Genomic DNA, 53,898 nt, shown 5'->3' on the forward strand with positions numbered 1-53,898 from the left:
TCTTAAATGAACTATAATTCATAAAACTATTAACATAAATGCATGTATACGCAACAAGATGAATATAGATTGATTGTTTAATTTTTGGTGTTTTAACGCCACTTTTGTGCACAACATTTAGGCTATTTCGTGGCGGCCAGTTCTTTTTGGTGGAGGAAGCCAGAGTGCCCGGAGAAAACCACCAACCTTTGATAGGAAAACTGACAATCCTAGTCAATTAATATTGAAGTCAAGTACACCTCGATGAATATCGAAAAAGATACGTTAAACAAAATGCGAATATATAACTTCAAGATTAACGATGTTAATGATTAATGTAAAGATTAATGTAATGACAAGTCGACGGATCAGAAAAACAATTGTTAATATGAACATATATAAAAAAAAAAAAAGACGATGTGGTATGATTGCCAATGAGACAACTATCCATAAGAGACCGAATGACCCACAAATTAAAAGCTATATGTCAGCATATGGCATTCAAAAATTAGCAAAGCCATATAGTCAGATATAAAAGACCCTGAAATCAGAAATGTAAAACGCGAAAACTAACGGCTCAACTTATGTACAAAAATATGAACGAAAACAATTATGTAACACAGCAATCAACGGCAACCCCTAAATTACAGATACCGGTCATTGGACAGGCACATACACACAGAATGTGGCGGATGTCAAACATGTGACCGAAATACCAACACCCTTGAATTGTTTTACATTGTCTTATCGGGGCCTGTTATAGCTGACTATATGCGGTATGGGCTTTGCTCATTGTTGAAGGACGTATGGTGACCTATAATTGGTAACGGTTGTGTCATTTCGTGTCTTTTGTGAATAGTTGTCTCATTGGCAATCATACCACATCTTCTTTTTTATATACCCCCCTTACCAGCTTAGATAGTGGTAAACAAAAAGTAATGGTTCATACATCCAGTAAAAACTTCAAGCTTTTTTTTCGGCGAAACAAGAGAAACACGGTATCAAGTTCATTTACTTTTGACGGCAAAGCAGGTCTGAAAGCCAATTTCTGATGAGTATAAGTATAACGATCGAAATCCTCCAAGGGATATCGATAAGTTGGGTATTATATACGATTTAAAAACCTATGTCCCAATCACAAAACTAATTAATTCAAAATGATAACCGAATTGAAAATATAGTACCCTTAAGAAAAACATTTACTAATATAGATTTTTCATATTTTCAAGTACATGATCTCCCTCCCCCAACAACTAAATGACCAATACTATCGGAATTATACATGTTAAAATTTAAAGCAAGCCATTCATTTAAATAAGCATACATTTAGGTATCAAGGCTTACCAAATTCAAAGGGAAAGCTCGAGTTGATTTTCCTTTCTAACCTCGAGCAATAGTGACATCATTACACAATTAAAACAAAAATGTAAATCGGTTCATTCATCATTTCGACTGGAAGTACAAAAACGAATAACACAAAAAAAGAAGACTTAAGGAAAAGTCATGGGATGTGTCACAGATTCTGATATAATTTTACATAAAACTTTGGATTGCTGAAATATAACTGAATATCGAGAAAAAAAATGCATTTATCTCTTAATTGTCTGATATATAACACGATATGTAAAACAAAATGGCCGTGTTATATAAACAATATAATTATTGAGGATTCTAGTAATCAGATGATGTCTCTATACAATTCCTGTATACCTTTTATGATCAATGTTTGTTTCCAGGTACACACAGTGGTACCAATCCGAATGTAAGAGCTATCTCGTCAACCTCAACGCATTCTGAGGCCAGCGCCCTTCCAACTTGTAATTTCTGTGAAGATATAACTTCGGATGCATCTTTTCTTCAGAGATTGGATGGTATTTTATATATTTATATTCAATATTAATATGAAACTATGTTCCAATAATACGGTACTGCATTTAAAATATTAATACAATTGTATTAAAATTTGATCTTATAACGTTTTCTGCTTAATTAACAGTTTAAAATGTAAAAAATAATTGTTTTCGATTTCTGATTTCTTTTTTAAATAATCGTTTATTTCATATTTAGTTTGACCTTTCTAGTGAATCTTATATGTGCATTGTGTGCATTGTGTTTTGTTTTCTTTTATTGAAATACAGTAAATAGCTCTGGGACACCAATAACAGCAGATGCAGTATGTTTACCGTGCACAAAGACACAGGCAGAGTGTGATCACACAGGTAATTCACCTACCACCTGAACAATATACCATTTGATGTACCCTAAAAGGCATATAAATTCATCATACATACCAGATTGAAAAGTTGCATTTTTGCCAGTAGACCGTTCGTCTACAAAAGACTTTTCATAGTTACGCTCAAATAAAAAAAAGTTAAAAAGGCCAAATAGTATGATGGTTTTGTCACAAAAAAATATGTAAGTAATTACTGTACTGAATTTTACAAAAACATCTATTTCTTGTAATAGCATAGTATGTTTTTCTCATTTCAATTCGTTCACATTTGATAATTCATTGGTCTGCCATAGCTAACTTATTACTATCACATTGCTTAAAGCGATTCAGTGACATGTTATAAGATCTATATTGGACTTACATACATTTGTCTCTTTAGAAATCTCTGTTTAATTGTATTAGCTTATTCACATTTCAATTAACACGTTGCACTTAAGCCCTTTTACATTATAGGCAAACTTAATCTGAGATGAATTTGAGGATTCCTCTTAAAAATGCCCTTACTTTCAAAACAATCATCTTTACAACAAAGCATATGTATTTCACAAGCCAAACAAGCATAAAGTATATTTATGATCCCTCCCGTCATGCTTCAATTCAGTAGATGGAGAATATTTCAGATAGGTTGGAAAATGTCATTTTATAAGGAATCTCTAAAAACACTTTAGTCCTCATTGCATCGTTTTTTATCGAAGTAATACAAATGTGTTTAAGTTTAGTACATTAAGATTTAGCTCTAACAAAGAACTAATTCATTCTGAGTATCATTAATTATGAACGCCTAACCCAACACATTTGAAAGCTAAGGATTCGTCAGTACCGAAATACATGACGAATATGACAAGAAACATAAAAATCAAAGGCAAGTACAACTTTAATATTAAAAATGTATTGATATTGCAAATGATAGCCATACTATTTTTTTTATAATTGCAGAGACCAGTATGGGAACATCTTCAAATTTACCAAGTAAGACAAAAACACACGATTGTTTTACTTTTTTTCTTCATTGAAAACCCCATGCCTTAATATATATTGTCACTGGGCCAGATGCCAACTTCAAAGACTCAGATATCTCATTATGATGCAATAATTTTGTAAGGGAAATTTTCATTGGACGTTAACAAATATTTTGAAGGGTAGGATTCTTTGTTACACAAACTACAAAAGTCATGAATTTTGATTTTTTTATTGGTTTGTATTTTCTCAAAAAGAAAACAAGATGGTCGCATTCTAAGCAGCAAAATATTAATTTTGTCCATATTGACACAATTCTAAAGTAATATGCTTGTAATTGTTATAAAATACATCAAATAACATAATTACAAACCTTATGTCGAGTTTTATTTAATTCTTAGAAATCTACCTCTTCACTTTTGTGGCGTTGATATATTTGTTTGACACACAGTTGATATCTATATTATGTTGTTTTGGGGTACAGTCCTATATTAGTGTAAGGTATTGTTGTTATTCTGTTTAACACTTCGAAATGTAGTATCATATTACTCGTTTATTTATTTCTCTGAGTACTATTTTTTTTAATTTTTAAGACATTTTTATAAAGCGCTAGGTTTGGCTAGCCATAAAACCAGGTTCAACCAACCATTTGTTTTAGATATCTTGAACCAAGTCAGGAATATGGCAGTTATCTTATAGTTCATTTATATATGTTGCATTTTCGCTTGTTTTTCGTTGCACTTTTTCTGTGTTTCTCTGTTTCCCTCTTATAGTGGATGGGTTTCAATCGGTTTTTGTAACCCGCGTTGTTTACTCTCAACCGTTTATGACTTTTACAAAGTAGTATACTACTGTTGTCTTTATTTGAAACCACGCAGAAGGGTAGGAAAATTATAAATATCTCATATGACGTTACATTGTCACACTTATTATTTATTTTGTTATGTTTAATAAGAAAGGATATATCTGTATTGTATTTTAAAGTTCGCCTCGTAAAACTTGATTTTCCTGTCGCAAATATCCGTTTACCTACTGTGTTACGCATCTCTAGGTAAACTAAATTTGCGACAGTAAAATCTACGTTTTATGTAGGACACGCTTAAACTCAATATGGTTGTCTTGAAATGTATCCGTACTATCATGCACTATAAATTATGATTACCTCATAGACTGATCTTCAATAATAATTTTAACTCGCCAATACAATTATCTCTTTATAAACGTTTATGTATGGAACGCCATAGCTGTCTTATTATGCTCATATTCATTATATGGTATGCATTTTGTTTTATATGATGTGCACTTGTAGTTAAATGATGTACACATACCTTTATATGATGTGCACTTGTAATTATATGATGTACACCTAACTTTATATGATGTTCATTTATTTTTTGTATGATATAAAAATAAACATATTTTTTTTTATATAAATGTAAAATCCTAAACTATTGTAAATACTTTGTTATATTGCCGATATTGGAATGCACGATTCCTATTTCGTAAAGTAAATGCAAATTTTATTTAGCGAGGCCCAAATACCGATTTACTGTCCAGCATCTTGCAAGTTCAAATCTTATGTTTTCTATATTATTTAAACTCAGATAAATTAACGTCTAGTCTCTTATCAACGTCCGTCCCTAAAAAAGAAACGTCCGAATCTGACGTCACGTTTTCAAATTACTGCATTTTATGTTAACCCTCTAAGCAACCAACGTCCAATGTGACGTTATGAATCACAAAAACGTTGATTTGAAGGCAACAAAAAGACGCCGATTAGAGGAACATAAAATAAGCCGTCAATGCTGAATGTTATGCATGTGTTATTATGCTGTCAGATTTGGACGTCGATTTCAGAAACGGACTTCAATTATAGGCAAGACGTCGATCTGTGTCTTTTCGTTGATGTGTTACCCTCGGTTTTAGTTTGTAACCCATATTTATTTTTGTCTAATATGAAACAGCGGTATACTACTGTTGCCTTTATTTTATACACACACATACATACATACATATATTATTATGTTTGCGATGTTTAAATACGCAGCCTCTGTTTTGTTATTGAGGCAATCGTTCTTGTAAAATCATATAACATCACAATCGTCGTCACCGTTAAAATTGTGCAAGTTCATATCGCACATTGCTATTTTTCTAAGCATATAGTTGCAGTCTCTGTTGTAATAAGCCATATTACCTACTGTGGATTCATTATTTTTGTTGGAAACCAATTTTTAGTGGATTTCGTCGGTACAGTTGAACCACGAATTTAAATGTTCAACGATGAACAAATTTTCAATACACTTGAATTGTTTAATATCACTACAATATAAGGTGTATCTACCATTTGTTCTTTATATACTATTTCAAGATTAAAGAGAGAACATTACATATATTAATACATATTTGTGAAAAGAAGCTCAAGTAAACTAAAAAAAAAAGATAACTTTATAAAACAGTCAAACAAAAAAATCAAAACATCTACTTTTACATTAATATCTTACTCAATATATGTTAAACTTTTGTACTGTAAAAGTTGTCTTATTTCAGTGGATTGGTGGGAAATTTTATTGATAGTTGTAGCGGTCGTAGTATTATCAATAATAGTGGCCATCATAATTCGACATGTATATACACACCACAAAGTTTCAAAAATAGGTAAGAACATTACTCTATATCTCCCCCTTAGACACTGAATATCTAAAAGACGTTTCTACACTAAATAATATTTTGCTAAAGATCTGTTTTCGAACTTTTAATATGAAACCAAAATCAGGTTATTGTCTGTCCTTCCAATTTACATTTTAGGTCATAATGAACTATCCTTCAGGGTCAGTCCGTCATTTTCCATTCCGTCATTTCTTTATTCGCAAACAACAGTTTGAATTTACGATTGGTACCATTTCGCTGATTTATGTCGAAATTATGTTTTAACCTTTTTATTTCAATTCAACTTATCTTAAGTATGTAACGATCTAGTTTTGATTTGGCTCCGTTATGCTGAATTAAGTCAACATAACAAGCTTTGACTATGAAAATTTCAACTTATAAAAATGGCTTTATTTTCTTGACGTGTTACTTATTTGGCTTTCGTTCATTGTTGTACATAAATAAGGCGGCCTTTTATAGCTGACTATGCGGTATGGGCTTTGCGCAATGTTAGGAACCTTGTGATGATCTATAATTGTGAATGTCTGTGTCATTTAGTCTCTTGTAAAGATGTGTTTCATTGTCAATCATGCATCATCTTCTTTTTCATATTCAGTCTTTATTACTAACGGTGCCATTCCGGGAATTCTTACATATCCATTTTTAAACGTATGACGAAAAAGTTTACGAAATCGTGTTTGACTTCAAAAGGAAATGGCTGACCAATCTGCATACACATGTAAATACGTCTAGGGTCGTCCCCTAAGTAATGCATGAGCGTTTTATAAGTAAGCAAACATAAGTTATTAAATGTAATCCGATGGTTTGAAAGCGTCGAACTCAGCGTCTCGCAATTCCAAAATATCTGCACTGACCGGGAATGCAAGAAACTTGGTTTGGTGGGGCTCGTTTGAAGATATTTAGTTTTCGTACTTATATGAGTCACATGACGGGTGGAACATGTGGAGCAAGATCAGTTTACTTCTCTGGAGCACCTTGCATCACCGCAAGTTGTTGGCTGGGTTCTTTCGAATATGATTTGTTTCCAGATAAAAATTTATGAATGTATTGATTTCTATGAGATTTTATCACAAGGATATATATAATAAAAGATAGTTTTGGACTTATTTATGATGGTGAAACCGTGATTAATTTTGGAAGGCCAAAAAATGCAATCATTTCTTTGGTTTCCGAAAAATAAAATTGAAAAAGGGAATAGGAAATGTGTCAAAGCGACAACAACACGACCATAGAATAGACAACAGCCGGAGGCCGCCACCAATAAGTCTTCAATGTAGCGAGAAACTGCAGCACCCGGAGGCGTCCTTCAGCTGGCCCCTTAAAAAGTATTATACTAGTACAGTGATAGTGGACGTCATACTAAACCCCGAATTATACACAAGAAACTTAAATAAAAAATCGTACAGGACTAACAAAAGCCAGAGGCTCCTGACTTGGGACCGGCGCAAAATTGCAGCAGGGATTAGCATGTTTAAGGGATCTCAACCCTCACATTATACATTTAGCCAATGCAGAAAAACAAAAACCTAACAATACGCAAATTAAAATTCAGTTCAACAGAAGTCCGAGTCCGATGTCAGAAGATGTAACAATAACATGGTTAAGTGGGGCTTGTTTGAAGATATTTGGTATCCAGACAATAACTTAAAAATCAATGTATAATTGTGTATGATATTGTAACACCATACTAAATACCACACAATGGAGATTGAAGGTTGTTTATTCTTTGTTTTTCTATGTTGTGTCATGTGTACTATTGTTTTTCTTTTTCATTTTTAGCCATGGCGTTGCCAGTTTATTTTCGATTTACGTGTTTGACTGTCCCTTAAATATATTTTGTCCCTTTTTATGGCAATGTCTGATTAGGGACTAATAGGGTAAACATTATTTCAAAATGTAATTTGCATTGCTTGTTTCTGACTAATTTCAAACGTTTTTTTAACTCATCTTTAAATATTTGTGGAATCTAATTTGATAAAGCTTACAGTGTTTTAAATGTTTTATTTTGTTTTCAAGTGAGTACAAGTAAGAGTGCAAAATTATACTTACATTTATTTTTATTAGCTGCATCTTTTTATGTATTTGGATGTAACTTTTGTTGGACCATTTTTCAAATCGGTTAATATCAGTATAAAAATCTATTTGGTGTTTGTTTGAAATTAACAAAAATGTAATGATATGTCTATTATAGCATGATTTCTCTATCATCCCTGTTCCAATGTTCAAAAAACTTTATAAGATGCCTCGAAAGTATAGATGCATGGCGAAATAAGTACATTGTGTAGATGCTAATTAAACAAAAATTTTCTCTCAATATCATTTGTTAGTGTATCTGATTAGCTCTTCCTTATTTTTATTTTACCATTTCAGGGGTACAGACATAAGATAAGATTCTGTAATCACGACATCACCACGAAAAACACCAGTAACAGCAGGACGGTTAAGTTTCATTGACGAGTGAATATGAAACTGTATAATACACCATCCTTCATTACACTTAATATCTATTGATATGCATATTTATTTTATTCTATGCTGTTATATGTTTTCTATTCATGCCAAATATTTTGCTATCTTGCCGTCTTTTATTAATTGAATGTTATTCTACTAAATAAAAAACAAAAACAAAAAGCCTACAAAAGAAACACATTTCTGTTCTCTACTTTTGGGACAGCTGCATTATTTGACAATTTTAGGCGAAATAAAAAAATGAAAATAAGTGTTCATAGATGTCATGCATTAGAAGTTTTTAGTTTTTAGTTCGCAAAATCAAAAAAAAAAAAAAAAAACACATAAAACGAATGGATAACAACTGTCATATTCAAACTTGGTACAAAAAGTTATACTCTTATAAGACAGGTTTTACACGGCAGATATTGTATTTCCAGATAGTTCCTTATTCGAAATTAATTTTTATAATACCTGTTCACAGAACATGCACAGATAGTTGAACAACCTCTTTATGTTACTTATATAGTGTTCTCTTATATATTGTATTGCGATTTCATTGTCTTCCCAACTAGCAGATTAGAATATAGTCTTTAGCACAGAAATAGCTACTTGTTGTTTAAATCGCAAAGGACATTTATTTATTCGTTTCATATATTGTCGGTTTTTTTTATGATTTATGAACCGGTCTGGAGATTAACTTTCAAGTTTGTTTAACTATATATCTCTTCTTTCATGGTAGATCATAAGTATATATTCTTTGATAGGATATGCGTATACTTTGCAAAACTGAAGTTATTACTATTTTTTTTTTTTTAAAATATAAAAAAAGTATAGGTCACAGGTCACTGTGCTTTTTTTCGAAGCTTTGAGTCGTTAAAAATTGCCTTAATTTGATAAGATATATCATAATAAAATACGTTTGCGTGTATAAAAAAATTCTATGAAATAGAATTTTCAAAACAATTGTGAGAAGATATGTTTTATAATATGTTTTAAAGATAAAAATAAAAAATGGTGTCACCGAAATCGTGTTTTTATACAAGTAAAAAATTAAAGATTTCACTATCAGTCCTGTATATTTGTATATGACTAAAAGAGTTATATTCAATGCCTGTACCAAGTCAGGAATCTGACAGTTCTTTTCCTTTCGTTTTGATGTGTTTTGTCATTTGATTTTGCCAAATGATTATGATTATTGACTTTCCAATTGGATTCTCCTCTGAGTTCAGTATTTTTTTAATTTTACTTTTGAATGGCTCATTCTAAAATAATGATTCTACAAACAACAAATAATGATGTTTGTTTCAATTATTTGAATCTCCAATTTTTCTTTATATAAATTAACAGTCTAACCATTAAATTGCAAATCTGTCTCCAAATTTGCCGCAGATTAAAGCAAATAGCTAGACCGATTTTGTGCTGCGATTGTAAATTCCAAGATGGTGGTATTCCACAAATCTACCTTTTAAAAAGTATTGTTCGCTACAAAAGCAGGGTTTAATTATAAAAACGATATACTGGCATATCTGAAGACCAATGATGTATGGGAACCGAAACAGTTGAATACCTATATGACAAAAAGGACATTAGAATAGCTTTTTTGAGTCATGATAAAAAAGGTAGCTTCATTTCCTTAAACTTTAAGCTTACTATGTATGTTGTATTCGCAATATTCTGTTTTATTTTAATCCAGCATGACATTAAATAAATTAGAATGTCGTTGACTTTATCACAATGAACGATATTACATCATGTTTTGAATATTCTGTTTCTTCAAACATTATACAACAAACCATGATACTCTACCAGCATCCAAACACATGTAAGTTATCATCTCTCATGCAATAAACCATCACTACAAGTCTATACAACTTCTGTGATATCACTTTTTGATATTACACTTGTTTATATTTGTTTAAGTAGCAATCGTAGTAAAGCCATTAGAACATTTTAATAATGCTTAAGATTATCAGATAAACATTTGAAAATGTTCTTAGTAGTTATGGAAACGATCTAATTGTATAATACATCAATTGTATTACCGATATATATATATATAAGCCTTTAACAATCTTTTCATCAAAACTGATACTTTCTTTTTTTTGAATACATATATATGTCGTAAATTCCGTGATAGGATAGAATAAATTCAGCTAAGTCTTCCTTTTAGCCTAAAGGGTGCATTTGTAGTTACATTAGAACTATTCGTTATATTAAAGACGACACTAATTGTTAAATGCATGATCTGCGATCGTTTATCAATTTCCTCTGCAAACAAAGGTTATAGCAGGCCTTCTGTTTTCGATATTTTATTATATGATAAATTTGCATATATATTTTATAATTTGATTCGACCATACATTATTCTAAGCAATACAGTAAGCTGCATTTGTTAACATACTTGTCCTTTTGGTCACCTTGACACAATCATAACAATAGGTGATATATATATTGAAATATTTTACTTGTTATTATTTACTTTACGATTTATAGATGTGTTAACAGAATTCTGGTTGATGTTTCTCGTCAGGATAAAATTGTAAACATCATTGAAATCTTTCTTTTGTTGTTTTATAGACTGTGCTTTGAATTGTGTTAATTGTGTTTTGCATGTAATTGATAAAGTGTTTTCGCCATTATATTTTGTTTCAAGACAAACTTAAATAGATGGATTTTTTTTATATATTGTTAAGATTTGTTGTTGCCAATTAATATGATCATGTTGCTCTTAATTTTTTTTATGTTGTTGCTGCATCAAATACGCTTGTGATATATTGGAAACAGATTTTCATTTCAGATTACGTACATTTTATGTACAGTTATGCGTTTACTTTTCTACATTGGCTAGAGGTATAGGGGGAGGGTTGAGATCTCACAAACATGTTTAACCCCGCCGCATTTTTGCGCCTGTCCCAAGTCAGAAGCCTCAGGACTTTGTTAGTCTTGTAATATTCTAATATTAGTTTCTTGTGTACATTTTGGAAATTAGTATGGCGTTCATTATCACTGAACTAGTAAATATTTGTTTAGGGGCAAGCTGAAGGACGCCTCCAGGTGCGGGAATTTCTCGATACATTGAAGACCTGTTGGTGACCTCCTGCTTTTGTTTTTTTCTACGGTCGAGTTGTTGTCTCTTTGACACATTCCCTATCTCCATTCTCAATTTTATGTCTTCATTGAACATTCTAGGAAATGTATCATATATCACTCAAATTGACCGATATTTAAATCGAGCGGATTACGATCCATACCACCTCGTTCAATGCTGGCAAATGTACATATGTTGTCTATAGTGAAGAACTACGTCATCAGTGGTTTTAGTCACATCCTAAGATTTTATTTAAACATCCGGGATGTGGTGGTTATAGCAAAGATTCCGCTTAAAGATATTAACAACTTTCAAAAATTGGTCGATTTAATCAATGAAATATTGCATAATTAACCTATTAATTACTGCAGACAGAATGTTTAAATCGATATTTTATGGTTTTTGTTCTGACGTTTTGTTTCTATAATATTGAGGTAAATCCTCATAGACTTTACTTTGTATATTGACAAACTCAATTATTGTTATTTGATTTACCACGTAGCATGTAATGTTGTTTTTGAAAAGGAAAACATACATTTACAGTGTGTTCACAGCAATACCATTAGGTAGGAAATAAATTTTCTATATAACTTGATTAGTTATTTATACATGTATACTGAAAAATTGCACTGAAATGAATGACAGAATTACTACGACTGGTCTTGACTGTTTGCCAAAAAAATTGTAAAACTACTCGAGGTTGCTGTCGGCATTTTGAATTTATGAGAATTATCAAAAACATGGTTTCTCAATGAAATAAACATAATAGTTCTTGAAAAACTGGTCATTATCGTGATACATGGACTGCGACAGCGACAATGACCTCGTTTTTGGCTCAATAATAACCAGTTTCTCAAGAACTATTATATAATCAATTGTTTGCAAAAATATGAATTATTGAAAATACGAAAGATTTTCTCATACTTTGGCATAGATTACCTGAACCGTATTTGGCACAACTGTTTTGATATTTTGATACTCAATACTTAATATTTGTTTGACTTCTTAACTTTTTGATTTGAGCGTCACTGATGAGTCTTATGTAGACGAAACGGGCGTCAGACGTTCCAAATTATAGATGAAGGCAACATTAGTATACTGTTGTTCGAAGTTCATAAATCGATTAAAGAAATAAAATCCTTGTTACAAACTTAAACTGAGGGAATCAACTCAACTATTAGAGAAAGGTTACCTTAGATAACTATTTACACCACTAGGTCGATGCCACTGCTGGTGGACGTTTAGTCACCAAGGGTATCACCAGTCCAGAAGTCAGCACTTCGGTGTTAACATGACTCTCAATTATATGGTAATTTTTATAAACTAACTGTTTCATTGCGTGTTTCCAAAAGTATGAATTAAACTGATGAGTCTTATTAAGACGAAACGCGAGTCTTGAGTATCAAATTACAAGCCTGGTAGCTATGATAACTATCTACACTACCATTTTGTCTGATTAATTTCTTTTGTAAGAAAAGAAGGATAAAATAAACGTGTGTTTATATACCAAAGTTTCAAAATTAGGTGATTTTGAATGACTTTTATCAGTTATTATTGGAGATTTGACAAACTAATTCAAATCTACTGACGACTACTATATTTTGGGCACCCAACTGCTACGTAAGTGGCATAGACAAATAGTATTAAAATATGTTAAAGATATATGGCGATAGTTAATTGATACCAATTAAACATTCAAATTAATAATGTCTCACCTCGAGCAAAATAAATTGAATAGTTTCCCTTTTGAAACAAGTAGAAATTCTTTTTACAACTTCATAAAGCGATCATATACACATTTTGACAACCCACTTTTCGGAATTAGCAAAAATAGGAATTTTGAGCTTTGTTGTGTTGATATAAAAGTTGTTTAGAGTATATCTTCTTTGTTTCCCTTCAAAAGTCAGCCGTAATTATAAAACAAGTTTAGGAAAAATTGTGACATGGAAAAAGTAATGTACTTTAATACTCATTTGATACATCATATACAAGGAACTATGCTTGTTACACATATACATGTCTGAAATATATACCAAGATATTTTGCAAACAGTATTCAAAGTTTCTTACGAACTAATTCATAGTTTTTTTCTTTTTAATAAGCCCTTTTGATGTACGTCTCTCAGCTACTGTTGGTGATTTCTTCTAATGATTAACTTAATAAATTGTAACTAGAATAATTGTTAAGTACTAACATTCAACAAATATCATCCACGAACAAATATCTTAAGACCCATTATTGACTACTTAGAACATACGACAGTCAGTAGTTTCATTAAATGTCATCAAATTTTAGTTTTATATTTATTGCATTGTACATGCATAAGTTTGACAATTGTTTGGTGAACGCAACTATTCTTTTTCTTTCATTGAAACAAATTTTGATGTCTGAAAATAAAAACAAAATAAATATAAGGACTTAACTTATACTATTCTTTCTATCTATCAATCGTTTTATCTGTCAATCGTGTAAGTTTAAGTTGTTAATTAAATATGACAGTTTATAAATGTTGGTAAGAAAAAACCTTGAGTGAAAGTAATAATTCAGACACTACACAACATAAGTTATATCATGTAGAACTGTTGTTTTTATGTTATTTTTTTAAAATAATTTTGTTCCGGTAAAAAGCTCCAGAAAAAAACGTCAATTCAATGAAAAGTTTACTGACGAAATAACCAGTGATCATCATCCGCTTTTTTACGGTGCTTGTGTGGTTATTCGAATTTTGTACGTGTTTGGCTTGATAAGTGTTTTTATCTGAGCGTCACTGATGAGTTTTATGTAGACGAAATGCGCGCCTGGCGTATTAAATTATAATCCTAGTACTATATAAGCAATTTATTAAGATTTGTTTTTTTCATCGATTTTCATTATACCCTGTATGTATCAGCCTGTTATCAACCTTCGAATATTATTCTTCCCGAATTTTCATCAAATTACTTTTTGACACTCTTCGGAGTTACTAGGTATATTTTATAGTTTCCAGTTCTCACAAGTTAAGGTTACAAGAGAACTTATCTTACCTTTTGTTTGAACACTTACATATTGTACATTTAAATAAAAGTCCGCGTCTTCAGATGAGCCCTCATTGGTGTGGTGTATGGATATTCATCTGCACTCATTTGGCTACCTTGTTGTAAAAAATTAAAGAATAAACATTTTTGTCTTTCTTGACAGAATCAAATTCATCATTTATTTGTCCATTAATGAGAGAAATTGCTTTTAATGTTTTAGCTTTTTCTTCTTTCTGGCTTATCTATGTCCCATCAATCGTTTTTATTTATCAAAGCTTTAGTGTCGTTGGATACATACACTTTATCAAGAGGTATTTCATGAACAGATTAGATGGTCTACGTATATCTTGGGTTTATGCATTTAATTGTTTAAGGATAATACATGATGCTTTTATTAATACCCTATTATATGAATCCTTTTCAACGTATATCAAATTCAGTTATCATAACGGTGTAACTAGTAGAAGATCAACTATAGAACCCCGCAGTACATCATTACAGTATGTCTAGTGGAAAATGAACTTCAGACATATTGCATAATCTGACTTTAGTATAACTAGTGGTAGATGAATTGAAGACCCATCGAAGTACATAATTTTTTTTATAAGTTCTTGTGAAGTGTTGACATGTTATACTTCAAGAGGAACGCTTGTTTATTTGCTTGAAACTTAAGAAGCATTTTCATAGATTTCAGTACAGCAATCATTAAGTTTCTCACAAGTCAACATGCTGTTTTATGTAATCTGACCAACAAAATAACATTCAAACACATGAGTCGATACAACTAACAACGCCATTGTTTAAAACATGAAGGACTTAAAGACAAGCAACAATTTACAAAACACAATACTTTATAACATAAACCTCAAAGAAAAGACGTGATAACTAGTACTCCTGAAAAGTTAGCATATCCAACTCAATCTTAGGTACCCGTCGTATTGCTAGGAAAGTACAAGCCCACTGTATAACTAAAAGTAAAAGTATAATTCGGTAGGTCACATTTAAAGCAAATAGGAAGGGTTTGTGGCCACTAAAACTGGTAAAAATAAAAAATACTACACATGTAGTCGTAGATGGGTTGCACTTTGTCAATTCAGCTGTTTCACAAACTACACCTATTTGGGGAGATATATTATATTCATAGATATTTTCTGGTTTACCTACTGGTTCCCAGATATGATCTCTAGTGAAAAAGGTACAGTTTTATCCGTAAAAGGAAATAGCATTGTATGCATTAACAGAAATGCAACCTATTTATGCTCTAACATATGGTAAATTATGATGATCTAGTTTTCGCCTGTCCCACGTGAGGAAGATCTAGCCTGGATGTTGTTTGACTTTTTATTTTAGTTCATTTATATATCACTGACTTCAGTATGACGTCATTTATCACTTAATAAGTACACAGTTTTGTTGAGTGGCCAGATGAAGAACGCCTCCGGGTGCTGATTTTCGTGCTGTGTTGAACACCCATTAGTGCCTTTCGGTTGTTTTCTGCTCTTTGGTCGGGTTGTTATCTCTTTGACACCCTTTACATTTGTTATTTGTTAAATGACACTATAACAAGTTTAAGCATACCTTTCAAATCAAATCTGTTCTGTACACCAGAAGACTACGAAAAGAATGATATAAAGATTACAAAATGTTAATATACAACGACAGGCATCAATATATGTCGGTTTTTGTAACTGGTACGTTGGAACTCATACACTGTGAATAAAAAAATGCAGATACAATCTATTGTTTTGAAAATCTGAACTTTTAAATATCCCACAACTATGACGTAAAAAAAATAAAATCAACGGTACCAATTTTGTTGCACCAGATGCGCATTTCGACAATACATGTCTCTTCAGTGATGCTCGTGGCCAAAATATTTGAAATTCAAAGCTTATATAAAAGATGAAGAGCTATAATTCAAAAGGTCCAAAAAGTATAGCCAAATTCGTGAAAGAAATCAGAGCTTTGCATGAGGGAGATACATTCCTTAATTTATAATAATTTTTAATATTTTGTAACAGCATATTTTAATAACACAAACAATCCGTACTTTCATGCCAGTACCGAAGTACTGGCTACTGGGCTGGTGATACCCTTGGGGACTAATAGTCCACCAGCAGAGACATCGACCCAGTGGTAGTAATAAAATCAACGGTACCAATTTTGTTGCACCAGATGCGCATTTCGACAATACATGTCTCTTCAGTGATGCTCGTGGCCAAAATATTTGAAATTCAAAGCTTATATAAAAGATGAAGAGCTATAATCCAAAAGGTCCAAAAAGTATAGCCAAATTCGTGAAAGAAATCAGAGCTTTGCATGAGGGAGATACATTCCTTAATTTATAATAATTTTTAATATTTTGTAACAGCATATTTTAATAACACAAAACATCCGTTCTTTTATGCCAGTACCGAAGTACTGGCTACTGGGCTGGTGATACCCTCGGGGACTAATAGTCCACCAGCAGAGGCATCGACCCAGTGGTAGTAATAAAATCAACGGTACCAATTTTGTTGCACCTGATGCGCATTTCGACAATACATGTCTCTTCAGTGATGCTCGTGGCCAACATATTTGAAATTCAAAGCTTATATAAAAGAGTGGCGAAAGATCCAGATGGCAACTGAAAATAATCTGACTACGCCATGGCTAAAAAAGAAACAGAAACAGCCAACACAATAGTACTCAAAACACAACAAACAGAAAGAATCCCACCAAAACCTGGGGTGATATCAGAAGATTCGTAAGGTTATTAAATTTGTGGCACCCTTTGTGTTGCTTATATTAGTACACACTCTGTAATAAGTATAGTTCTGTAGGTTAAATTCTTGAAAAGGGACAGGAATGGTTGTAACGACTCAACATCTATATGTAGGTCAAGGTAAGGATATTTTAGTTAGAAGACGTCATCAATATTGCGAAAAGTAAGGTAAAAGGATGCTGGTTACTTCTTTCTTTTTTCTTCTTAAGAAGTTCCTGTATGATTTAACTTCAGTAGGTTAAAAACATTCTGTTAGAAAAATGTATTTGTACAAAGTGAACATTGGTAAATGACTTTGTGTTTGTAATTATCCTTAGCGTTCGGTATTCTTGCTATGTCAGTTTTATTTGCAGAAATCATCATCATTTAAATTTAGGACACGTTGATAAATTCAAAAATTATTTTGCTTTTATGGTGTTAGCGTCAATGATGAGTTCTATATATACCAAAACGCATGTCTAGCGTTTATAATGTGGATCATGGGTTACCTAAATTTCAATTATGATTCATATGATGAAAAAGTTGATTTTAATTGTGCAGACATGGTTTTTTAATAATACCGCTGTGATTTTTATTTTATCAAACCTGTGTTTTACTGCTAGCTTTTAACATCGAGTTTGATCTATATCTATGCATCGCTCTCCTGATTCCTTCGTGTAACTAAAATGACATAAAACACTGAATGAATAAGTAAGTGAAAATAGTGAAGATTATGTGTCCTCCTTTCAATTTTTTCATGATCTATAGAACTAGGAAAGTTGGATAAACTATGTTGTCATAATAAAAACATTGAATTACTTTTCAATAAACGATCAAAACTTAAAAAAGGAAAGGAGAAATAACTGCAAGTACTCAAAGATCTGCACTAGCGATCTTTAGTGTACTGTTACAACACTTTACTAGGTTAGGAGGATGGCTCATCGCTCACCAACATGTTAAACCCCGACACATTCTTTTATTACATGTACCAATCCATGAGTTAGTTCGGTGGCTTTTTTGGTTAATGTCTTTTGATTTTTTTCGTACATTGATCTGTTATAATGTAGGCCGTTAGTTTTTTCAATTTATCCGTTTAAAAGTTTTCATGTGGATTTTTTTTAGCTGACAATACCGTGTGGTGTTATCTCATGGTTGAAGGCCGCATGTTTGCCTTTAATTGTTTGAATTTACTCAATTCAGATTTTGATGGCTAATTGTCTCATATGCAATCATACCACATCTCCTTATTTTATATTTACCCACCTTTTGTCGGAAATACATGTACCTGTTTCAGGTGAGAAATATGGTATTTGTTTGGTTTTAAGTATAACGGTTGCTTGATAGCGTAGATTTTGTAAGTTGCTATATAATACACCTTTTCAAATTTGTTTTCAATTATTTTGCCTCAAATTTAAATGAAGAGACATACGGTGTCGATATCGCATATGGCACAGTTTAATAGGTACCGCTTATGTTATTATCAGTTCTAAAAACTTATGTAAGTTTTGTATGAGAATAAACTACGTTTAGTTCTTACTTGATGGTGTTAAATCAACAACTCGTCAATATGAAACGTTTTCAATACATAATTCAACAGAACTCACCTTTTTATTTGAAACTGCATCTCTTATAAATATAATAAATCCCTGAAAAATATTAATGCAACAAAAAGACTTAAAATAGATAAGTCAAATTTATCAGATTGTATTGCCTATTCAAATGCATATCGAGTACCCCAAACAAATGGTATCTTTTTAAATGTAAGAATACAGGAAGTCTCGTGTTAAAGAGTCTTGACCTTTTTCCCTGATTTCGTTTTTGAGTTAGGTCATATATTTGAAAAAAGGAATAATTACAAGAATGATTTAGCGGATTGATTCAATCACCAAAATCGTACTTCTTGCTTTAAAATACCTTTAATTTTGTCATTCTTTTCATTTTCTATTTCTTAGCTGAAAGTATGCGGACTTAACTGATGATGACGTGTATTCTATGGCACGACAATTGTATGTCAGATAATATTTTTTTTAAATATTTTTAACGCTTTAGTCGTTTTTTCGCTGTAATGTTCCATATACTTTTGAATATCATTTTTGTATCATCTGCCTCCTTTTAAAGTTGAACCAAACTACCTGCTGTGCTTAAAAAACGTTATTTCAAATTTCTGCGTTAAAACTAAATCTATTATTTTGTATATATATATTTATATATATATTGTAAGTAATGCATTATAAACAATTTAATATTTAGTGATATATATAGATATATATGAATATATACCTGGAGGGAAGTAGAAATACCAAATAAATACTGAAATATGATAGTATCTTCATTATATGCCAGAATTCCAAATAACCATGACAATCCTAATACTGGTATTAATACAGCCATACATTTAACACCCGCTCTATGAAAAATAGATAAATCTTTACATATAGAACTACTATTGTAGTAGTTTGATCTTTGATGATTGCGTCCTATTCTTATTGTGAATTCGCAGGGTTGGTGATGCATATATACATTGTATATAGCAGAACACACTTTTAAAGTCGATACACTAAGTTTCGGTCCAATTAGAGGCATTAGTTTTTACGTCCAAAGTCAAGATGTATTATGGCATTAACATTTCCACCCTTGCATTTGTCGCGCTCCGTTAAAAAGATTTTGTCGTTCGTCCCTTTTTTACCCTAATACGCATGTAATGTTACAACAACATTATGATTGACTTAAGAACGCTTTATTTTGTATTCATTTTATGTTGTCACATCGCACTTTAAAATGACATGTACTAGCTTAATTGAGCTTCTATATTTTATTTTGTAAACTGAACACATTTGTTGGTATTGGTGCATGTAGAATAGCACTTGATTTTAAAAAATATCGGGTTGACTCGTTATTGAACGTTAAACAGACATGGCTGACACAACATGAATACAGCTTAATCGGACATCCTCGTGCATAGTTTCCACAGAGATAGTCGAATTAAATACTTTCTCAATACCCAATTGTATTATTGCAACAAGTATCTCGGCGCAGCTGTTATTGTTTTTTTCTTGATTTGCCTCACTTTTACGAAATTTGAACATTTTAACAAATTGTTACACTTAACTTTTATCAATGTTTTAGGAATTTCGATAATCTTCATTTAAGTTTTGCATCATTTTAATATTTTATCATCAAATACAATAATTAAAAAAAAATATATATCTACAGAATAGTAAAAGGCTGTACAAAACATATATATATAGTATTCGTTTGTTGATGTGGTTTTATAAGTGTTTCTTATTTTTCGGTTTTTGAATAGATAAGACCATTGGTTTTCCCGTTTGAATTACACTAGTCATTGTTGAGGACCCTTTACAGCTTACTGTTCGGTCTGAGCCAAGGCTCCGTGTTGAAGACATTAGTTTGACCTAAAGTATCGGTTTTTTTTCTCAAATTGTGACTTGGAAACAGAGTAGTCTCATTGGCAAGCATACAACATCTTCTTATATCTGCACAAAGGAAAATATCTATCAGTCTATAATTAGACTTATTAACTTAGCACAGACTTAGCCTAAACAAAATACAAACCTGACTTTTTTCTTTATTCTTTCGTTCATCATTGCATTTGTAGAATAGATAGCTTTTAATACAACATGTATTATTACTATATTAATCTACAATCAGGGAATATATATCAACAAACTTATGATAGATGATAATGTGTTGATTACTAGTAAGTCATTCTTTCAAAGAAAAATTGCTTTGGTACGAAAGAATTATGACAATCACAAAATGTTACAGATGTTTCTATCTAGAGATACCAAGCGCGCATTTAAAATTCAACAGCCTATACAAATAGGTAACGATATGAGAAAAAAAAAACGTAAATTACAAAAACATTTTTTGTGTGCGTCTTTTGTCAATTTTACGATCAGCTTCAACTAAATAGTTTTACCCTATTAGTCTTTGTTCAATTGAAATATTTCAATAACTGTGCACAATTTAAAATCCAGGGTCTTTCCCCTTTGGCACTCAACGGTACTTTAACAGAAAAGCACCGTAGCACTCTAAGTGTTAAGTAAAGAGATAGTTGGCGTTAGTGTAGTTTTATCCTATCCAGTACTAAAGAAATCACTGGTTGACAATGCTTTTTTCAGGGGTACCAATCGCTCTGTCACCCTCTCAGCTAGGTGTTATTTCATTTATAAATTGCTCAAAGCATTAATGGTATATGTCTATGTTTATGACTCAGAAATTCGTTACTGCAACGAAATGTAAAATTGATTTCCTACAAGTTTTCAAATTCAAGGGTTTATTTGAATCGACCCGAAAACATTTTCAAATTGATTTGACGTACTATGATTTTGGTGGTATTGTACATTATAACTGACCAAAACAGTAATAAATGTTTGGGGTTTAAATAGCTATGAACTAGGTTACCCACCGTTTGCTATTGAAAAAGACTGTGCCGATTCAGGACCAGAATCTGTAAATACACTTACCAGTATAATAAGTAGAGCAGGTCCAACAAAGGCCATAAATACAAAATTATTTGTGCTAAGCCAGCAACTGTAAACATATAATGACAATTAAATGGAGACACTTTCTAAGATACTTTGAAAAAAAATCAATTTAAATGTATTCACTTAAAAAGGAGTTTTTAATTTATCCTCATTTCTTTATAGATATTTTACACGTACATGTACACGGGGTAATACGAAGAAGATGAACGTCAGAAATAACATGAATAAATTATCAAACAAAAGCAAATACAACGGTGTTTGTTTTTGTCTTTTTAAGTGTGTGTGTGTGTGTGTGTGTGTGTGTGTGTGTGTGTGTGTGTGAGTGTGAGAGAGTAGTTGCCAAAGATTTTCATTTGTATCTCATATTAGTTATGTATATTGTAACTGTATACAGGTGTAATACCACCAAATCGTGGTACGTCACATCCGGTTGTATACGAAAATAGGTCGAAAAGAATATTGACTTGAATTTTACACTTGTAGGTATAAATTAATCCTACACTATATTGCAGTAAAACATTTCTGTTTCATAAACATATGTTTTGGATATTTTAAAGGAAACATATTTTTTTTATTTTGGGTTTCTATACAATATTTTGTAAAATTGAGTTTACATGTTTATCATAAGCTTGTACAATGGTTAAATAAGGGAAGTATTTGATTGGTTATCTTCCAGTGTTGGTTATTTTCCTATATACAATGAATTGTCATGTGATTTTTTTCTATTGTACTGGACAGGATAAATTTTTACTCATGCTTAGTTTTTTTTTATTTGAAACAAAGATAAATTCTGCACAAATTTTTATAGAGTGCAAATTTAACAAAGAATAATAGGGGAACTCAATGGTTGCATTACACCTATTAACACACAATATAATATTTTCCGAGAAATTTGATCGTGCATTGCATAATAAAACGTGTTACATTTGGTTGAAAAAAGTTAATGTTGATACTAGTATTCTTTTTAATCAAATTGAAATGTAGCGATGTTCTTGCAGTAGAAAATAATATGAGAAAAAAAAATGACGTTTGATTTATTCCCGATGCCTAACTATGAGTATATATATAAATAGCTGATTATCAACATGACAAAAGTCACAAATAAAAAAATTCAAACTATGGCTGATCCATCGAATCAATGCAATTATTTAGGGATTACAAACTTCTGAAAAATACATAAGATAGCAGATGTTTTATATGTTCATTTCTTAAAGCCGAATTTGACCAGTGTAAATATATAGCTTAAAATAAATCTTAAATTGACGATTCAATTCTAATCAAGTCAAACACTTTAACCTGAAATACATGTTCTTAACTATATTGCTGATTCATGTGATCAACATGAAATCAAAAACCTAAAAATTCTTCCTACTAGTTAACAAACAAAAAGAAACATGGTGTAAACACGACCAGATCAAATCATTGAATAACAACACGTTTTTATTGTTTGCAGTTAAAGTTTGTGAAACATAGACTGTTAAATCGAAAACTTCTATAACAATTTGCATTGTATTTTCTTATTCATACTAATTTATACGTACTATTTTTCTGAATGATAGCCTTTAAGGCGCGTTACTCCGATAGTTATTCCTACAATCACGAATGGAACGCCTGAAGAAAAATATTTTTGTTACTGCCTCCTGTATTATTTGTATGCATATGCTATTTTTTAAATCAATACTTTTCATACATGGATAGACATAGTTTGAATCAAATCTATATTGTTTTAAAGTAGGAAACATTAAGTTGATCAAATTTGAATATATCAAATACAAAATTAATCTGAATCATATATTGGCTTACATCTACAAATTGGCTACGTTCAATTTTGATGAAACAACCGCCAAATAGCTGCGCATATTTAGTTCATCTTCCCTGGATTTAGTCGAGTTTTAATTCTTGCATTTGTTTTCTCGGTCTAATTTTGGTTTATTAAGACAGATTGCCCATTCAGTATATTCAGTTCTTTTTTAAATTATTTTATTAATTGGCAAAATTATAAATAATAGTTTCGGTTTCCTTTATTGTTTACGTTTGGTAAATTTACAAACCGGACACAGCGTCTTTTTACACTAATCACCTTTTAAATAAATTATGTACATTTTTTTATTTTAAATATAAAACATATTTTATTAACAATCGCCTGTTACATCAACCCTCAGTTGCCCAGGAGAGCAACTAAAGGGTCCCCAATTGTTACAGTCTCATTTGTCGGGGGAAAAGCAAATGAGAAAAAAACTCCAACTATGAATTATTAACATCAACCTTTAAAAATATTATCTGTCCTTGTAAAAATGTACATGTACCTGCAATCATTATCGATGTATGTATCTTTACTTCTCACCATATATAATTTTTTTAAATAAAGTATGTTTTGTATCTTTATAATTTTTCACAAAAGCTACCTGTATTTATTAGGCAGTTTCAATGTTACCGTACATCAAGTCTTTTTTTATGTTAATTTCAATTACATTTAAATTCTAGTCATGTGATCATTTACCACGTGCGATTTGTTAAAGGGATGTGTTACAGTAGTTCATTCATAAAAAAATGGATTATTTAATGATTTTTGATTTCAGAAGAGGTTTTATTTCAAAGATATGGTGGGTAAATATTTGTTTATAAAATGAACCTATTGATACAACATGTCTTGTTACAATTATATGATATACCTGAATTACATACAGAATAGAAATAAATTATGTACTTGTCAGCTATTTTTAATGCAACAATAAGCAAAAATGTCAAAAAAAGTATATTCTTACCCCAAGCAAATGGTAAATAAAAACGTACTTCAGATTTTCTCTTGAAGACAACGGTGACAGATCTAGCTACTGATATTCCTTCACATAACATAAGGAAGAATACAACCAAAAACACGTAATGTAGAACAGCTGTTACTATAATACAAGCAATCTGAAATAGACATGTACAACAGAGCCGATAGATAAAAATACATCTGTGGACGTTTACTTAAAAAGTTAAAATACAATGGAGTTGATGTTCTCATGCAGCATTTCTGAGGCAGTTTTTAATGGGAGTTTGATATGATCTTTGTTAACGTATTTTAGTGTTTCACTGTATGCGTGTCAATTGCAGGAAACGATACTCTGTTGATCCGTCCCTTTATTTCAATTGATAGGCCTGTTTACGGATATTGTGTTACAAAACTTTGAAAATATTTAAAATATGCGAATGTATCTCCCTCATGCAAAACTCTGATTCCTTGCCTTGTTATGGATATACGTTATTGTTCTTTTTTTTCAAAGCTCTTCATCTTTTCAATAAGCTTTGGATTTGCAAATATGTTGTTCTCACTGAAAAGAAAATAACTAATGAAATGTGCATCTGGTGTTGATAACATTGGAAACCATTACTCGAATGTAATTACCCTATAAGCTAATATGACTGACATTGGAGCATGAACACTATACGAACTTCATGTTACAGAATGTATCACATTCTTATTAGTACAATACTCACCTCATTGTCTGTGACGTTTGTAGAACTTAAGAAAACGGAATATCCAATGATCAATACTACACACATATTCGATAAAATAACAGTCCATTCATTTTTAACATACCTAGAAGTGTACATATATTATTCAACAATCACAACTATAAATTTATATTCATATCAAATATATGTACATGTATAACAAAGAAGATGTTGTATGATTGCCAATGTGATAACTCTCCACGAGAAATGCATAGATTTAGACGGAACATTAAATTACATCGACAAAAATCAAATGTTTGCATCTGTTTATCAACTACTATATAATAGATAAAATAGGTCAAAACTAAGAATCCTTGACAGATGATTATAATGTAATTTTACCAAATAAATAAACGTATTCTTGTTTTGCAGGCAAATTGATTGTTATGTTAAAGTTGTATGAAACGAGTTTCTTGTATTTGTCTTACGGAGGTTAAAATCATGGATTAGTGTGGTCATTTCATACTGCAACTCTGAAATCAAATTATTGAAGCACTTATAATGCAGATTAATCCACACCAGAGGACGCAAAGATTTCATATTTGACAGGATATCAATATCCTATGAAGTATATGACAAATTAACGTTTATCAATGGGAGTATAGCAAGGAATATTTTTAGAAGAGCTTTTGATTAATTTTAAGATTTCTAAAATGGTGTCACATTACTCTTTAGTTTGTTAATGTTCTTTTTTTCTTTTAGTAAACATGCCTTTTGTTTATTAGAGCACACATTTATCTGCATAACAATTCCTGTATATTGTGTATTTAGATATTGTACACGTGTATTATTCTGTCGTTTTAATATCTTACCTCCAGAATATATAGTAAGTAATGAGGGTAAGAGTACACCCTAATATTGATAGTCCACAACCAACAAAAGTGATAATTTCCAAGGCTCTCTGGTGTAATTCTGTCTAAAATGTACATAAAATTGAAAATGACAATGGGAAATATACCAACGAGACAACAATCCGACCATAGAGCTGACAACAGCCGAAGCCCATGTAATTAGGCTTCGGAAAGGGTGCTCTCTAGATTTTTTTTTTTTTTTTTTTTATCGTAAACACAATGTTGTTTTGTGCACACATTTATCTGCATAACAATTCCTTTCGATAGTGTATTCTGACACAATACAAGTGTATTATTCTGTCTTTTTTTCAATCCGACCTCCAGAAAACCTCCGGATAACATGTTTCTTATTTATTGAATGAGAATATCTATTTTTTCTTTAAGGTTCACGCAATGTTTTGATAATAAAATGATATATCAAACATTACTTTAATCAGTCAGTCAAATTACGCTAACTGCACAGTTAAGGCTAAATCTTAAATGTCATTAGTAAAGATTTATTTAAATCCGAATAATGGCACAGGTATATTAGGATTTTTAAAGCAACACTTCGCGTCTTATCTTAACCATTGGTATAAACGATACCAGGGTTGCGTTTAACATAGTAGCAACTACATATATTTGTGTCTACTGAACGAGTGGCTAGTCTAGCTGCTATCAATATAAATGTAGCAGTTAGGTTAGTTTCCGTTCAATAGTCATAAATCTACGTGGCACTATGTAGCCGCTCCGATATTGAACGTAACCCTGATTAATAATTACGTGCGCAATTTTCGTGTTTTATCAACAAAGGACACTGGTGTTAGAATCAATACAGTTGAAAGGCGAAAACCCAAAAACGAGGTTCAAGAGCAAAAGTTCACAAAAAACAGGGTACACCTGCCTAACAGATATCGTAGTTTGAAATCAAATTTTCCTTCGTGCTGGTGCCTATCAGATACCGTACTTGAAAATCAAAGTTTCCTTTGTTCGTGTTTTCTAAACAGAAATTTCAAACAAACCTTATAAATATATTTTTTTAGTAGATCTACAGAATCGCTTTGGATGCAGTAAATTTATAAGTGTTTTTATTATTATAATAATATAAGAAATTCATTGTCGACAGTTTTTTACATGAACACACAAATTTGTGGATGCGTATGTAAAATAAATCAAACTTACAATTTCAAAATCACTAGGGCTCATCAATATGGCAAAATTAGTTAAATGATTGCATGTGCATGTAGAAACATTAGATTCAGTCTGTTTGAGATAACATCCGCTATTAGCCCAACTTCTAGCACTGAAAAATAGACTCATATAAATCGAGACATAATGAAAGCTCAGATCATTATTTAAAAATATTGACAATGTTAAAAACAAAACAACATCAGTGAAATTTATTTTGTTTATTTTCCAATCTTCATAAAGATTTCAAGATCAAAATTAAATTCAGTTAAAATAATTTTTAAACAGAAATATGACCATCCTGGTCATTTCATTTGAAGACCAGCAACACGATACAGTTCGACCAGATAAAGTTCATAAACAGATATCGTTTACATCATTTTAAAGATTTAGAAGATAGGAATAATTACAAAATTGCCATGTTGAATTGAAATAAAAAGTACAATATCATTCATACAGCGTTGTCCATACGAACGAATTGCAGATTTGAGAATCAGTTTAATAAACAAACTTAATAGGTATGATACGAGATATCTAGGTACATCTTTAGACAGGAGCTGATATAACTGTAACGACAATTACGGTCGGACAACGACATTGCAGTACATGACAACAGCTATTACTATAGTTAAAACATACCTGAAGTTCCAATATCCACACGATATCTTGGGATCTGTGAATGTCACCTGTAGTTCAGGACAACAATATGATGTCAATAACAATAAAATGCATGATAAAACTGGCAAATACACAAGGATAGAATATAGAAGCCGATATCGACAAACTCATATTTGACTTTATTTTTATTTTCATTGCATGCATTTTACTTCTAGGAATGTTCTTTGTATACCAAAAAAAATTATCTGTATGAATAAAAGTCAAAAGTAGTTAATCGATATTCAAACACCAATAATCCATTTACACGATACATGTCAAGGTAAACACAACTAAATAATCCATTTACACGATACATGTCAAGGTAAACACAACTAAAACTTCACCAATCGCAAAAGCTTTCAACAGAAAGAAATCTGGTACGTCGAAAAAAAATCAGTGTTTCGTTCTATGTAAAACATTGCATGAATTTAATGTGTTTGCAAAGTTATATCAGTTGTACGCCTGCCTAACACGTGAACATTGATAAATCTAAAACTGAGGGAAACGCATTAAATATAAGAGGAGAACAACGACACAACATTTTAATTTAACACACACAGAAACTGACTAAGTACTAAGATAATTCGTAATGAAAAATATAGATTCCACAACTGCGATAAGCGTATTGTAATATTTCTCCACTCGAGACATTAAATTTTAATATTTAAAGCGCGAGGTTTGTCGAATATATAATACACGAGTTACAGTGGTGAAATCTGTTTCTCTTATGATTTTTATCATTCCTTTTCAGAGATTTGAGGAAAGTTGTGTACTTTTGATATGACGTTATCAGACATGGTCGCCTTTTTTCATGACGTCACAATAAGAAATTTTTTAAGAAAACAAGAAAATTAAACAGACACAGCTTCCTCAGCCTCATTTTTAGACTTATATCTCGAATTTGACTTACACAGTCATCTCAGTACCAGAATCTATGACAAACGAGACGATTTTAATTTTGAAATTATAAATTCCCCCACCTTAGTAGCAAATACCAACTTCATCTGCATATCTGCAGCTCCTACTCAGACTTTGTAAAACGTCATCAGTGTCTGAGTAGAAAGTTGATGAACCAGGGGTATGTAAAAGAACGTCTCGTCCTTTTTCTACAAAAAACTCATAGGAAGGTACCAAGACCTTGTTGATAAATATTCCGTACCAACTTCTCAAATAATACACGATGGTCGTGATGTATAGATTCTGAGAAATGATGTTGTTTATCATCTTTGTTCTAGTATTAATACTACTTTAACTGTTGAATGGTTTTATGTGATATCCGTTTGACGTGGCTCGGTACTTATACATCTCGTCAATGTGTTTGTATTGGCTTTCATTTTTTGGAGGTATGTTTTATATGCGACTTTTTGTATTTCTTTTGTTCTTATAACGTGACTCTGTACTTTAAAAGATCCCGTCAGTATGATATTGTTCTATAATATGTCATTATGATATATTTCTATTATGAATTACAATATACGTTGAATCACAAACGTCAAAATCATTCAATCGCGTAGTGGAATTAACTATTTTTGGATTCTTATACATTCTATACATAACTTTTGGACTAGTGTAAATCTCGGTCTATTTCTGAAATCTATTCTTACATACTTTTGATTTTTTAACCCTGTATGCTAACATTGCCTAGCCTACGGAAATCTTAAAATTGTTTGTATGCACATTGCACGACAACATTATTCGATTTAAAATTTTCTAACGTCAGTCACTCATATCAATGAATGTGTTCGTAGATAGTAGATGTTTTTGTTTTCTGTTAAATTGTTATACGATGATGACTGATGTACCCATATTTTGACTTTTTTATTTATTGTGTCTGTATATTTAACGCATCAATGTCAATATAACGGAATTTGATGAGACTGTCATTGAAGTGAGAGGGTAAGCGCTATAGAACCAGGTTTAATCCACCATTTTCTACATTTGAAAATGCCTGTAACAAGTCAGGAATATGACAGTTCTTGTTCATTCGTTTTATTATGCGTTTTGTTATTTGATTTTGCCATGTGATTATGTACTTTCCGAATTGATTTTCCTCTAAGTTCAGTATTTTTGTGATTTTACTTTTTTAACGTCACAATTATATTTCAAACAATTATTTGCCGAGAACAGATTTTTCACTAATGAGGAGAAATGTTTTTCTCTCACCGATCAGGAAATGTGAAAATAGCACAAAAACAAGAATGTGTCCTAAGTACACGAATGCCCCACTCGCACTATCATTTCTATGTTCAGTGGACCATGAAATTGGGATAAAAACTTTAATTTGGCATTAAAATTAGAAAGATAATATCATAGGGAGCATGTGTACTAAGTTTCAAGTGGATTGGACTTAAACTTCACCAAAAACTACCTTGACCAAAAACTGTAACCTGAAGCGGGACGAACGGACGGACAAAAGAACGAACGAACAGACTTACAGACAAGAAAACATGATGCTCCTCTACTATCGTAGGTGGGGCATAATTAGAGAAGTTAACCATTGACATTTCGGACTAATTTTGTAAATGTGTTGCATTACTTTTAAAAGATTTGTCTTTCCAGAAGTCAGGTCTCGGTTGTACAATATAATGAGGGTATATATGAAAACACGTATCGTTCTTATTAAAAAAGAAAATATACGTTTATGTTTTTAAATATTATTTACTTCCTATCAAATTACTTTGCATAATATACAATATGTATGGAATGATTTATTTCAATCACTTAACTCTATAAACTTGCAAATTATTGTTCTTTTTAAATATACAATACTACTTAAAATAAGTCAGTGTACAATTTACCTTTTTATTTTGCTCAAATCTGATTGTAATATTTTCTTTTAAGATGTCAATAGCTTGGCCAAAAGATACCGAAATCACGTCAGAACCAACTGATCTAAAACAAACATGTTTGCCTTGATTACTTAAGCTAAGACATGTTTTTTTTGTAATTTCTTCGGGTCAGAACAAACAAAAGAAACACACATATTCTGTCTTAGGAGTATTACAGTTGTAAAAATAAGCATAGAAATAAACAGTCAATAACCCAAAGTGCTTTTAAATAGTTATGAGTTGTAATAATCAGCGATTTGTTCATAAAATCAAGAAAACACGATGGAAGCAATAGTTAACGTTTCTCGTCCTTTTTGGTTTATTAATCTCTAAATATTTGATATTTTCTTACTAACCTGAAATGAAAAATAAATCCTACCTATATCCCGAGGTTATCCAAATCGCTCAGTCAGAATTCTTTATACACCTTTCAAAGCGCTTCGAACGAATAAAATTATTAAATGTGTTGTTTTTAATATTTCACAATATCAATCGTCCGTCATAATTTTTTAAATAACTACTGCATATTGTGGCCACATTTAAAGGATTCAAAAAGTTTCAATTCGAATTTCGATAGAGATACAATTTCTTCAAATTGAACTACTAACAAATGGATATATAAACTCATAAATCAATAACAATGTGACAAAACATTAAAATAAAAACTAGAAATACAATCATCAATCTAAAAACAACATACATGGTTATACATATCCAAATGACTGATCAACAAAAATTCAACCAACTGGGGTTGATCTCAAATGTTCCAGATGGATAGGTTGACGAATAACATGGCTTCAACATGGCTTACACTTATTGTAAAGGAAAACCATTAATCTTAAAGCGGTATGTCATATGGGTGCATCAAAAATGTTAACTAAGATTTAATTTGAACAGCTAGTTAAAGCATAAATACACTGTATGGAAAAATAACAGATGTGATATGACTGCCAATGAGACAACATTCCACCATTGACCAAATGACAAAGGTTTTAACAACTATAGGCTACCTTTAACAATGGGTAAAATATATACCCAATAGTCAGCTATAATGGCCCAAAAATAACAAATGTAAATCTACTCAAACGAAAACCACTGAACTCGATTCCTGTAATAGAAGAGGGTCATCAGACATTTAAATCTATATGAGAAAGTTATTGTTAGTTAACGATGACAGAGTACGTTTTGTAAATAGATTATGTTTTCTACACATTTATATCGTAAAATATCAGCCGCGAGCCACCATATCAACCTTTTTGGCGAGTGAGCGTAGCGAACGAGCTAAAAAGTTTCACATTGTGTCGAGAAAACCCGATTATCTTTTTTTTCGTTCTATTAATTGTATTTTTTCTTCTCCCTAAGACAGTTTTACGCTTGACGAAAACAAGATTGATAACGTCTCCTCTCGCATTGTGACGTCGCTGATAACCTCTCCTCTCACATTGTGACGTCGCTGATAATGCCTTGTCTCGTTTTGAAGTCTTGATACGAGAATTACTCGACAGAGCAGAGTGATATAGGCGTAGGGAAGGACGATAAAAAGGAGTAGTTAAGTGATTTACATACCTATTGGGCGTTGTTGGAAGTATACCGGACAATGTTCTGTAGAGGGCCGCTGTGTAAAAAGTATCTGAAAGAATATTTAATATGAGTGTACTGTCATCAATATCTAAAATGAGTTGACGATAATTGTAACAAGTAAAATTCTTTAAATTTCAAAATATTTACCTCTCTAACTTTTAAGTTTGAGCTGTTTGTGGTTATTATATGAGTAGCAAAGTAATTATAAGAAAGACAACGAAGGAAATACTAATTCACAATAATGGTGCCTGCCCGTTATTTATGATACTATATAAATTCAAAAGAAAAAAAGATATAGGATAAACTACATGAGACGAGAAATTTTTTTTTGTTTTTGTTTTTTGTTTTTATTTATTGTTTTTTGTCTTGTTTTTGTCTTCTCGAACTTTTAAATATTCTCATTGTTTATGCATTAAGTTGGGAAAAAAACAGTTCGTTTTAATTATACAAACCTTGAAGAGATGGTTGGTTTGCAAGAATTAATTTTGACATCGAATTTGAATCTGGCGGGAAAGTAAGGTTCTTCGTCAAAGTTGAAACCTCTATAACTAAAAAATAAAATTCCATTCATTTTGTTGATGAATAACATTTAATTGATTTTATCATATAGAATAAAAAAACATTTTTTTTAAAAGTTTTTAATAACCATACTGTATAAGTACCCTTATAACCATCACCACGGTTAAATTTTCAAAATTAATCTCTTTATCGTCATAAGTATATACATTTATTCTTTCCTCGATACCTTTAATTCAGCGTTGTAGTTTGAATACACGAAATAAGACTCAATAAAATAACATTAAGTTATCGGTGTCGGAATATGTATCTTCCAAGTGTTCGGTTTTGACTGATGTAGGTAAATCTAGAAAACCGTCAGGCGATTACAATTATTACATGTCATTTTTATATTTTGATTATCCATTTAAATCTTGCAAAGTAAGAGTTTTCATAAACTAAAATTCTACTTATATGTACAATGTTTATACCCATACAGGATAATTTGCTTTTTATCAGTTCATGGTTTGTTTCAGAAGTATACTCTATGAAGACCTGTTGGTGACCTTCTGCTGTTGTGTTTTTTTATTTTGGTCGGGTTGTTGTCTCTTTGACACATTCCCCATTTCCATTCTCAATTTTATCTTAACAAGATGTATCACTGCTTGTATTCATTTAGTTCAGACGGTATACATGAAAGTAAGCTTACCTAAGTTTGTTTTGATAATGGTTATGGTTTGATTAGGTAGTAAACTCTGTTGAACGAGACTACCTAGACTATCTACTATTCCCATTATTTTTGATGCACCTTCGTCGGATTGGTCCTGTAAAGATTTATATGATATCATTTTCAATGAAATATGTAAAAGTATAATCTATTTAAAATTTTGATTTTAACCGACCATCATTATCTATATCAAGATGTAAGGCAAGATGTATCTTGATGACTAGTGCCACATGTGAAGCAGGATATTTTACCCTACCAGAGAACCTGAGATCACCCCCGCTTTTTGTTTGGTTTGTAATAATCTTTTGTTTTCTATATTGTGTTTTGTACAGTTCTACTTTGTGTCTGGGCATCTTGTTTCTTGTCTTCGATTGATGGTTTGAATGTCCGACTGGTATCTTTCTCTTTGATTATGAATTCTTTATTTGAAACCGAGAGACTTATAACAAAGTATAATGTATCCATTCTGAAAATCAGATGCTTATATATACGTTTGCCATTTTTTTTAATGATGCTAATGATTGCAATAGAAAAGATTAATTGACAAAAAATATAAAGCAATCAAGAAATCACTCTTCTTAAAAACTTTACCTCCGCATTAACTTCATTCCAGCTACCGCTATTATCTGTATCCAATATAGAATTTAGAACTTCTCCGAATTTCTGAAAGGAAATTCGATTTATATCAAATTTATCTATAATAACATGTTGTTAAGGTTGTATTTAACACTACAGAGAGAAAACTCTGTAAAATCAGTTAAACGTTTTAATTACGTTGTGTTGTTAAGGGAATATTAAGCTTCTCACTGATCAAAATTAGTGTTTGTCAAACTGCTTTATCACCAGTAAAATATTTCTGATAATTTGGTTGGTTCAAATGTTTTGACATTTTTTTTATTCTTGTCAAAGGGTCAGACTAAATACTTTGTTTACATTTTATGAAAACTAAACGACCTAAATTGATTTTAGTGAAGGTGTTGGGTACCACCTCAGATATGGACAGTTATACCACTGTTCGTTTGTGTCATTATATAGCTTTTTTGCAAATTGACAAAAGGTACGAACAAACGTAAAGGGAGCACGTATTACATTTCCACAATAACAGTTAAAAGATTCTTTGTTTTATCCAACAAAACAGCATTCTTTTTTTAATCAAGCTTATTTTTCAAAAATAATAAACTCGCAAATAATACACGATTTTAATATAATCAAACAGAGAAAAATAGTCTCAAATACATTTACGTTCGGATACGTTACTTACGTAAACCACGAGACCACAAATTTCCGCAGGACTTTTTTAAGCACGAGTTTCACGATTAACATTTCAATGCCATTATTGAAGTACGTTAGTCTAAATTTAACGACAAGATTCATGTTTATTTTTATTTTTTATAGTACGCTTTTAGCAAATTGTCAAAGTGAAATATCGAGATTTGCGTAAAAATGATGCTTAAATGGTTTTAAAAAGTAATGCTGAATAAATCTAGAAAAACAGATTTTGTATTTCAAGAAAATAAATTTACAATTTTGCACCATATATGTTGTGGATTTTATAATGACGATTTAACAGTACACCTGTTTGGAAGATAGATGCCAAATTGTCACTTATCGACCAGTGGCTAATATTTCATGAATTTTCAGGACTATATGCAAAACGCAATTATTCGGTAAAATGACCGTTCCATTGCTCCGGTTTATCATATATACAAATTAGGGGAGGAGGGCAATAAATCTTACCAGAGGAGAGGCGATGATTCAAAAGTTATTAAACGAGCAACAGCATATGGCATAGTATGAAGATCGTTTTTTTTTCTTCATTTGTCATTTTACTTTTTTGATCACTGTAAGTTTTGAATCAAGGAAGTATTTGTGTTTTGATTTTCTTATTTTTCTATAAGGGAAGACGACAATGTATTTGCGTTGACATTGTCTTAGGTTAAACAGTGCAACATCGTAATATTAAAAAGTGGGGGAGGGGCCGGTTTTTAGCCATTTAGGGGCAGTTTTCTTGTCCGACTACTCTATATTTAGGATATTTTGTAGTGTTGTTCCCTCCAACCTGGCGTTATCATATTTTAACCGATCGTACGTCCTGAAATCCTTAATATATCTCAAGAAAAATTGAATTTAATAAGTGTAATTGCATGTAGGATAATTGTACAAAGTTCCACGACTAGTTAAATATGTCAAAATAAAGGATCCCTAAAACGAGTTTTACGTATGATTCGTCGAGCATATGTACCTTTCGTCAATTTGTAAGAAAGCTCTATTTATTTTCGTAATGAGGTTTTTAATTCCACAATATTAGGTTGCATGATTATTATACCTTTTATCGACCATTTTATACCTACTGCATCTTGTACTGTTTTGTCTTAATTCTATCGTATTTTTTATTGGATTGTGTTTTTACTCTTCAATAGTTAGTGTGAATTCCTTAAAACTTCAAATAAAAACTTGATAGTAAAAATATTCGTCAGATGAACGTCATCATCATGATAAGACATATTCCCCGATCAAACATTCATTTTCCGTTTTAGTCATGAGACTGATGTTGAAATACAAACAAATCCGGGATTTTCAGTCAGTAAAACATAGACGTAGATAATCCTATTCAGGTGACATTTACAGTCATAATACAGTCAGGAATTTCTCGCTACATTGAAGACTTGTTGGTGACCTTCTGCTGTTGTTTTTTTTATTTTGGTCGGGTTGTTGTCTCTTTGACACATTCCCCATTTTCATTCTCAATTTTATAATACGTTTTGCTGATAAAACAGATGGAAAATTTACCTCGGAATCCACAGACGCATTTGCTGCTGTTCCTATGTCTATAATGTCAGTCAGGATGTTAGTAGTATGTTTCAAATCTCCAGATGTAGGAGGATTTTCTTTCCCTATAGCAGTATCTACAATATCCAGTACGCCAGATATACCTTCTGCTACCTTAACAGGATCAGTGATATTTCTAAGACTATTTACCTTCAATATAAATATTGTTTACAATAATTTGTTAAACATAATGGTATTAAAGTATCAATGAGTCAGTTGCTGTTGATTTCAAAATGACTTTAACTAATTGTTATATGAAAATTGAAGTGAAATGGGAGTTGATTTATATTTTTAATACTTCAAGTATCTGTTATAAAATATTGATACATGCATAAGATACAACAAAAAATAAGCGACAACAAGTATAATGGCGAAATTAGTCAACAATTACCGCTTCTGATGTTTCATGAAGTACCATATTAACACATTCTATATACACCGGGTCTTCCCAATCACCGTTGTCGTTGCATGTTCGAAAGGCATTACCTACAAGTAAGCACAAAAGATAAGTAAAAATCATACTTCAGACTTTGTAAGTTATTAACAAGTTTCTGGATCGATGAATTACTTAAAATTTATAACCATGAAGAATTGGATTATGAAAAACATGTTTCAATGTTTGTGTTAGGCTAGGAGTATGTTCGAATAATTGAAAGAAGAAAAAAAACACTCCATGTTTTGTATATGCGTATGCCCGGTGGAAAACGTACTCGCATTTTAATAAACTCATCATGATCATAGATACATGCTATTATCATCATTCTTTATATATTTACATTACTATCCCTTCGGGTTTTTTTTAGGCATCCGATCAGTGGGTAGAAATGGGAAATCAGTGAATTGTGTGGTAGAAAATATTTCATTACAAATATTACTCGATTTTGGTATTGGAAAAAACATTCCCCTCCCAAATCAAAAATGGCGGTTCAAAAATATATAATTTATAGTGCAACCTAATGTGTTGAATGACCGTCATCATTTTCATTAAAATAGGATCAGACTATTCATATGTTACGTTAAATACATGTATACCAAGGCGGATATTTTTGTGTGTCTTTTCCATTTTAATAGGATCACAATATTCGTATGTTACATGAAATACCTGTATACCCAGGATGACATTTTTGTGTGTCTTTTTCTCCAGCTGCTATTTGTGACCATGTTATATTGTTTAATATCCCTTCTGAACAATAAGCTGCAAAAAATGCATATTAGAACTATTATTAGTTTGTATTAATGTGGATTGGAATTGAACGAGATGTGAGTTACTGTGAGTACTTTGAGATCAATATAGTTTGTGTTATATCTGTTGTTAGGAATGTAACCATACCCAGTTACATCTGGTAAGTGTTTTTGCTAGATATTTTTTTTCTGCATTGTATCGATGAGTTTTACGGCTTTTAACTGATTTTCATAGTTTATTCTAATGTAAGTGTTATGCTATCGCACTGTAACATCACTGTCCTAGGTCCACATGATCATCATACTATCAACAGAATAAATATGATATTGAAAGTGCACACATGGTGTTCATATGATAACCTACAACCTGAATTGCCAAAACGTACATAAAGGCAGCCAAGGAGGAAATGTTCAGCTTTAATTATCTCGTCAAACATCCAGCATATATAGTTAGCATAATTACCATACTCCTTAGAGAAATCGGCTGTATATAAGTTATTTCTCTAAAATATCCAACGAATGTTTCAGATTTTTAATTAAGTAGAATCCACTATATATTTGCATATGATTTATTTCAAATATGAATGATAAGTTCTTGAAAGTTGCTAAGGAATATTATGAGTAAATCTAATTAGAAAATGTTCTGTATTAAACATGAAACCATATACCACGGTTTTTATAGTTTATCTAACCAATACATAGAAGGGATCATATTCTTTTATTAGCTGATCTGTGGTAGTTAAATAATTATATTGAAAGAGGGACGAAAGATACCAAAGGGACAGTCAAACTCATAAATCTAAAACAAACTGACAACGCCATGGCTAAAAATGAAAAAGACAAACAGAAAAACAATAGTACACATGACACAACATAGAAAAATAAAGAATAAACAACACGAACCCCACCAAAAACGAGGGGTGATCTCATGTGCTCCGGAAGGGTAAGCAGATCCTGCTCCACATGCGGCACCCGTCGTGTTGCTTATGGGATCACAAATACGGTAAATAGTCTAATTCGAAATTATGTAATTTCCATACATTTTGTATTCAAATATACGGATAGCCATGCATAGAAAATATAAATGTTCAACCGAATTTCTTGTTCTAGAGTAGAATATATCTAACTATATAATTGCATTTCACATGTTTACAAATAAAGGCAGTATATGTTACAAAGCATGTAAAGTTCCTGTATATTTGTGCAGTGATGACTAGCAGCATTTTTTAATGTAGATTTTCGAAAAACATAAGTTTACGTTATAATAAAATAAAGTTTATACATTTTGATATTTTGAAAACTTTTCCTACTGATTATTTTCTACATCAATTTTCAAACGGCTTTTCCCGAGGCAATAGTAATTAACTATATTCAAATCTCATATACTCATTCGAAAGATAATGTAAATAACCATAACCATAACTGAAGGAATAACATTAACTCTTAAAGAAGTATTACCAATTGTGTCGACGGGTAAAGAGTCGTCTGCTAATTTCATTGATTCTGTTATGTATGTAATTTTGTTTCATATTTTTTTCAAAAATGTCAGAAATTATTGAGTGTCTTACCTGTTACAACTTTTGTAGATGTTGTAGTCTTCAGAGGCGATGACGTTGTAAGTTGTACTGCAGTTTTAGTTTCTAAATAGTGTGTTGTTGTAACATCCTTTGCAGTAGTTAAAGCTGATGTCGTTGTCTCCTGAGTTGTAAACGTTTTCGTAACATCAGGAGAAGTAGTAAATGCTGATGTCATTGTCTCCTGCGGTAATACCGTTATCATAACATCGGAAGAAGTAGTTAAAGCTGATGCCGTTGTCTCTTGAGTTGATACCGTTGTTGTTACATCGGGAGAAGTAGTTAAAGCTGATGTCGTTGTCTCCTGAGTTGATACCGTTGTCGTAACATCGGGAGAAGTATTTAAATCTGATGTCGTTGTCTCCTGAGTTGATACCGCTGTCGTAACATCGGGAAAAGTAGTTAAAGCTGATGTCGTTGTCTCCTGAGTTGATACCGCTGTCGTAACATCGGGAGAAGTAGTTAAAGCTGATGTCGTTGTCTCCTGAGTTGATAACGTTGTTGTTACATCGGGAGAAGTAGTTAAAGCTGATGTCGTGGTTTCCTGAAGTGATATCGTTGTCGTCGCATCGGGAGAAGTAGTTAAAGCTGATGTTGTTGTCTTCTGAGGTGATACCGTTGTCGTTACATCGGGAGAAGTAGTTAAAGCTGATGTCGTTGTCTCTTGAGTTGATACCGCTGTTGTTACATCGGGAGAAGTAGTTAAAGCTGATGTCGTTGTCTCCTGAGTTGATACCGTTGTCGTAACATCGGGAGAAGTATTTAAATCTGATGTCGTTGTCTCCTGAGGTGATACCGCTGTCGTAACATCGGGAGAAGTAGTTAAAGCTGATGTCGTTGTCTCTTGAGTTGATACCGTTGTTGTTACATCGGGAGAAGTAGTTAAAGCTGATTTCGTTGTCTCTTGTGGTGATACCGCTGTCGTAACATCGGGAGAAGTAGTTAAAGCGAATGTCGTTGTCTCCTGAGTTGATACCGTTGTCGTTACATCGGGAGAAGTATTTAAAGCTGATGTCGTTGTCTCTTGTGGTGATACCGCTGTCGTAACATCGGGAGAAGTAGTTAAAGCGAATGTCGTTGTCTCCTGAGTTGATACCGTTGTCGTTACATCGGGAGAAGTAGTTAAAGCGAATGTCGTTGTCTCCTGAGTTGATACCGTTGTCGTAACATCGGGAGAAGTAGTTAAATCTGATGTTGTTGTCTCCTGAGGTGATACCGCTGTCGTAACATCGGGAGAAGTAGTTAAAGCGAATGTCGTTGTCTCCTGAGTTGATACCGTTGTCGTTACATCGGGAGAATAAGTTAAAGCTGATGTTGTTGTCTCCTGAGTTGATACCGTTGTCGTTACATCGGGAGAAGTAGTTAAAGCGAATGTTGTTGTCTCCTGAGTTGATACCGTTGTCGTAACATCGGGAGAAGTATTTAAATCTGATGTTGTTGTCTCCTGAGTTGATACCGGTGTCGTAACATCGGGAGAAGTAGTTAAAGCTGATAACGTTGTCTCCTGAGTTGATACCGTTGTCGTAACATCGGGAGAAGTAGTTAAAGCTGATGTCGTTGTCTCTTGAGTTGATACCGTTGTCGTAACATCGGGAGAAGTATAAAAATCTGATGTCGTTGTCTCCTGAGGTGATACCGCTGTCGTAACATCGGGAGAAGTAGTTAAAGCTGATGTCGTTGTCTCCTGAGTTGATACCGGTGTCGTAACATCGGGATAAGTAGTTAAAGCTGATGTAGTTGTCTTCTGAATTGATATTAAAGATGATGTCGTTGTCTCCTGAGTTGATACCGTCGTCGTCGAAACGGGAGAAGTAGTTATAGACAATGTTGCCGCCAGCTGAGTTGACGATATTGTTGTTTCCACCCAAAAAGAACTGATAGCTAATTGGGTTGACCGAGATACTAACAATGTTTCATCGGGAACATTAGTTAAAGTTAATGGTGTTGTCGCCTGAGTTGATGTTGTTTTTGTTTCAACCGGAGAAGATATAATATATAATCTTGTTGTCTCAAAAGGTGATGCCGTTGTTGTTTCAACGGGAGAAAAGGGAAAACTAGTTATAGACAATGTTGTCGCCAGCTGAGTTGACGCTATTAATGTTTCCACCCAAAAAGAACTGATAGCTAATTGGGTTGACTCCTGAGATACTAACAATGTTTCATCGGGAACATTACTTAAAACTAATGGTGTTGTCGCCTGAGTTGATGTTGTTCCTGTTTCAACCGGAGAAGACATTATATCTAATATTGTTGTCTCAAAAGATGATGCCGTTGTGGATTCAATGGGAGAAGTTGTTATAGCTAATGTCGTTGCCTCCTGTGTTGATGCTACTGTTGTTTCAACCGGAGTTGAGTGAGATGCAATTGTCGACTGAGTTGATGCCGTTGCTATATAATCGGGAAAAGTAGTTGTAGGTAATGTGATTGTCGTAAAATCATTGACAGTAGTTATAGTTGTGGTCGTTGCAGTAGACCCAGGTAGATCTAGAAATAATATACACAAAGATTAGTAATGTCTAATGTAGATTTGAATTTATCGTTGAATTATTGAAGTTTGGATAACACTTCTGAAGATAGTTTTATATTGCTTTAATAATGTCCGTGTCATTTATTTGGTTTCTTGTCGAGAGTTGTCTCATTGGCAATCCTACCAAATCTTCTTTTTTATAAACAAGCTAGGAAGACACAAGATACGAGATAAAGGGATACAAATACTTAGCTAATACAGCATTACATTCAGGTTACAATTCGTGTATGCCAGTGAAGTAAGTAGGTTCTAATGTACTTGCGGAATCAATTCACAATCGACTTTTCCAGTGGTATCTACACTTATTATAATTGCAGAATGCTGCCGCATAAGTAATTATAATATATACCTGTAACTGTAATTATATTCACAATCATAAATGTACAAGACAATGTAAACACGCTCCACATTTTCTGCGGCAAGAGCACCTGCAAGAAAATTTCAATTTGTCAGTGCATTCCATTCTATGTCGATTCAAGTTCTGATAATGAATTTTGTTTTATCAAATTTGTTAACAACAAACAAAAGTACAACTCTGCAGATGCTGCGTCAGAGGAGCTTTTCTAGATAAAATTCAGCATTCAAATGCCATCATTTCGAAAGGCGATTATGCATATAGTTTCATGGAAAAAGCTCAAAGCTATTCTACAGTCAATACAATGCGTACTTAGTGTCTTTTGTTGTTAGGATATACAACTAACTGGCCATTTACACTTTGTGTCTTTGTTAGATATATGTCTATTTGTATCCATCTGATAAATTAAGCCTTTTTCAACTTATTTAATAGTTTTTTCTTATGTTGTACTGTTAAACCACTGTCCTAGGTTATGAGAGGGTTAGGATTCTGTATGTATGAGCCTATTATCAAAAATATTGTAAGAGCATAAACCTGAAGCACGGAGATGACCTCTATTGTCTCCACAAGGCACTAAAGTCAAACTCTGTAAAAATGAAATTGAGAATGGAAATAGGGAATGTGTTTTAGATACAACAAACCTACCAAAGAACAAACAACTGCATAAGATCACCTATAGGTCTTCAACGCAGCGAGACAATTCCGCACCCGGAGGACTCCTTCGGCTGGCCCCTAAACAAATATATCTAATAGTTCAGTAATGATGAACGTACTAAACTCTAAATTATAAACAAGAAACTAAAATTACAAGACTAACAAAGTCCAGAGGCTTTTGACTTGAGACAGGAGCAAACAAGCGGCGGGGTTACACGTGTATATGAGCTCTCAACCCTCCCCTATATTTTTAGCCAATGTAGGAAAATAAACGAAAACAATACGCACATTAAAATTTAGTTTGAGAGAAATCCGAGTCGGTTGTCAGAAGAAGCTACTTACATAAAAGTACTCAGAGTAAAATAGATACTAGATAGGTTGTTCTATCCCGATCACGAATGCTATTCCTGAAACGATATATCTGTGTCATAACTCAGTAGTGAATGTTGTTTACACTTCGTACAGTAATTGGGAGAAAACTGTATTGTATTTTGACCTTGGCCTTCTTAAAACGTAGAATTTTAGTAAGCTACGTAAGCTACGTACCGGCAAGTCCCTTGCACACAATACCACAACAGTCCTTTTGATGATTAATTTGTTAAATTGGTAGGACTATCATATTTATAGCATAACAGTATCCGTTAAATCAGAGCTCTACCGTGAAATAGTAATTGTTAATTAATGTTATTATTTTATTTTTAAGCTGTCTTAATTTGCAAAAGTATAATCGTCTTATAAGTCATTTTGGAACAGGATATAATTGTTTGTCTCATAGTGTATTGGATTATTTTTATTGCACTCAATTTATAATTCATTATAAAAAAAGCTAAACTAGGAGATTAATTGTGTATTCGATATTTAATTTTACTTTAATCTTTTTCAGGTGAAATTCAATAACTGGTATTTTTTTCACTTTCTTATTTAATAAACAGGAAAGTATTTAAATATGAGCATACCACATTTTATATAGCGACTTGTGTTTCCCGGAACGTACTATTTTCAATATTTCACAGACCTCTGAAAAAGTTAGATCATACAGGTTTCGTCTACCATGTGCATAAAAAAACCACTATCAAATTATATTTGTAAATTGTAAAAGATTAGAATATTTTTATATCTGTACTAAATAATCTGAAATAAAATAAAACATATTTCTCTCAGCCTGAATTCAAACGTAAGTAATTGTTCAAACTTTTTTTGTCTATTCGCAAATGACGAAGAATTCTCCTTTAACTGTGAATTATTAAACAGACAGACTGACTTTAAAGGACACAAAACAAGCGTGTGCTACCATCCAAGGAAATGCCGGAGTTTCTATAAAGTAACTAATCTGAGTGGTTATTGATATGTAATATTTGACACTGGACATTATTTGTGGACCAATGCAATACAAATTATGTATTCTATCAATCAAAATTAAATACTTTTGAATGTAACAATATGCTACAAATTCATTTGATTCACTGAATTTTTTAGATATTTTTAATAATCTAAATGAAAATGTTATAAACTGCTCCCGGTTATCATAAATAAGAAGATGTGGTATGTGTGCCAATGAAACAACTCTCCATCAAGTCACATGGTACAATTTAATTAGAGGTCAAAAGTACGTCCTCATCGAACAGCAAGCTATAACGGTCCCTAAAATGACTAGTGTAAAACAATTTTAATGGATCCGAAAACAAAAGTCTAATCTATAAGTACGGTCATTTCGCTACGTTATTTTATAGATTTTTGTTCAATTCCGAGATAGCAAGTTAGTGTCTCACTGTTTTTCAAAATGAGTAGTAACACTGGTGCTTAAAAAAACCTGATACGAAACTGAAATATAAACCGTACATTTGATTCTATCAATCGTGTCTTTACGTCTGTATTTAGTTCGTGCTAAAAAAAAATGACGATAAAAAAAATTTCAAGGGATATATCGACATCGGTCTTTATATGTGTATAATGGTTAAAATAAACTGTCAATTAAATTTTTAACATATGCTTATATAGTTGATGTATTGATTTAAAAAAAAAAGATGTTTTATTTGTAAATGTAATAATTTAACCGGGTTTAACCTTATACATTTTATATAAAAGATAAAATATGGAACTTCATTCGTCATACGCCCACGAATGGATAATTATCTAGTTAGTTTATGATCATCCGTTTCGGTTGACTGCTTAAATACTCCGTTTATTAAAATGTAAATTACTTTCACCAAGCATCTGTCATCTGTGTAAAATTTTAAAATACGTGTATAAAGTAAATTATAAACTTAAAATATACGTTTCTTGACCAAATATGGATAAAAACTATTACTCTGCATTAGAAACAAAAAAATGTTTAAGAACACCTTTAAAAGATATTTAATACTTATCACAATCTTTAGAGGCAGAATGCATACATACAGGACAACTTTATGTCAGAAAGCTTGACTGCAAAGTTTTTATGACAAATTTTCCGGTTACAATAATTAATCTTTTCTCATATAACCAATGAAATGTTAAAGATTCTATCGGAAATAAATAAATTGTTTTTAAAGTTTGCATACTTTATTTAATGAAATAGCTATACAGTCAAATTAAAAGACCACAACAAAATATCATCCAATATATAGAGATTTAATTCAAAAAGGGGGAGTAACCCCTGATAAAAACAGATAAAGTGTCGCCCGTTTTATACAAAATATTTAAAATTTTAACACAACTGAACACGATCTTACAGCAACTAAACAGGTTTTTTATCTTTGGTATTATTAGATCTTAGCGTGATCTAACCAAGTCTTATTATGAATGCTAAATGAATCTGTCATGTTTATCTTGACACAACTAATCTGACTGAAAACGGTTTATCTTAACAGAGTCTGAGTGTCTTAACTGGTCATAACATTTTTCTCTAGCGGTAAATTAAGTCGATTAAGTCCTGATCAGGCCAAAATGACCGTTTCAGACCAAAATCCGGCTACTAGTGCTAGGTTAACGGATGTTTGCGACAGTAAAATTATGTTATCTCGATTATAATGGCACAAACTAAAATAAAATCAATTTCATATTGTAAAAAAAATTCCTAAAAAAGGTAAAAAAAAAATGAAAGGTTCGCAAAACTGTTGCATCGACTTTAGCATCTAACTTTTGACGACATGTGTATAATCCGGATGTCAAACATCAACGCTAGACGTAGTTATACTTTTTGTACGTTACAGAATGGTTTCAATTTTAACACAAAAAAGATTTTGATACTAAAAATATTACTTTTACATACCCCAAAAACAGTCGAAATCAAAATGGTTGCTTTCATAGTTACGCACTGGTAGAAAGTAAAATATAACCCATAAAAATATTTGTCAACATCCAATGAAAATTATCGTTACAAACGAATTGCATTAGAATTGATATTTGTACGTTATTAGGTTAATGTTTTTAAAAAAACATAAGATTGTCATTATAAAATAGATTTCTTTCGCATAGATATTTGAAAAAAATAACAAGGTTTTTGTCATTCATGGTACTTGTCGACATTGAGTGGCTCACCATCCACGAGAAAATCTAACCATTAAATCTAGGACCTTGTTTGAAACAAAAAACGATTACTAATATTGGGTCGGTACGGCATTATTTTAGACATTCTTCACTTTAACTGTCATCCCAATTGATACAACATTTATTTATCTCAGAATCACATGTTTCAAGACAACAAAAATCGATAGAGCTCTTCAAACACTTCAGTCAATTTGTGAGATAGTAACAAGTATTTTGTCAAAAAGTCTTAATTTTCTTCACACGTCGGCTAAAATTAGTGTATTATAGGTTAATATTTTAATATGTCCTTGGCAAATTAGCTAGACCGCTTAGAAGTAAGTACCACTGTCCTAATAGAGATATAATATTAACTGTCAAGAGAACATTATTAGTTCGGTCTCAGAAAACGAACACGAAGATGTGTACACTCCAAAATCTAGGAAACATATTCTATTTTGATTTTACCAACAAGTATGAATCAGTTTCCAATATTTTATGCAAACGTAATTTTATTTTAGAACTTGATTTGAAGATTCCATCTGGTAATATTTCTTATTTTTAGAAAACGCTTATATATGATTAAACAATCTGTTATGTATTTTACAAAATCATTTGTACTTTAAAAAATGTTCATATGTTCTTTAAAGTATGTTTATCACAGTTAGTGCTTTTTTCTAAATCAAGGTATAGTCTTACATTTTTGGTCAACGAAACGGACATCTTCTAATGTTAACATTTTACTTTTTTTACGGCAAAACGCTTCAGAAGGGTTAACTGTAATAGTTGATGACATGTATGTTGTTTTTTGTTGTTGTTTTTTTTGTTTTTTATATCAAAGGGTTTCGTAGTAGTTTATGCATTCGGAATTTATAACTTCTTTTGGTCGAATCATCGACCAACTGTTCTTTTGGGGGTGTTAAATATTAATATAAGTTTACTTACCTTATTTTAATTTCGTTACGAATATCAACTATACACTTAAAATCAAGAATTTATTGATTTGAACTATGCCATTTCATTTTTTGTATTTTTACCGCACTTTATATACCCTAAGTATCCTTTAAAATGACAAGATTTAAAATCGATTTTGTCAAGTTTAACAAAGGACCAACGGATAGTTGAAATTTTTTTATAAACAAAGAATTTCGTCAATATGTAATACTAAACCTTCGTGTAGTATTATACAGTCATAGTAAATTCAGTGCATTGTTAAACGTTACCTCTTTGTTAACTTTAAATTGTTTTCTTCGTATTTTACGTATTTTTAGCATCGTCAAATTGTTATTTACCAATTGCATGGGTGGATCCAGGATTTTGTTAACAGGATAGAATTCCCGAAAAAATAAAGAAATACCACAGTGGAGGCGAAAAATAATTGGTGAGTTTATGCTAGAAAGTTCAAATAAATGAGAGAAAAAAAACAGGAAAATAAAACAATATGAGGATTTAAGTGCCATGCAATATCCGGGATCCGATTATGACATTTTGAATAAGCGTAAACTAATAAGGCGGGTCAAGATGACATTGTCAATGCACTACGGCTTGCTCTTTATAAGAGTTCATGCGATTCCCTTATATCTTTTTCCGTGTACCCTTGATTCGTAGTTTATTTGAAAATGTATGAGACGTGAACAACGAAAAAATACTGTCAACATTTTGTTATAATCATGATTAATAAAACAAACAAACAAATATATAAAAATGAGGTACCAAACGGCACACAGACCATCAATATTAGCTATAATTAAGCCAACTTGAAGAATACACAAATTCCGACATTCTCCAAAAGTATGACTTGTGTCTAAATTTTTCTTGACCTATTCTCATTTTTTTAAATTTGTATGAAATTTACTCGACATATCCTCGACATTCTGAATAATATGATCTTAAAATTTCTTGACAAATTCTTGACATCTGAATACTGTCTTGAAATTTCTTGACATGACTTGTTCTCGACATTCTATTTTTTTCTCTGTATGGCTTGACATATTCTGAACATTTTAAATTGTGTCTTATATTTACTTTGATAACTATTTACACCTATTACAAACTTAAACTGAGGGAAACGCAATAAATGTAAGAGGAAAACTACGACACAACAGAAACACAACATTAAAATGTAACACACACATAAACAAACATATATAGTACCCAATGCATTACAGATATAGCAGTACCACATACATTACATATATAGTAGATCATTCGGTGGTCAACGATCAATATAAACACATTGCTTAATACAGGTTTGGGTGGGAGCCTGTGGGGACGATATCTTATAATATGACTCTGATAAAATACACAACAGCTTTGTAGTTTGACGTTTACTAGTTACTAAGAGAAGATAAGGAGACGTTGCCGTGTGACGTCGACCTTAGATACAATATATGACTTCCGATACGTTGCTGGTCCCGCGGTTTTCTCGACATTCTCAGGGCCTCAAAAAAATTACTTTACGTAGAAAAGAAAATTGAAATACAATATATGAATTACATTGAATTAAGATTAAAGTCTCTCAAATGAAAATAAAAATGATTCACAGTTCTTTCACAGTTGAATTAACGTGGTTCACAAAACAAAATCGCATACCTTTAACAGTCCATCATAATTGCGTAACACATTTCTAAACAAATATGTTCGATCATTCTACACTCCGAAAGTCCATAAAAATATTTAATGTTGTATTGAATCGTTGTCGTGTTTCCATGGTAACTTTGCATAATCTTTGTCGTCGCGAAACTCTATATAGCTCTCTTTTCTGTGTACTCCTGGAGATTCTATTCCTGTAGCTTCAATCTTCCTAAACGCTTCTAAGTCGTGTTCCTCTGTTTTATGTGAAATAAGAACATTGAAAATGCTTGACGCTGTTGATAAGTGTGGTTTTTCTAACGGTCCAGAAAGTAAGTACCCTAATTTCGATTTGACTGCGGTGGGTCCGTTTCCGCGTACAACTTTATCTTTAACTATTACCCAATAAAAATCGGCTCCAATTAATAGTGAAATTTCGAATGTATCCTGTTGCATAACTGGATGTGCGAGCTTTAGTCCTTTCAAATAGTTATTGTTCCTGTCAATGTAACGAATGTGGTTCTGTAACGGCATAGCTATAATAGGAACGATTAATGCATGTATAGGTATTTTATGTCCAGTTTCAGTTTCAACATAAACTGTGGCTTTATCGAGTCGCCTAGCAATAGTGTTGGTTTCGCCAAATGATGAGAGTTGAATCTTTTCGACTCCTTCTCTTTGCAGGTTTAATTTTCGCGCAAGACTCTCCGTTACAAAAGACCTTTGAGCGCCTTCATCAAACAAAATATTCGTATCTGTGCAATGATGATTTGACGAAACGGGGGCCACGGCAGTTTTCAACAATACATTTGAGTGAAATTGTGCTGACGAGTGTAATATTGTTGAGTCTTCTTGTATCTCGGTATCCTTCACGAAATTTACTACAGTCGGTGTAGATGTCGTACTTTCGTTCGTACAACTTTGAGCGAGATCTTTCGTGTCAGTGAAACGGTGTTCACTTCTCTGGTCGGGGTTCGCGGTGTGTTCAACTTCATTACATAAACTAGTGTGGTGGCGTTTACCACAGTTACTACATGAGCTTTTCGAGTTGCATTCTTTTATGTGATGTGTACCGAGGCAGTTGAAGCATAAATAGTTACGTTTAACAATAGCGAGGCGTTCATCTAAATCGCGTACTTTCTGGCAGTTGGCAGGCGAATGAATATCTTTGCAGAAAATGCACGGCTTTTCTGTTAAATGCTGATTAACATTTCTAGTACTTGCGTTGTGTTTTCTTCGTGAGTTAGCACCGGCGAAAAGGGTAGTATACGACATATCACTTTCTGTCTGTGTAACTTGTCCGGCTTCCATGATTTGTATCTCTTTATGTATACTTTTCGAAGATCTCGTAATAACCAATTTGTCGTACCATGCTCCCGAGCGAGATGCTTTCTGATTTCACCAGGCAGTTTGTTGATTATAATCGGGACTAATTAATTACCGTATGAGTCCTGTGTCTGTCCAAGCGATTCAAGTCCTCTAACTAAACTCTCCATTTTGTCATAAAACATTCTCAGGCTTATGAGGTCATCTTGGGGTGGCGTAATAGCAAGCAGTGCTTGTAGGTGTGCTTGTGTTATTTTATGAGTCTGTCCAAATCTCTCTATCAGAACATTTACGGCTTCGGCATAGTTAGCGTTAGTTAGAGAAAATCCGGCAATTGTCTGAGCGGCTTCGTTTTCTAATTGGGCCTTCAAATAATTAAACTTTTGAACATCTGTCAATGTTGGGTTGTAATGAACTGCTGATTCGTACGAATCCCAAAAGCTTTGCCATTCTAATATATTGCCATTAAATGTAGGTAAAATTAATTTTGGCAAACGGTGATTGCTGGATATAGCGGACGGGATAGCATAGCTTGGCGTGAGAATTGATGTGGCAATTTGGCCTGTCTCTGTTAAAATTCGAGCGGCATCATTTGACTGTGGCAATGACGGGGTGGTATAACTTGTCTGTACGATTTCGGGTGAACTAGTAGGTATGAACGGTGGATTGTCTACATTTAAAACTTGATAAGTCGAATGTGATGGTTGATTGGAAATAGGTTGTGATGTTTTATCTATGAATATCTTAAAATGTCTCAGTTTAGTAACAAAATTTGTGGTATACTCATCTGTGTCTACGATTTCCGTCTCTATATCCTCTATTTCCGATGAGTTCTCAATTTGTTCATTCAGTGTGACGAGTAACTTCTTCTACTCTTGTAGATTTTCATATGTGGCTATCAGCTCCTCTCTGTCGAATTCAGAACTTTCTTTTGCGTCGGCAAATTTTCGTAAAAGTCTGGTAACGGCACTACGATTGCCCGTTCTTCTTGATTTCAGCTTTGGTAGCTCCATTAGTCACGGCACCATAAATGTGGGGACGATATCTTATAATATGACTCTGATAAAATACACAACAGCTTTGTAGTTTGACGTTTACTAGTTACTAAGAGAAGATAAGGAGACGTCGCCGTGTGACGTCGACCTTAGATACAATATGACTTCCGATACGTTGCCGGTCCTGCGGTCTTCTCGACAGAGCCTTAGTATCATTCATTTGAATATTGTATAATTGAATAAAAATGTACCCGACCTGTTAGAATGCAGCTCTTTTATTACAACAATTTAATTATGAATTGTACTTTGTTTCTAAAGTTTCATATCTCTATAACCCATGCTATAATCTAAAATCCTTCATTATTGTAAAAACCTTGTCTGATTGTCGAGTAAGTCAGTAGAGCAATCATAGCGTTCTAGTACATAACTTAATACATCCAATATTTGTATTTGAATGCAAATTTTATTTAGCGAGGCCAAAATACCTATTTACTCTCCAATATATTACATCGAACTAGAGATAAAGAATGCTACCGATACAGTTAAGTCTGCCTCACATCTTTTGACTTACATCTAGAAATTGACAATGAGGGTCGGTTGAAAACAAATCTTTAAGAAAACAAAAGAGATGATTTCAACTTCCAAATTGTGAACTTTCCATTTCTATGTAGCAACACTCCAGCAACGCCTGCAAATAGAGTATATATCTCCCAATTGATACGATATTGCCGTGCTTGTATTTTTGGTAAATATCGTTTTCCAATGTTTCACAAACTTACTCAGATGTCACCTGCAAAATTATAGATGCATGACGAAATAAGTACAGTATATAGATGCTAGTAAAATAAATGTTTTCTCTCAATTTCCATTTCTTTTGTAACTGATTACCTCTTCCCTATTGTTCTTAAAATTTCAGATGTGCAGACTTGAGATAAGATTGTTTTATCACAAAATCAACACGAAAAACACCATTAACAGCAGGACGTTTAAGGTTAGGGTTAGGGTTAGGGTTAGGGTTAAGATTGGGGTTAAGGTTGGGGTTAGGGTTAGGGTTAGGGTTAGGGTTAAGGTTGGGGTTAGGGTTAGGGTTAGGGTTAGGGTTAGGGTTAAGGTTAAGGTTAGGGTTAGGGTTAGGGTTAGGGTTAGGGTTAAGGTTAGGGTTAGGATTAGGGTTAAGGTTGGGGTTAGGGTTAAGGTAAGGGTTAAGGTTAGGGTTAGGGTTAAGGTTAGGGTTAGGGTTAGGGTTAAGGTTAGGGTTAAGGTTAGGGTTAGGGTAACGGTTAGGATGAGGAGTTGAGATGAAACTGTATGGACTTTTCTTCATTTCACTTGTACATCAATTGACTTGCATATTTTATTTGTATTTTAAGCCTTTTCCATATAATTATGCTGTTATGTGTTTTCGCTTCATACGAAAATAAAAGATATTTTGCTGTCTTGTCAGCTTTTACTAATGAATAGTACTGTCTTAATACAGTTTTATATGATAAGTTTATTTACATCAACTGGGTCGATGCCACTGGTGTTTTCTTTTAATCCCCGATAGAATCATCAGTCCAGTATTCGGCCCTTCTTAGTTGACACGAATTATCATTGATAGAGTCATACTTATGAATTAACTTTTTACAAAACTTTGAATTCTTGAAATATATTATATGTTGGAAACCTAGCAAGTAATTATGTTCAAACCTAAGATATGAAATGTTGCCTCACGTCGAAGGCATCACTGCGATGAAGAACAATGCGTCTATGCTTTTGCATTTTACATGTGCGCATAGACGTATGGTCTAATGAGTTAATAAACAGGATTCACTCTTTAACAATTGTTATCTAAAACTTAAAGTACCATATTATAAATTGCGTGTGATTGACGCAATTTTCTGGCATATTTGAAGACCAGTGGTGTATAAGAGCATAAACAGTTGAAGAGCTTTATGACAAAAAGGACATGCAAATAGCTTTTATTAGTCATTATCTTTTTATTCAAATCCATCATAAAATTGAATAAATGACAATTTCCATTCCATAGTTTTCACAATGAACGATCGTACATCATTTTTTTATTAACTCGCTTTGAACATTATCAAACAGACCTTAAAACTGTATCCGCATTTAGACGTTTTATCATCTCTCATGTGATAAAGTCATCATTACAAGTCTATATAACTTCTGTGATATCACCTTTCAATATTACAGTGGTAAACAATAATAATAAAAGAAGCTATCTGACTTATATATACTTAAGAGATTATTTTAATAGTGTGTTTACGACTATCAGAAAAACAACTGAACATGTTCTAAGTAATCACAGCAACGTATTAAAGGTGAAATATTTTACTTGTATTAACGATATGTTGAACAAAATTTTAAAAGCCTTTCATATCAATTGTTTGAAAACCAAAGTTTAAATATAAATTTTGAAAATTCCATGACAGGATACAATAAATTAAGCTAAACCTATCTTTAAGTTAACATTGATAGATTTATTAAAACTATTCCATATATGAATGCCAACACTAATTACTAAATTGCATGATCTAAGGTTCTTTAAATCTCCTCTGTTTCCGGTACAGTATTGTTAAACCAACAAAGAATAGAAAAATTTCTGTTTTTTAATATTCTAGTTTTTGATATAAAGATTTGCATATAAGATACTTAAAAATTTGAAAGCTTAAATTGATTTATGCACGACAGTAGTGAGCTGTTAACATGATCATTGACAAAATTACAACAAGTTGTGATATATTGAAATAATTTATTTGTTATTCATGTTATTATTTACTCAACGTTTTATTGATGTGCTAACATAATACTGTATGCGTTCTCTCGCCATTTTAACGCCAATTTTCTAATCGAAATTAAAATATTTCGTTTGTTGTATGATATAATGTACTGTCTTGGTTGATCATTATACGAAATGTACCATATGTTACT

At 32.2% G+C, this 53,898-nt stretch overlaps 3 protein-coding genes and 1 long non-coding RNA gene across 4 annotated transcripts; 1 reads left to right on the forward strand and 3 right to left on the reverse strand.

Annotated features, from left to right (window-relative positions):
- Positions 1 to 2,075: 2,075 nt before the first annotated feature.
- Positions 2,076 to 8,538, forward strand: LOC134688462 (uncharacterized). The gene is made up of 4 exons (XR_010101818.1): positions 2,076 to 2,198; positions 3,149 to 3,181; positions 5,717 to 5,824; positions 8,207 to 8,538. It is a non-coding gene; the product is annotated as an uncharacterized LOC134688462 (long non-coding RNA).
- A 4,842-nt stretch (positions 8,539 to 13,380) lies between these two features.
- On the reverse strand, positions 13,381 to 47,119 carry LOC134688129 (mucin-2-like). Its single transcript, XM_063548601.1, has 25 exons — positions 47,018 to 47,119; positions 41,909 to 41,987; positions 39,027 to 41,516; positions 37,379 to 37,471; positions 36,668 to 36,762; positions 36,238 to 36,426; positions 34,039 to 34,110; positions 33,430 to 33,544; positions 32,678 to 32,773; positions 32,211 to 32,274; positions 30,615 to 30,708; positions 27,799 to 27,845; positions 27,154 to 27,274; positions 25,954 to 26,057; positions 25,124 to 25,226; positions 24,406 to 24,556; positions 23,182 to 23,251; positions 21,620 to 21,686; positions 20,706 to 20,791; positions 19,413 to 19,539; positions 18,737 to 18,778; positions 17,739 to 17,813; positions 15,968 to 16,001; positions 14,418 to 14,505; positions 13,381 to 13,762 (listed from the first exon to the last, which is right to left on the reverse strand). The coding sequence occupies exons 2-24, from the start codon at positions 41,967 to 41,969 to the stop codon at positions 14,429 to 14,431; spliced, it is 4,473 nt and encodes a 1,490-aa protein (XP_063404671.1). The 5' UTR covers positions 41,970 to 41,987; positions 47,018 to 47,119; the 3' UTR covers positions 13,381 to 13,762; positions 14,418 to 14,428.
- Positions 47,120 to 48,748: 1,629 nt separating this feature from the next.
- On the reverse strand, positions 48,749 to 49,954 carry LOC134688130 (uncharacterized). Its single transcript, XM_063548602.1, has one exon. The coding sequence runs from the start codon at positions 49,952 to 49,954 to the stop codon at positions 48,749 to 48,751; it is 1,206 nt and encodes a 401-aa protein (XP_063404672.1).
- Positions 49,955 to 50,076: 122 nt separating this feature from the next.
- LOC134688131 (uncharacterized) lies at positions 50,077 to 50,982 on the reverse strand. The gene is made up of 2 exons (XM_063548603.1): positions 50,843 to 50,982; positions 50,077 to 50,614 (listed from the first exon to the last, which is right to left on the reverse strand). Exons 1-2 carry the CDS (start codon positions 50,980 to 50,982, stop codon positions 50,077 to 50,079), a joined length of 678 nt encoding a protein of 225 aa, XP_063404673.1.
- Positions 50,983 to 53,898: the final 2,916 nt, after the last annotated feature.

This window comes from Mytilus trossulus, chromosome 10 (genome assembly GCF_036588685.1).
Source record: "Mytilus trossulus isolate FHL-02 chromosome 10, PNRI_Mtr1.1.1.hap1, whole genome shotgun sequence".
NCBI classification, from domain to species: Eukaryota; Metazoa; Mollusca; class Bivalvia; order Mytilida; family Mytilidae; genus Mytilus; species Mytilus trossulus.

What these genes read in the sequence shown, in the direction of transcription:
- LOC134688129 (XM_063548601.1), bottom strand. Translation starts at nt 41,969, where the DNA reads ATGTGGAGCGTGTTTACATTGTCTTGTACATTTATGATTGTGAATATA. An exon ending in ATGCAGTTTCAAATAAAAAG is followed by an intron (nt 17,814 to 18,736) that starts GTGAGTTCTGTT and finishes ATGTCATTTTAG; the next exon opens with TTACACGAAGGAATCAGGAG. An exon ending in AAGCTAGCAGTAAAACACAG is followed by an intron (nt 16,002 to 17,738) that starts GTTTGATAAAAT and finishes TTCTTTTCGTAG; the next exon opens with TCTTCTGGTGTACAGAACAG.
- LOC134688130 (XM_063548602.1), bottom strand. Translation starts at nt 49,954, where the DNA reads ATGGAAGCCGGACAAGTTACACAGACAGAAAGTGATATGTCGTATACT.
- LOC134688131 (XM_063548603.1), bottom strand. Translation starts at nt 50,982, where the DNA reads ATGGAGCTACCAAAGCTGAAATCAAGAAGAACGGGCAATCGTAGTGCC. An exon ending in ACATATGAAAATCTACAAGA is followed by an intron (nt 50,615 to 50,842) that starts GTAGAAGAAGTT and finishes CATACCTACTAG; the next exon opens with TTCACCCGAAATCGTACAGA.